The 68,928-nt window shown below is 45.3% G+C and overlaps 2 protein-coding genes across 2 annotated transcripts in view; both read left to right on the top strand.

Annotated features, from left to right (window-relative positions):
- The window catches only part of Ppil4 (peptidylprolyl isomerase like 4), a 31,166-nt gene extending 17,036 nt beyond the window's left edge, over positions 1-14,130 (top strand). The window contains exons 10-13 of the mRNA XM_051164157.1: positions 949-1,060; positions 3,965-4,061; positions 7,365-7,512; positions 13,404-14,130. Of these exons, the coding sequence (XP_051020114.1) occupies positions 949-1,060; positions 3,965-4,061; positions 7,365-7,512; positions 13,404-13,655 (609 nt within the window). The 3' untranslated portion in view covers positions 13,656-14,130. The remainder of the gene's footprint in view (positions 1-948; positions 1,061-3,964; positions 4,062-7,364; positions 7,513-13,403) is intronic.
- Positions 14,131-31,409: 17,279 nt separating this feature from the next.
- On the top strand, positions 31,410-55,246 carry Zc3h12d (zinc finger CCCH-type containing 12D). Its single transcript, XM_051164462.1, has 5 exons — positions 31,410-32,198; positions 42,853-42,992; positions 48,712-48,946; positions 53,123-53,229; positions 54,431-55,246. The coding sequence occupies exons 1-5, from the start codon at positions 31,885-31,887 to the stop codon at positions 55,213-55,215; spliced, it is 1,581 nt and encodes a 526-aa protein (XP_051020419.1). The 5' UTR covers positions 31,410-31,884; the 3' UTR covers positions 55,216-55,246.
- The last annotated feature ends 13,682 nt before the right edge of the window (positions 55,247-68,928 follow it).

Below are 68,928 nucleotides of genomic sequence, written 5' to 3'. Positions count from 1 at the left end.
TATACCTAGATACTGTGTTGTATGTATTAACATTTTTATTTATCAAGGATATTGGTGCGAACAGAAAAGAGAGCTTTTCTTTCAGTTAACAAAAATATTTCTTCATTGAAACAAATGATTAGTCATGCTAACTAGATTTTGAAAATGGCCATAGTCCCCCATTAGGCTAGATACTGTTGCCAAATTGGCAAGTTTTTTTGTTTCGTTTTGTTATGGTTTTGGCTTTTGGTTTTTCAAGACAGGGTTTCTCTGTGTAGCCTTTGGTGTCTTGGAACTTGATGTATAGACCACACTTGCCTCAACTCACAGAGATCAGCTGCTGCTGCCTCCTGATTGCTGGGACTAAAGTTGTGTCACCACTGCCTGGTTTGCCAGAGGTTTTTGCTTGGTTCTGGGGATTCTTCCCAAGCTCTCCAACCCTAGGTCTTTGGGCATGCTAAACAAGTGCTCTGTGGCTGCCATGTCCCCAACCCCTGCCGATCTTTCTTTTCTTTCTTTCTTTTTTAAAATTTTATTTATTTATTTATTTATTTATTTATTTATTTATTTATTTGAGACAGGGTTTCTCTGTGTAGCCTTGGCTGCCTAGAAGATGACATTCGCTTCTGGGGATATAGTATTTTTATGTTTTGAATAACTAGAATTGTTGGTAGGCGTATTACGTCCACTGCAGTCAGACTGTCTCAGTTCAAATGATGGCTCTGACCTTGACTACCTCTACTCATTAAATGTCTGTTTTCTTATTGAGATAATAAGTAGATGGAGCCTCAGAAGGTTATTACCAGGGCTACTTGAGATAATAGATACAATACATTTAGTATCTGGTATATAAGAAGTATTTGAATATCAATTTTAGTAATACCAGCATTTTTGTATTTACAGTATTTGTTCTAGCCACAGAAATCTTTCCTGTAAACATTAATGCGTGGGTTTTGTAATTACTGTTAGGAAGAAGACTGTGAGAAAGCATTCTTCAAAATGGATAATGTACTTATAGATGACAGGAGGATACATGTGGACTTCAGCCAGTCTGTGGCCAAGGTTAAATGGAAAGGCAAAGGTATGTTGGGTTATCTCCTTTTATTGATGGTCTGTTTTAGGGGTGTTGTCTGTGTGTGTGTGTGCATTCATTGCTTTAATTTTGTGCTGTTAAGGGAAATGTTATTAGAAGTCGGGTTACCTAGAATTTTATAAAGCTGCTATCTAGAATGTTTGTGCATGTGTGTTGATGGATGAAAATACCTCTATCTTTAATGTTTGTTTATTTATATTGTAAGTTATTTAAAATTATCCAGAGGACTAATTATCACTTTTTGATGATTTAGTTCTTTTAGATACAAACCTTTTATTTGTTTGTTGTTGTTGTTTTATTTTTCAAGGCAGGGTTTCTCTGTGTAGCCCTGGCTGTCCTGGACTCACTTTGTAGACCAGGCTGGCCTCGAACTCACAGAGATCCGCCTGCCTCTGCCTCCTGAGTGGAGGATTAAAGGTGTACACCACCACGCCCTGCTCTAGTTGCAAACTTCAAAAAGAAAAAAGTTTTCTTTTTCTCGGTTTTGTTCTTAATATAAATTTCTCTTCCACTCCTCTTCTACCCGGTCTCTCTTCCCAGAAGTAACCAGCCGCCTGTTCTTTCTACAGCTATCCTTTATACACACGCATATTTTTTCCTTCTCATTTAAAAAAGGAGAGTTCAAAGGATGCAGATTGTATACTCATTGTCTTGGAGTCCCCACTGATAACGTTCTTTAGAGATCATTTAACATGAGTGTGTGTGCTAGTACATGTGTTCTTTTCATGGCTGTTGAGTCTTCCACTGACTGTATCATTGGTTACTGCCTGAGCTCCTCCGTGGGCTAACCCTGCATGGGCGGCGTTTCTCCCAGTTCTGTGTACCTCATGTACGTCCCTGACAGAGGCATACCAAACTTAAGTTTGGTTCTGTTTTATGCTAGAACATGGGTTTATTTTATTTTTTTATTTTATTATTACATGGTTTTACTCATTAAAATTTCTATTTAAAATTTGAATTTAAAAAGTTTTTGAGACATAGTTTCTCTATGAAATCTAGGTTGGCCTTAAACTTAGTATCCCCCTGCTTCAGACTCTGAGTGCTAAGATTGTAAGTGATGACTCCCACAGTAGTCGTGAATTTTGTTTGTTTGTTTGTTTAAGACAAGATCTCTCTGTGTTAGCCTTGGCTGTCCTGGATTCACTTTGTAGACCAAGCTAACCTCAAACTCTCTGCAATCTGCCTGCCTCTGTCTTCCGAGTGATGGGATTAAAGGCATGTGCCAGCCGGGCGTGATGGCACAAGCTTGGTGTGGTAGCGCATGAGGCAGAGGCAGAGGCAGGTGGATTGATGTGAGTTCGAGGCCAGCCTGGTCTACAAAGTGAGTTCAGGACAGCCAAGGCTACACAGAGAAACCCTGTCTGGAAAAATGGAAAAGCAAAACAAAACAAAAAATCATGTGCCACCATGCCGTGATAGTTGTGAATTTTTATCTCGTTAACTTTGTGTATGTGTACACATGTGCATGTGTGCTAAGAGCGTACTAGTCTCACAGATGTCAAGCATGTGTCCTGTCACTCAGCTGTATTCCTAGCTGAGTTTGAAATGATTTTTATACAGTGTTTTTAAAAGGCTTCACTTAGGGTTGCACATTGGGGAGGCAGAGGCAGGCAGATCTCTGTGAGTTAGAGGCCAGCTTACTTTACATAGCCACTCCAAGGCCAGTGGGCTAAATAATTAAGTCCCCATCTCAGAAAAAACAAAAAAACAGAACAACAGATTTGTTTTTCATGATTTTACTGCATTTTAAAAATAAGAAATAAGCTGGGTATGGTGGCTCATGCCTTTAATCCCAGCACTCGGGAGGCAGAGGCAGGTGGATCGCTGTGAGTTCGAAGCCAGCCTGGTCACAAAGCGAATCTAGGACAGCCAAGGCTACATAGAGAGACCCTGTCTCAACCCCCCCCCCCTGCCCCCGCCACCACCACACCTACCCCCCCAAAAAAAAGAAAGAAAGAAAGAAAGAAAGAAAGAGGACTGTTTGCTGGTAATTGGTAGGCTGTATCACCTTCTGGGGCTTAGAAAAGGGAGAAGTCAGTTGGAAGGCCCCTGGCAGCTGTGACCTCTGATAGAGGAAGTGACTCGGGTTGTGCTTCTGTGCTGTTTCTCTTCTGATCCTTCCCTGCTATTGAAATACATGATTAGTACACTTTTGTGAAAATGAATTGATGTTTTTCTTTAATATTTTTATTAAGGTCTATAAAAAAAAATCCAGAGAGAAATACCTTGTCTGTGTGAAGCACTTTCTTTCTCCAAATTGTTCCTTCACTTCCTTTACCTAAGGCCACGCTCAAGTTTCTTCTTTTTCAGTGCAGCTGCACGGTTCTCGACCAGTCCTCACCCTCTGTCTTCTTATTTAGAAATCAAGTTCATTTTCAACCCACTGCTTAGAGGGAGTGTAACCTTTTCTGATCATAAAGAGACCTGTTTTGTTCACAATTGGATCACAATACAGAAGGGTCGGCTTCTCTTGTGGTTGAAGGAGAAACCTGTTCCAGCTTGGCTTACCAGTCTCACCAGGCCCAGACCCTTCCCCACTCCAGCTCTTGGTGTGTTTTTACGTGTTATGAGTACAGTCCTATTGGGGGCAGGGAACCACATGTCTGTTTAGGAGTAGTGTTAGCTGCTGGCCGCTGAATGGACTGCTTGAACAAAGTAATATGGGTGTTTACTTCAGTTAAATGTTGTAATATTCACATGTGTCTTTAGGTGGCAGTAGATGACTACCAAGAAAAGTGACGTCTGCTCTCAACTAGACAGCATGGTTCTTTTGTGCTTTCTTCCTTTCTCTACCTCTCTGTACATCTTTTATACAGTAGTAGTCCTTTGTGTTTTATAAAATTGTTAATGTATCATTATGCAATGCTAATTCTTTTTCCTTTTAATAAATAGGTGGGAAATACACCAAGAGTGATTTCAAGGAATATGAAAAGGAACAGGATAAACCATCCAATTTGGTTCTGAAAGAAAAAGTAAAGCCCAAGCAGGAGTATCCTTTCCAAGATCAAATGCACGGCCATCCACTGTGTAGGAACAGTTTATTGCCATAACTTGTCAGTGTCTCCCATAGACTTTGCTCTTTCAGTATGTTTTGTATTATGGAGAATGTTAGGTTTGAAAGAAACCTTTGGTCTAAGTATTTTAGTTCCTACTCGGATCATAAATACCTTCCTGCTTATCCAGTGTTCTCAGAAGATCTTCAGATAAGTGGGGATTTTTTTTTTTTTTTTGTATAGACTAATATTTTAAATTTCTTTCTACCAAATATTCTTGTGTTATTCATTCTTTTATATTTAATTTCCTTATGTAGATGACAAAGTCTTGTAGTTCTTTGTCATACAATTGGATTGCCTTTTTTCTACATACATTGTCATTTTAGCAACAAAGATTTGTTAAATCTTTTTAGGGATCCTTCCTATTCAATGCAAGAATTGACATTTATAGGATTAAAAAGAAATCTATTGACTTGGCCGTGCAATTCAGGTTCTTCCGAGTTTTAAGTTGCAACAAGTTAAAAGTAGTGAAGGATACTGTTCATGTTATGTCATTTTTATTTGTTCAACCATAATTGACTTTCCCATTATAAATTTATCACTCCACATGTTGCAAAGGTTGTTTCCTTGGTGATCATGTCTGCTAAATGGCATCTTTGTTTCCTAGTTTCTGTTGATGAAAGAGATTCTCTTTTCCTGTGTTATATAGGCATTTCTTCTCCAAGTATTCATCATGGAAAGATGCGTATCAGGTTGGGTTTTAGATAGTCATGCTGTAAAATGTGTTGCCGTCCGCAGTGCTCAAAGCGTCGGGAGGTGTTAGAGCTAGAGTCTGAAGGGAGCTGAGAGCATCAGCCTGACAGGCTTCACAGGCAGCCAGACCAGCGAGCTGAGGTTGGCCCTAAAAAAAAAAAAAAAGGTTATTAGAAGGCATGTGACTAAAGCTCATAGTCATGAAAGGCATAGATGAATATGCCCAAGTTACTCCCACATCTGTGAGGTAAGTCTAGGCTAACCACTTAAAGGGTGGTTAGGAAAGGAAGTGTGGCTGTAGAGATGCTTACCAAAGAGGTCATTCTGACCGTAAGGAAGTCAGCAGGTTATCTTATGGACACTAGACAACCACTCTACTAATTGGGCTATACCCCACCCCACGATACTGGTTTCTTTACCCACCATTTTAGAAGGTTTAGGAGCACGAGGTGGATGCATGAGATTCCAGTTACTTCCTAGTTCATGGTGAGGCTTGGAAACTTATTAAGAACCTCATCTTTACAAAAATAAAGTTTATGTCTTTCCTAGTAAATTATATATCTTCATTTTCATACACACCCCCACATACACAACTCAAGCAAAAGTTTGTAAAGTTTTTTGTTTGTTTGTTTGTTTGTTGTCCCAACAGTGGTGGGATTTAACCCAGGACCTTGCACACACTATGCAAGTGTGCTACCTCTGCACTACACCCCAGCTAACAGTATTTCATTAGGTGCTGTTCTCTATCTTGTTCTACATAACTTCTAAAATTCTAGTTGTGAACCATAAATTCTCCATCTCCTTGTTGAATTCTGACCGTTAGTTTGAAGAACACTGGAAGCATAGTATAGAAGAGGAAAGAAACTGTAGATAATGAAGTAATAGTGGGACTGACTGGCTGTCTCTGGCCATCTTGTGGGAAGCTAGAAAGGTCATTGTTAACTTTTTGGTCATATGTGTGTATGGGATGTGCCTAGAAACAGCCTAAGCTGTGGCACTATGAAAATAGACATTAGATGCCAGCCCTAAAGGACATGACTGTGTTGATTCCAGTCCCAGATGCAACTAACACAGTACTCATGTGTTAGGCTTCCTCAGAGTCCTCATGTTCCAGAGCTCACCCTTCTCAGAGTCCACTGCAGAGACAGAGTATTCTCACACTAGGTTTATGCTTTCTCTTAGTTCAGTTTTTGAGACAAGCTCTTCCTATTTAGCTGTCCCAGAGCTTACTTGTGTAGACCAGGCTGGTCTCAGGGTCTGAAGAGATCTGTCTGCCTCTGCCCCCTCAAGTGTTTATATTTATATTAAAGGCGTGCACTGCCATGCCCAGTTTATGCTTTATATTACACTAGAGTAACTGCTTATTTCTGATGTAAAACATTTTTATTGTGCTAGGATCAAACCCAGGGTTCTCCGAATGAGAGCAAGCACTTTACCGAAGAGCTACACCCTTGGCTTCACTCACAATTAAAAATTTAGTGACATTTATATACAATTTAGAAAAGACTTGCTCACTTCTGTCATATACACAAATGGTGCCTTTATTTTTTTCCTTTTAAACCTTTGTCCAGGCTAGTCTCAGAATAATCCTCTTTTCCCCTCAACTTTCTGAATCGCTGGGATTACAAGTATGCTCCTGTTCATGAAGTTTTCTTTAAAGTTTTTTTTAAAAAATTGTTTTGTGTGTGTGTGTGTGTGTGTGTGTGTGTGTGTGTGTGTGTGTGTGTGTATGTATGCAGAGCTATGTACATATATAAATAAATGTGGATACTTGAAGAGGCCAGAAGAGGGTGTCGGGTCGCTAGAGCCAGAGTTACCGGCAGTTGTAGTCCAGTTGACATGGGGTCTCACTGTAGCGCAGACTCGCAGAGATCTGCCTGCTTTGTCTGCTGGATTCCAACCATAAGTGTTTGGCTTACGCTTCTTGTCACTTTAATTTTTATATAGGCCTTCATAGCCTTTAGAATAATGATTAATTACTGCTCCTGTGTTATATCATGTTATGATACTAAAATCTTATTACATATTATTAAATACTGTTCCCATTTTCTGATAATTAAAAATGGTTCTAGTATGCATATCTGTGTTCATGTAACTTACAGTTTTAGTTGCTATAAATTGTTCTGAGAATTTCTGCATCATCACTGTTCCTTGCTAACTCTTCTCCTGACCTAAGGAGGGTCATGGAAGGCACCTTTTCTCTAGAGTGTCTGGCTTTGGGGCTCATATGCCTCATAGTGTCTCATAGTTGATGGCATTCCTCATTTCCTATATTAAGCTTTTTTATTATTGACAAATATGTTTTGGGTTCTCTTCTCCTTGTGGCTTTGGCCTGGTGGTGGTTAGCTGCCTGACACCAGGGCCCCTTCCGCTTCTCTTGACTGCAGTGAGACATGGTGCTAAGTGGTCTAGAAATGTATTCTGGGCTTTTGGATGCTGTTTGCTTTAAGCTACATTTAGCTTTATGGCCTCCTTAATTACCGTATTTCTTATGTTTTGTTTCTTGTCCATCATTTATCCCAGTTGTCCTTAATTAAATGCTTCAGTGCAAAATATGATCTTATACTAGATGAGCAGGCAGAAGATTCAAAGTCAGGCCACGCACACACAAGTAAAAAACACAAAAAGAAAACACGCCACTGCTCTGAAGAAAATGACGATGAAGATTACATGCCAATCAAGAATCCTAATCAGGTATTATTAATATTCAGGCTTAAGAATGGAGAAATCAATACTTTATCCTTTTGTACAGTACTTGTTGGTGGTGTGCTTTAGGGGTTAGCTTTAAGCAGTAATTCCCTGCTTTGAGCTATAGAATGGTCACACAAGATAGTGGAGCTTAATTTTAAAGAATGTATCCCACAGGATAGAAATATTACTTTCAGAGTAGTTTAAATTGTTACATATTTCCACATTGTAACCAAGAATGATCGCCTTACCCATGGATACCTATTTTCATAAAAAACAAAACAAAACCCCCAAATGTGGCTATATTGAAAAATTTCTTTTCAATTGCTAACTTGTCAATAGTTTTAAAAAGATTTATTATTTTTTGTGAATTCAAGGCCAGCCTGGTCTACAGAGCAAGTTCCAGGATAGCCAGAGCTGTTATCCAGAGAAATTCTGTCTCAAAAAAAAAAAAGGCTTTATTATTATTATTTACTGTATGTATACATGTCTGTAAATACATGGTACTTGCCATTGGAGGTCAGAAAAAGACTCTGGATCAGTTGAAGCTGGGGTTAGAGGCGGTTATGAACCAATCTCATGTGGCGATGGGGACTGAGCCTGAGTCCTCTGGACAAGCAGCAGACCCTTTTAAATGCACTGTCTGTCAGCCCTTCAGCACTTTAAAAACTTTAAGTTAAAAAATTACGTATGTATGTTTGTGTGTATGTGTGGAGTATGCATCAGGGAAGCCAGAGTAGGACACCTGGTGTCCTGTGTCCATCTTACTCCCTTGAGACAGGGTCTCACTGAACCTAGAGCTAAGGCAGGCAGCCAGCAAGCCCTGGAAATCTTCCTTCCTCTGTTACCCTTAGCACTGGGATTACAGGCTTATAACCCTGCCCAGTGGTTCTGGAGGTTTGAACACAGTTCCTTATGCTTGCTCAGGGAGCACTCCTGTCTGAGGCACACCTCTCCAGCCCCTTAATTTTAAATATTTTTACACATATGCGTTGTATGTTGCAGATATTCCTTCCACTCCCTTCCTATTAGTCCTCTGTTCCCCTAGACAATATCACTCCTATATTTAATCTATACCTACAATACTTTATAAAATCTAAAACCACAAATGAAAGAAAACATGCACAGTTCATCTTTCTGAGCCTGCTGTAACTTGCTGAGTAGGACTTTCTAGTTGCACTTCATGGCTGAAAAAAAATTCCATTGTAGATATCCACATTTTCCTCATTCATTCCTCCATTGCGAGACACCTAGTTGTGGCCATAACTTGGCTATCGTGAATGGTGCTACAGTAGACGTTGGTGATCAGCATGGGCAGCACTGCTACCATGCTAGGTCCCTTTGGTTTGTTTGTTGACAGGGTCTCTGGTAATCTAGGTTGGCTTTGAACTTGGTATGTAGTAGGAGCTGTCCTTGAACTCCTGATCCTGCTGCCTTTCCGGTTGGTAGGATGACAGCTGTGAACTCTTATGTCTTGTTATACTGTAGATGTACAATAAAAATAGCAGTCACTATTAAGTATCACATCAAAGTTCCCCTGAGCAGTATATTTCCTAGAACAGTAATAATAAAAGGAAATCATTTTTAGTCTATTTAGGCTCTTTGTTAAATAGTAAAAAGCCATTCCGTCATAGCTCGATGCTTTTATTTTACCTTCTGTTAGTCATTTGAGATGGTCCTGGTAAATGAGAAAGATTTCGGTAGACTAAGGTGAGGGAGGAATACAGTGAGAATGTAGAGGCAAGGATGAAGAGCTGTGTTCCGGTAAACAGAGTCAGGGCTTTCCAGGGAGAGTTAAGAGTGACATTTCTGCACTGCTTATCATTGATGTGACCTTGGCAAGCTAACTTTGAGTCACCGTTTCCTTCTTTGAGAAAGGAGATACTTCACAGACAAGTTGTTACAATAAATGTGGGCAGGTGTGTGCAAATATTTTCTATGTCTGGCTAATCTCATTATTTCCGCTACTACTGTCAAGGTGCTGCTTTAACGTCACATACAGTAGTTGTCCCCGTGGCCATGATTAGCCTAGCTCTTATTTCAGGTAGTTGGTCTCATTTTCTATTTCATGGTAATGGGCTGTACAAACCTTTTTTGGGGAGTCGGGTGGTGGTTATAGCTTTGTTTTGTGGCTGCTTTGTTTTGAGACAGGACCTCACTGTGTACCCCTAGCTGGCTTGGAACTCATCATACAGACCAGGCTGGCCTCGAACTCACAGAGACCTGGCCTCCCTTTGCTTTTACCTCCCAAGTAGTGGGATTAAATGGTTTGTAGTTTTTAAAACAACAAGGTTCAAAAATAAAATGTAACTGAAGACTATAGTGGCACACATCTGTAACTGTAGTGCTTGGGAGTCTGAGGCAGGAAGACCAACTGCTTGAAGCCAGGCTGAGTTAAACAGTGAGGCTCTGAGTTTAAAAGAAAGGAAAAGTCTACATAATAGTACACATATAAGTTGTAACTTGAACCCTATCCCATCACCCTTTTTTTCCCTTGTAGGTGACAATGTATTTTATATTTGTCTTCATTTAACAGTGCTCTCTCTCTCTCTCTCTCTCTCTCTCTCTCTCTCTCTCTCTCTCTCTCTCTCTCTCTCTCTCTCTCTCTCTCTCTCTCTCTCTCTCTCTCTCTCTCTTTCTCGTGTGTGTTTGTGGGTATATGTGTGTATGTATGTACGTGTGTGCATGTTGTTAGCATGGATGGCCAAGTACACTTTCCTGTTGTAAGCCTTCTTTCTTTTTTCCAGGAACATTAGCATTCCTCTTCTTCCCTTTGCCCTGTTGTTATTCTAATAGAATTGACTCACAGTGCAGTATTCCAGCTGATCTAAACACATGGTTTCCTCTCTTCCCAGATTGATTTATTTGTGTGTGCATGTGCAATTTTGGTACATGTATACGTGTGTGTGGAGACTACAGGAGGTGTCAGGTGTCCTGGGTTATCACTCCACTTTGTTTCTTTACATCAGGGTCTCTTATCAAATCTGCAGGTACACTCTGTTTGGCTTACAGGCCATTGTGCTAAGCCATCTCTATAGCCCACCTCCTTTCTCTTAATTTCTGTTAATTTGGTTCTAGACCACCCCAGACTTCAAAAATAGACATCATATCACATTCCTATGGATATTTAGAATGTTTTCTACTAAAGCCTTTGAAGCCCCCTCTCCACATGTTGTTTTTAGCTTAGACCTCTACTTAGTAATCTTCAGTGAATTCAGGCTTGAGATAAATGTTCCATTTGAGATAATTGAGCTTTAAAGAAATGCAAAGACTGGATATGTCTTAAGTTTTTCTCCTCACTCATAGGAACTTTTTAATCCAACTTTGAAGAGTAGGTATTTAAAATTTTATATTTATTTCTTTTGCATATGTTTGTGTACAAGTATACATCTGGGGGGGGGGTGTGTGCGTGTGCGCGCGCAGGAGTGCGTGCGCACACACGCACTCGCCTGTGCATTCCTGTGTGTAAAGGACAGGTTCCAGTTAAGTGTCTTCCTCTGTGTTCTCCATCCTATTTTCTTTGCGAAAGTATCTCTGCCTGAGCTCAGAGCTCACAGATTGGCTAAACTCACTGACCAGCAAGCTCTAGGGATCTGTTTGTCACTACTCCAACAATGCTAAGGCTACAGGCACATGGCACCTCACCTTACTTTTTACAGGGGAGCTAAGGATCTGAACTCAGGCCCTTGTATTGGTTTGCAGGCACTTTATGACTGAGCCATCTCCTGAGCCCCTACTTTCTGATTACTTTACAGTGGCAGTCTCTTTCTTTTGACTGTAGTAAAAAGGAAGAAATGCTGTTAGCAGTTTTAAAGGACCGAAGAGATGGCTTAGCAGGTAAAAAGCACTTGCCGTGCAAATCTAATCACCTGAGTTCAATCCACGGAGCCTCCCTTTAAAAAGAAAAGAAAAACAAAACAACTTCCTGTATGCCACACATCTATAATCTCTACATTCCTGCATTAATATGGAAAGTAGAAACAGGAAAATCTTAGAAATGTGAGGACCAGCGTGGGGACATGCTGCCCCAGCCTACAGAAATGACGAGAGAGCAGGCTCTGCCTCAGCAATGTGGAAGGAAATTATCAACCCTGCCGAGAACTGTCCTCTGACACCCACACACACCTCTTAAGGTTTAAAATCATTTATGGAGTGTTAAGTCCTAAATTATAATTTTCTAACCTTTCTCCTGTAAATACATTAGGTTTTGGGGGTTCATATTTTGATTTGATAATATAGTTATATTAATTTCTTTGTAAAAAAAAAAGGCTTCAGCATTGGTATTTTCTATTTTAGTCTGAAAGACATAATTACTAATAGGAATTTCAGTATAAGTTTTAAGTGTAGCTCAGATTTTCCTATTTGCTGGCTGTTTGCTGGGAGAGTCCGGTTGCATAAGGATGTTTTAACTTGTTTCTTTTAAGTTGTTGCTTGTTGAATGGCAGCCTTACTATTCAGTTAAAAAACTTATCTGTTTAATTTTTCACCCTGTGCCTTAATTCTATAGTTGGCTCTGTGTTGCTGAGGTTTGGGTTTTGCTAGGCTACAGGAGATTGAGTAGGATTAGCTGAAGATTGACTGCTGGATAGTCAGCATGGGTCTCAATTCTCCAAACAGCCATCTTTTAGGGGTCAAAACTGGAGGGCTATGGGCTTCCTTAGTAAGCACTCTAGTATGTCTGCCCCTGTACCTCTAGCCCAGATATTTTTTTTACTGTCGTGACAGCAGTAGATTGTTTCTTAATTCACTTTTAAGGATAGGTCTCACTATGTAGCCTTGACTGGCATAGAGCTTGCTAAGGTATGTCAGTCTGGTCTCAAACTCATAGAGATCTGCCTGTCTCTGCCTCCTGCATTAAAGGTATGTGCACCGTGCCTGACATACTGAGGAAGAGTGTTATATCATGTGTCAGCCTCGTCTGACCATAGAAAATGTATTTGAAGATATAGAGAGATGACATTAAAAACTACTTTAAAATTCACTGGGCTAAGGGAATAGTAGAATGTGTGCTTAGTGTGCATGAGGCCTTGAGTTTGAGCCCCAGCACCAGTTGTTTGTTTGTTTGAGCCAGGTAACATAACCTCTAATTCTAGCTACTTAGGAGGTTGAGACAGGGGATCAGGAGTTCCGGGCTTGCCTGGGTTACAGAGTAGGTTTAAGAGCAGTTTGGCAGGTGCTGTGGACTTTGTACAGGTCAAAATTTGCAGTCTGTTTTCTTTTCATTTTAGTCAGACTGGCTTGCCTAAGTCTCTTCCTGTTGTGCTATTTGAGTGCTATCTTCTTTGTAGAATTACTAGGAGATGTTAGTAGTTTCACTGCAGTTCAGTGATGGGACCACATTTTGGGGAAGTGGAGAATGATTGACATATGATAATGTATAATCAGAACATTGGCTGTTGCTCTACAGCAGGAGTGTTGTAGAGTATTTACCTGGCATGTGTGAAGCTCTGGGCTCATTCCTCAGATACCATTAGGAGAAAAACCAAGACCTGTTCAGAGTTTACTTGGCTGCTTCAGCTTCATGGTTTTGGGTCTAATCCTTCAACTCAACTGAAATAGATGTAAACCAATTAGACCTTAAGAAAAGGTTAACTCTTGTGGTCATTTGCTGTAACACAGTGTACGAGATTCTAGTGTTAGTGGTAGGTGGCATACACACTGAAGCCATGAGGGCAGGTAACTGAGAGAAGCTGAGGCTGTAGAAGTGTGAGGCCATTCCGAGCTTGGGCTACATAGCATGAGCCTGCCTAGAGAAAGAAAGAAAAGTTAAAAAAAAAAAAGGTAAATTTGAGCAGCTGCAACCACTTGCTAATGGCTACTTTTTTCCTAGGTTTTATGGGTTGACTATGGTCATGGATGATGATTTTACTGACTTTAAAACTGCATTTCTTTGACAGGATATCTACAGGGAAATGGGTTTTGGCCATTATGAAGAAGAAGAAAACTGTTGGGAGAAACAGAAGAATGAAAAGAGAGATCGACGTCAGAACCGCAGTCGTAGCCGATCTCGAGAAAGGGATGGTCACCATAGTAACAGCCACAAGTCCAAGTACCAGACAGATCCTTATGAAAGAGAGAGGAGTAGAAAGAGGGACCGAAGCAGAAGTCCAAAGAAATCCAAAGACAAAGAAAAATCTAAGTACAGATGAGCAGGGGAGAGCTGGAAGGGACTGGCTAGCAGGTCTGCTCCTGCCTGACGTGGAGCACTCACAGATGAACCCATCCTGCCCACACAGCTAACTCTGTGTGCTTCCATGTTAACTGATGGTGTGGGGCGCTGGAAGAGAATGGGGACTTTTTTTGTGTATAGTTTTTTATACAAATGTTGTTATGCATACATGGTAATGTTCATATTTAACATCTTTCATATTTTCAGACTTTTTTAAGTGAAGCATTTCATACCACAGAAACCCATCAACTTGTATATAAGACATAAAACGTAGTAAATGGAAGTGTTTGTGTACCTGGCCACAGCATAAGAGATAAAAGTGCTATGGTCGGTCCATATATCCCCTTTCCCTCCAGGAATTATCAGTCTGAGTTCTGTTTGCCCTATTGTTAATTTTGTATGTTTTTGAATTTTATATGAATCGCACAGTGTATGCTTACTTCTCTGACTTTTTTTTTTTAAGAATGGATTCATTCTTGTCAGGCAGTTGTGAATACAGCGCAGTTGCTCAGTTGCTCTGCTACTGAGCTTTGGGCTGTGTGTTGTTTTTGCTATCTAAGCAGTGCCACTGAACATTTTCACCTAGGCGTGGTACTGTCTAGCCATATGCTTTGAGTTTTCAATGCATATATAGTTATGGTTGCTGTAATTTACCTGGTATGCAGATTGTGTGGGGGCAGGGGTAGCCATGAGAGTATCATTTCATCATACAACTTAGATGGATGTTGCTCCATTATTGTACATATTCTTGACCACCAATAGAAGAGGCTTAAGTACACGAGAAGCTAGCAGCCTGGCTGGGGAGATGGCCCAGTTGGTACAGTGCTTCTTCACAAGCATAGGACTGAGCTCGGGTCCTCAGCACCAATACCCAGGCATGCTAGTGTGTGCTAATAATCCTAGCACTGGAGAGGCAGGAGCGGGGGAAGCTCCAGCGCTGAGAAATCTTTTCTCAAAAACTGTGATGGAGAGTGATTGAGGAAGACACCCGACATGGACCTCTCACCTCCACATACCTCTGCAAACTTGTGCGCACATGCATGCAGAGATGAGCAGACGGCAGTCCTGGATAGAGAACTGTAAGTGTTGCTCGCCCAGATGGTTCTCAGATGTGGTCTGGAAGAATGAACAGGAGACAAGCTGGGAGCAGTAAGAAGTCACCTTCAGACAACTGAGGCCTGACTTAACAGCTCTGCAATATTGGAATGGTAAAAAGATATGCACCAAGCATTTCAAGGAAAAATACCCTTGTTTGCAAGTTTATAAGAAGCTGTTTTATATTTCCTATGTATTTGACAGTAATTTTATATTCTTTATGGGTATGCAATATGCTTTGATAAATGTTCATATTCTGTAACAAGTAAATCCATTTATAAATATCTGTCAACTCACTGTTTTCTTTCTTTTGTCTAAAGTCTACATTGAGGCATTTTCAAATCTATTAGTTATTATTATTAACTGTAGTTTGGACTCAGTGCAGTATTTCCCAGACATTTCTTCCTTCCACCTAGTAAAAAACATATCTTTTGACCCAAACCTCCTCTGTTCCTTATCACTATACCCTAGGACAGTAGTGCTCATCCTTCCTAATGCTGCAGCCCTTTAGTTCCTCATGTTGTGGTGACCCCCAACCATAAAATTATTTTATTACCACTTCATAGCTGGAAGTTTGCTGCTGTTATGAATCATAATATAATATTCATGTTTTTCAATGGTCTTAGGCGACCCCGTGAAACAGTCATTTGACTCCCAAAGGGGTCATGCCCCACAGATTGAGAACCACTGTCCTGGGGTCTGACAACCATTTAATTCTTGAGTTTGACTTTATAGACTCCCCTCCCATAAGAGTGAGGCCACACGGAATTTATGTTTCTGGGCCTGGCTTACATAACTCAGCATTAATGTCTTCCAGGTTCGTCCATGTTACTGCAAATGAGTTTCCTTCATAAAGGATAACTAGTATCCTATTGCGTATAGCATGTTTTCTCTATGTTCCATGGATAGCCAAGTGGCTCTATTCTATGTCTGAACTGTTGTAATCAGTGTGGCAGTGAGCTGAGAGCACAGACAGCCTTTGAACATGCCAAGTTAAACCCATTAGATTGCTGGATTATATGGTACTATCTTCCAGGTCCCCCCCTCCCCCAATATCTCTACTGTTTTCCATATTAGCTATAGTAATTCACATTCCCAAATTTAATATATGAGGATTTCTTTTGAGATGCTGTGGTTTTCACCAGGTGATATTCCCCCATTTATTTATTTTGTATTTTATTTTGTTTTGTTTTATTTTAGAGACATGGGTCATTTGTAACCCAACCAGGCCTGAAACTCACTGTGTAGGTGAGTATGACTTTGAGCTGCTTTTTTTCTTTTTTTAAATTTTTTATTAATTTATTCTTGTAACATCTCAATGGTTATCCCATCCCTTGTATCCTCCCATTCCCTCCCTCCCATTTTCCCCTTATTTCCCCCTCCCCCCCATGACTGTTCCTGAGGGGGATTTTCCTCCCCCTGTATATGCTCATAGGGTATCAAGTCTCTTCTTGGTAACCTGCTGTCCTTCCTCTGAGTGCCACCAGGTCCCCTCCAGGGGACATGGTCAAATATGAGACACCAGAGTTCGTGTGAAAGTCATACCCCACTCTCCACTCAACTGTGGAGAATGTTCTGACCATTGGCTAGATCTGGGTAGGGGTTTGAAGTTTACTGCCTGTATTGTCCTTGGCTGGTGCCTTAGTATGAGCGGGACCCCTGGGCCCAAATCTGCCTATCATAATGTTCTACTTGTAGGTTTCTAGGACACTCTGGATCTTTCTACTTTGCTCTTCTCCCATGTGTCTCTCATCTAGAGTCCCAATAGGATGTCCTCCCCTCGACTTTGAGCTTCTTGATCCTCCTGCCCCAATCTCTGGAGAGCTGGGATTATAAATGTGAACCATCATGCCCCATTTATGTGGTATTGAGGAGTAATGGCTTCATGTGTGCTAGGCAAGGCCACTGCCAACTGAGCCCTAGTCCCAGCTACTTCACCGGGTGACTCTTGTTTTTGAGATTATGTAGTCTTGCTTGGCCTGGGACTCACTATGCAGACCCTTGGCCTTGAACTCATGAAGATCTGCCTGGCTCTGCCTCCTGAATGCTAGGATTAAGGGTGTGCACCACTGTGCACAGCCTCACCAGGTGACTTTAATTATGATGTTTAATCATAGCATTTGCGATGTGCCCTGATTAGATTCAGGGCAGGCTTGGATTCTGTTATTACTACTACTTTACATCTAAGTAATGTGGCCCATAGTTCCTGTCGCAGACTTGGCTTCTGTAGGTTTACTTTTTTTTCCTTCAATGCTGGCATTGAACAGAAGACCTTATGCATGCTGAGAACTTTCTACAGAAACACTACAGTGGGTGGAACCAGTCTTTGGTGATATTTTCCATTGACTTTTGAAAAAAAAATTGAGCTGCAAGTACATTTTATGTTAAAATAGTTACTTGGAACCCCAAAATGCTCATTAATATAACTTTACTTTAAGCTTTTAACTTAATCTTCTACCAGTTGAATTTTCAAAGATGTTGGCCAGAACTTTAATAACTCTTTAGTAAGCTGGGTGAGAACCTTCATGTTATTTGAAAGATTGTACCAATTAACGTTTCGGTTAATGGAAATTTAATCTTAAGTTTGACATTTCATACCCTTGAGGGTTGAGTCACAAAGAATACATAACAGATAGTAAAATCGAAATCTCAGAAGCTTTACCTTTCAGTGGCTGTTGCTAGGTGACCGTGCTTTGATGGGAAATTTGAGAGAAGCTTGTGTTTCCTGTTAGATGAGCATGTGGAGATCCCCCTTCATTTTCAGAATGTTTTAAAGCAAGTAACATCAGTCACTCTTGCTGGTGGAGTGCTCTCTAGTCTACTTGTTTTACCCACCCAGGGCTGGGAAACATGAATGGTGCCGAGAATTAGCAATTTTATGTTTTGCCTCTGCTCCCTCCTTATTCACTGACTCTGCAGATGGATGGGTGAACTGTTGAGTGTTTTCACTGTGCACCTTAAAAATGATATAGCTTAAGGCTGTCAAAGACACGCGTCACCAAGCCTGAATTTGACCCCTGCCTCCTACATGTTGTCCATTGATGTCCACAACCACACTGGCACATGAGTAACCAACTAGACACAGCACACAATAAATATATGTAATGGTTTGTTTTGTTTGAGACAGGGTTTCCTGGCTATCCTGGAAACTCACTCTGTAGACCAGGCTGGCCTCGAACTCACAGAGATCTGCCTGCCTCTGCCTCCTGAGTGCTGGGATTAAAGGCATACGCCACCACTGCCACCCATCCAATTTAATAGTTTTTTTTTTTTTTTTTTTTTTTTTAACCTGTGTTGGTGGTAATTACCTTGTCTGGATTGCTGGGACGCTGACACACAGGGACGATTTCACACACAGTAACATACTAGCAAGAGTTTGTATAAAAACAGAAGTTAGAAGATGCCGCTAGAGTTCTGGAACAGGACCACAGTGACCCCTGGTTCCTGAAAACAGTTTTGCTTTGTACTGTTTGCTTTGTGTGGTGGAGGGGCTTGGGTTTCCAGTCAGGAAGGTTGAGTCAGAAGCAAAGGCCTGTGCCTATCATAGGAGCAGAAAGTTAAGGAAGCACGGGGTGATGGGATGACCAAAGCAGAGGGTTGTGAAGAGAAAGGAGAGCCAAAGGGCAGGAGGGAGTGGGCAATGCAAAGCCAGGAAGCCTGCATTTGATTTGCAGGCAGTAGAAAATACGACCATGTTCTTAAGGAAGGAAGAGACACAATATAGCTGGGGAAATGGGAGCTGGATATAGATTCTGCAACAGGTTGGTAGGTACCACAGCCCTCATGACTTTGAATGTAATTCACTCCATATCTGTGCCACATACAACCCCAAACCAGATTTAATTCACATATCCTTCCCTGGGGAAGTGCTACATAAGCAAGGGCCTACGATCTCTGCTACATAATCACTTATTGCAGAGAACCGTTCGTGTGTCTGGAATAGCTACAGATGGGTAAAATTTCTTTGATACTGTGGGAGCAGAATCAGTGGAGCCACCTCTCCTACAGTCTTGGGGACAGTCACGCTGTCCAACTCATGTGGATACGTAGGACATGCCTTGCTTGCTGTTGCTGTAAGATCATCGGATGGCAGGAGATATTTTCAACTTCATAAAGGAAGCCTCACTATTACATTGATAATCACTACTCACAGAGCGAAAGCACACATTCATAGCCTTTCCCCCTCACATGCTTACTGGAGATAATGCTAGACTTCACCGTGAAACTTGCTGGGTTTGAGAGCCTCTGTTAAGTCTTGTGCTTACTGCACAGCCTCTAGGTGAGTGGATGCAGCTGATGCTCCAACACACTAGCCGTAGGCGCTAAAGCTTCAGGCACTGGGGTCACGCTACAGGTCAGCTGCTGTCTTCCCATCATGCAGTGGGAGCTACTCTGAGGTGAGTAAATGCGATGGGATGCTCTCTGGGGAGCCGAAGGGTGTATTCACTTCCTAGAGCTACCAGACATAGCACATGGCCACAAGCCAGATGACTTAAAAGAACAGAAACTTACTCTCTTAGTCCTGTAAACTGTAAGTCCTAATTTAAGGTATAGTCAGGGCCATGCTCCCTTGAAGGTGCTAATAATCCTTGCTGCTTGCTAGCTTCTGGTGTGTTCCTTGCTTTACAGCTCCATCACTTTAAGCTTAGTCTCTGTCTTCACACAGCCTTTACCCTGCATCTCTGGGTCTGAGTCTTACCCTTTTCTTATAAAGATGCTGCCCATTCCATTCAGGGCCCACTCAAGACTGTACAACTGCATCTTACCTAGGTGATTTCTACAGAAAATATTTCCAAATAAAGTTATGTTCACAGATACAGGAAGTTAGAATCTGTACGTGTCTTGGGACAGGGTAGGGGTGGGAGCATGGTAATTTGGGACCTTTCTTGTGAGGTGAGATAGTGTGAGCTCAAGGCAAGCTTCTGTAGCGTTTTGGCCCAAGGCCAGCAGAGGGTGCTGGATTGAGCCTCGGAACCTACGTTTCCAAACATGGTGGCCAGCGTTCATATGTGATCGCTTATAAGGCAACGTCATTGGCCTAGGTTTCCAGAGATTCGTGTAGCATGTGCAGCATCCCGTATTGTTCTCTGTGCTCATCTCAGTCCCTCTGTTCGTTACCTATAGCCCTGTGTCTTTGTGTTCATAGCATCTCTTCCTAGGAGTGTATGGAGTACTAGCATGGACCACCTCACATTGCCCTTGGCCCTCCGAAAAACCTAAGAATCTCTCTGGATTCTAGGGTAGGCAGGTCTTCCTGAGTCAACAGTGGTCTGTTCAAGCTCTGTGTTACTCCAGCTGTAGATATGTTTTCCCAGTGTTAACTTATTTGCGTTACAGTCTCATGAGGAGAATGCCTACAGAACCGAACAAGGCAGGCCTGGGAACTCTGGGTACACCAGGCATTGTATAGGGCAGTGGCTCTCAACCTTCCTAATGCTGTTTAATACAGTTCCTCATGTTGTGGTGACCCCCAACCATAAAATTATTTCCATTGCTACTTCATAACTGTAATTCTGCTACTTTTATAAATCACGATGTAAATATCTGATATGAAGGATATCTTATATGTGACCCCCATGAAAAGGTTGTTTGACTCCCAAAGGGGTCGAGACCCACAGGTTGAGAACCACTGGTACAGCAGGACAGGAAATTCAGTAGCTGAGATTTTACGACAAAAAGAGGAAGCTAGAGAGCACCCTGGAGGACCATTGCTTCTGTCCCATGTTCCTCACAAGGCCTGCAGTGGAAGACTAGGGTTTGTCCACATAAGATCTGTCCAATAGCCCCGCCCTGGAAGAGGCAATCAGCCTTCTCAAGCTGTGGGGTCAGGATGGCCTGGAAATGAACATTGTTTTTCTTTTTAAACCTTAACCAAACAGCCTGTGTGTGGCAGTACATGGTAATAATTGAGTTAGTTTTTCTTTTATTTACTTTATATGTTATACATGTTTTGTATGTATGTATGAATGTATGTTTGTATGTACAAACACATATTCAGAAAAGAACATCAGATCTCCTGAAGCTGAACTTACAGACATTTGTGAGCTGCCATACATGTGGTAGGAACTGAACCCTGGTCATCTGCAAGAGCAACAGGTTCTCTAAATAGCTCAGCCATCTCTCCAGCCCCTCGGTCTGTGTATGGTGAATGCACACACTCCAACTGTTGATGGGAGGGTGGGTTTGCTAGTCTCTGCAGTGCTGTTTTGTCTCAGTACCTAGCCTTATCTGACCTAGAACTCTCTGTAGACCTACTACCCTCTACCTTGCAGAACGTCTCCTTCCTACTTCTGCCTTCTGAGTGTTGGGATTAAAGGTGTGTTCCAAAACACCCTGTTTGTCTCTGTAATTTGTCAGTGTCTTCTGAGTGCTAGGCTTTGCCACAGCTGGCTATAGTAATCCTATCTCCATTAAAGATTATGCTTAAGCCATGGTGGCCTAGGGGCTTAGGATGATGAGACAGGGAGGGGAGCTTAAAAATCAAACCAGGGCTGCTGATGTTACTGCCACTGAAAGTGATGGAAGCACATATCTGTAATCTCAGCACTGGAACGGGAGATGGGAGGCAGAGACAGGAGGAAATAGGCTAAAATTGCTGGCCAGTATCCTGGAGTATACAGTAAATAGCAGAAACAACAAAAAGGATCAGCAAGGTGGAAGGAAAGAATGAACGCCAAAAGTTATCCTCTGACCTCCACACATGGCATAGTGCTGTGTGCGTGCACACACACACACGTAAATGGTAATATACTCAGGGTTGGGGCACAAATATCATAAGCTCAAAGCTAGTCTAAGATATATAGGGAAACTTTCAATCTGTCACAGTCACAAACTTTTCATTCGGGAGCAGAGGCCTGCCTGAGCTTTGGTCCTCGAACCACATACACACAAAAGGAATGGATGAACTTAGAGTCAAAATGATAATAGCCACTGACTGAACACTTAACATAGACCAGATGATGTTATACACACATGTGCTTATTTTTAAAGCATGTTTTTAAAAAAAGATTTATTTATTTACTATATCTACAATGTTTCACCTGCATGTCAGAAGAAGGCACCAGATCTTAGGATAGATGGTTATGAGCCACCATGTGGTTGCTGGGAATTGAACTCAGAACCTTTGGAAGAACAACCAGTGCTCTTAACCTCTGAGCCATCTCTCCAGCCCCTTAAGGCATGTTTTAACCGTGCTGTATTGTGCAGCTCCGAGGATTGAGCCGGGGGGGGGGGGGGGGCGGGGGGGGGGCTTTGCACAGTTAGGCTAGCACTCTACCACTGAGCTGCAGCCCAGCACTACATGTGCTAACTTATTCTCACACTCATCTTGGATGGTAAGCTTATCACTCCATTTACATAGAAGGAAACTGAAGCACAGATGTTCATTGTCTTGAGACTACACAGATGATAAATGGCAGAGTGGTCTGCCTGGCTTCAAGTTCATCACACCAAGCTACAAAAAGTAAGCCAGGTTCCTCCCCAGCAAGCTCATCAAAACAAACTTCAGATTAGATTACAGTTAAAAGTTAAGACTTTTTAATTTTTTGTTATTTAAATAGGTTTAAATAATAAAAACAGGGCCAGTGAGATGGCTCAGCTGGGAAAGGTGGCTGCTGCTGTGCCTCACATCTGAGTGAACTCAAACCCTGAGACCCACACAGGCAGGAGAAAACAGTTCTTGCAAGTCTTCTGACTTCCACACATGTTACTCTGGCATGAATGTATACACAGACACACACACACACACACACACACACACACACACACACACACACACAAATGTAGTGAAGAGTACTGTTTGAGAAAAAATGTCTTTTCAATCCCAGAATAGAGAAAAACTTTTAAAACAAACAAACAAACAAAAACCAAGAAGATTAAAACAGTGTAGATTATGAAGGAAAAGCCAATACATTTATTGGAAAATAAATGCCTATAGACCTCAAAACAGTATTAACCGAGTTAAAGGTTACATATAAAGATGATCAGATACTTATGGCATACACATGCCATACAAAGCCTCAATATATGAAAAATAATACAAACCAAAAGGAAGGAGGACAATATAGGAAGATGGATCATGTGCTGGCAACCCGCCTCCCCCACTCCCCCTTCCCCACCCCTGCCCAACCTTGAAATGCTCTTGTAGCTCCTAGCTGCCAGGGAACAAAAGCTGAAATGGCCTTCGCCAACACTTCTTCCCATATGGGTTTGGCATAAAGCAGGCTGGCTTGGAAACCCTGATGTTGGCAGGATTTGGAGCCTGGGGACTCCCACCTGTCTCTGGTGAACACATTAATGGAACGGCTGAGGACAGGCCTTTCTGGCCAAGCCTATGCATGACCTTGTCCCCACTGCACTAGGCAGTTTTAGCTCCCTCAGGAAACATCATCTAAGGCTGGCGTCCACTGGTACTGTGTATGGAAGGAAGCAGGCCCTTGAGCGTCCCTGACTTCCAGGCCTCTGGGTGTGTGCTACCTTCCCTCTGCGGTGAGGGTTTATCCACACAGGCCTACGCCCTATGGGACCACTTCCTGATGGCACAGACCTCAGTGTTACCAAAAGGCAGGGAGTAGGCAGAAAGCAGCCTTTGGGTGGATCAGGCAGAAGAGGAAAAGGAAAGAGGCTTGCTCAGGACTCAGCACTAGCATTTGTAGGGTGTAGCCCTGTGTTTAATGAAGATGGCAGTCCCCTCTTCTTTTTCTTTTCGAGTTGATTGATTTTTGCGGGGTTGGAGATGGAGTCCAAGGACTCTTTACATACAGGCTGCTGCTTTTTCCTCTCCTCCCCTAGGTAGACCTCAGTTTGGAGTGAGTGACACAGTAATCATTTCTCCTTCTAGTGGGAAACAAGTCACCTAAACAGGTTTGACTTCTTTCCCACGCCCAGTTGTGGCAGCTGAAACATGCCCCTGTGGGTGAACCCAGCCCAGCTTTCTCTAGATCAAATACTGTAAAGGGACCATATGGTAGTTCTCTCAACAAAGACAGCTGAGTATCTAGTTTCCAGCCAAAATGTTGTCTCCAGGAATTAAGGCACTGAAGTCTTTCGAGTCCCACCAAACACAGTCTAGTCCAACAATTGAACAGACACCATCTGTTCTGTTCTTTTTTTTTTTTTTTTTTTCAAGACAGGCTTTCATTTTGTAGCCTTGGTTGTCCTGGAACTTGCTCTGTAAATCAGGCTGGCCTTGAACTCAGAGATCTGCCTCCCAAATACTGGGATTAAAGGTGTGTGCCACCACCATCACCAGGCTGACACTATCATTTTGTACATGTATGTATGTGTGTGTGTGTGCATCTATGTGTGAAAGTGTGCACATGTGTGGAGGAGGTCACTTCCAGGTGCTGTCTGCTCAAAATGTTTACAACTTATTGTGTGCACATATGTGTATGTATATGCATATGTATGTATGCATGGATGGATATGGATACACACGTGGCACAGTGAATGTGGAGGCCAGAGGACAATTTGAGGGAGCCAGGTCTCTCTTTCCATTATGTTAGTCCTGGGGATAGAACCCAAGTCACCAGACTTGGCAGGAAGTACCTTTATCTCCTGACCCATCTCGCCACCCACAACCGTCCTTTTTGAGAAATATTCTGACACTTCTCACTTTGCCCCATCCTCTTCAGAAGTGCTCTTGACCCAGGGATGGGCACAAATCAGAATTATGTTTGTTTGTTTTCCAAGACAAGGTTCTTTTGTGTAGCCTTGACTGTCCTGGAACTTGCCCCTGTAAACCAGGCTGGCCTCAAACTCAGAGATCTCCCTGCTTCTACCTCCTGGGGGCTGGGATTAAAGGCATGTGCCACAACCTCCAGACCCAGAATTCCTTTTAAAATGTCTATTACATCTATGTATGTATGTATGTACGTATGTATGTGCACTGTGCCAGTGTGTGTCGATGTCAGAGGACAGCTTGCAGGAATGGATTCTCTCCTTCCACATGTGGATCCTAGGAATCAAACTCAGATTATCAGAATCGGCCACAGGTGCCTTTACCTGCTGAGCTATTTCAATGGCCCACAAATCAAGATTTTTATATCCCACATCCTAGGTCCATCTTGATACCCTTCCCAGAGCTTCTATGACCTGTTTTTGTTGAGTTCAAGGCCAGCCTAGGCCTGGCAAGTTCAAGGACAACCTAGACTACATACAGAAAGTATGTCTCAAAAACCATCAAGAAAGGGCTAGAGAGACGACTCAGTGGGTTAGAGGGTTTGCGGTGCAAGCAGGAGGACCTGAGTTCTCATCTCTACTGCCCAGGTGATGCCGCCTCAGAACCAAGCCCTATGTCCTTTCAGCTTGACTCCCTGGCTGTATCCTTGAGCAAGTCACCATCGAGGATGTCACCTGGTAGAAGATGGGCTGCAGTACAGTTTGCTTGCCTTGCTGTGAAACACCCACAGAGTTAGGAAACAGAATTCTGAGTCTGCTCTCTGTACTCTCTCTCTCTCTCTGTATAGTGGCAGAATGCTGTGCACCAACCCCCTTTCTCAAAGGAATTCATTGCTCGATGGGACTTCTGGCTTTGGGTACGAAGGGCAGAACCCTTCTCCAAGCCTAAGTTCCACCACGTACAGCTTGTTGTGGTCTCTGTTCTCTCCCTTGTGGTAACACTTCTCTCTTGCGGGCTGTGGTCTTCTTTAGCTGAGCATCAACTTCCCCCTAGGAGCATCGTCAAGCAGATGGGCTTCCCAGACACCAGGAGGTAGCCTTCACCAGACACACAGGAACTTAGCAGCTGCCCTCATGCTCAGATTCCCAATGCTGTTTCTCTTGGACTCCTGGCTCTCCTGGAACGTGGCTCCTGCTGTACTCCTCAAGAGAGTTTGTTTTGCGTGGTTGCTGTACTTTGGTCCTCCTCTGACTGGGGCGGAGGCACTAACTTCCTACCTCCGACTGCTCTCTTCCTTTTCTTCTTAACACAAAGTTTTAAGTACCTTTTGTAGCTGAACGTGACTTGCGACTTGACTTGTGCAGGAAGTGGAGGCCAGGCATGGATCTGCTTCTAGCAGGGGTGTGGCCTGCGCTATCTGCCCTCCTCTGACTCCAGGAACTCCTGAGGGACTGAGCACTCCCTAGCTGGAGAGAGAGAGAGAGAGAGAGAGAGAGAGAGAGAGAGAGAGAGAGAGAGAGAGAGAGATAGAGAGAGAGAGGGGGGGGGCCAATGTGAAGGCTCAGACAGCTGGGCAGTGCCCGCTCTGAACAGCGGAGGGACACACCCAGCTGGTGAGTGCTTGTGCCCTGCTATCAGTGAACGTGGCAGGCACAGGGCAGACTTCAGGCAAGGGCACGGGAGGAGGGCGTGTTAGAGGGCTGTGTGCAAATGAAGACTACCTTGAACCCTCTGGCTTCTCACACCTGAAAATCTTTTAGGTGTTCAATTTACGGAAATACGGTAAGCATCTTTAGCTGCCTATGGACACAGTGTCTGCTGAATTTTAGCAAGGATTCTTGTGTGTGTGTGTGTGTGTGTGTGTGTGTGTGTGTGTGTGTGTGTGTGTGTGTGCTTGGTCTTCCCAGGTGAAGTAAAAGTTATGTCTGTGGGCTTTGTAGAAAGTTGATTGCGGTGGAGTCAGGAGTGGAGATTGCTTTACACTCGCTCTCCGGGCTGACAGAAGTGTCTACTGGTCTAGACTTTGGTTCGTTGGTGTCTATTTTCCTGGATGAAGGTAGATCAGGAGCCTTGGCAGCAGGCTCAGGGCGGATGAAGAGATTGACTTGTCTTAACCTGATTTGGCTGATTCCTTGTAGCACTAGAAACCTGAGCTTTGTCACCCAAGATTGGGGAGTTTTCTCCCAGCCCAGCTGATGTTATGATGGAGTGACCGAACTGGCACATGGGTAGGGCTGTGTATGGATCATAGCTGTAAATGCTTCAAGTGTACCTAGAAGCTACCTATAGGGTCAGAGAGGGGGTACTGAGGAGAAAATAAAAGTCCAGGCCAGCACACTCATGTTCATAGCAGTTTGAGTGACACTTGCCAAGAGACAGAAGCAGCCAGTGTAGACTGTAGCTGGGAGAATAAACAAACAGAGCATGTGGAATATACCCCAGGCAGATGACTATTCTGCCTCAAAAAGAAAGGACATTCTGATACATAGCAGAACATGGGAGGACCTTGAGTGACTGATGCTAAGTGAAACAAATGGTGCCAGAAGGACACGTGTTGCGTGACTCCCCTCAAGTGAGACATCCTGAGATGGCCAGGTTCAAGTTCAGAGAGGTGATGGAAAGATGGCTACTAGCTGGGGCAGGGAGGATGACTTTCTCAGGATGAAGGGTTCTAGAGATAGGTGCGGTAGGCAGGTATCTAGCCCATGAACGTCTCATCTATACACAACTGTGAACTTAGAGGTGGTCAAAATGGGGCCTTGTGCATGCCAGGCAAACACCCCACCACTAAGCTACAGGCCCAGCCCGTTTTTGTTTTTGTTCATAAGTACAAATTCTCTTTTAAAAGCCAGAGGTTAGCAGGCAAAAAAAAAAAAAGTCAGTTCTGTGGGATGAAATCTTAGATTCTCTGGGACTTCCTCAAACTCTAACTGACAAAAACAAAACAAATCTGGCAGCCAGCTCCACCAAGGGCTGGAAATCTGTGCTGCCCCACCCACATTCATGTAGCTGCTGAGAAGTGGGAGCCGGGGTGACATTCACCTCAACGTTGCAACTGACTTCAAGTGCTGAATGAGCAATTTGGGGTTCAGTGCTGTGGGTATACCCTGCAGGGGGCCACTGGAGGGTCCTCTCTGGTTTGGGCCACAATCCCACCCTGGTCTCCCATGTCATAGCTCTCTGGCCCCCTCGGCAAGTCACTAAGGGCTCGTCCCCTAAGTTTCCTCACAGAAGCCGTCCAGTGAGGAACAGGTTAGCATCTTCCACTTTGAAAGGATAGGACGTTGGAGCTTCCATGGTGTAGGGGGCAGTGCTGTGCATGTGGTGGAGGGTGGGGTGCTGCTGTGTCTCTGGTAGCTTTATTCCTTCCCCTTCAGTCTCTCTTCAATTTCCCCAGAGGCTCTTCCAGGCAGAGGTTTCAAGCCTTTAGCTTGAGGAATCTTCAAATCTGCGTTTCATTGCTTCTTGAAGAGATCTCCCCACAGGGCAGTTTGCCTCCACTATTAGTCCTGAGGAAGGAGGGGTTGGGATGATGGCCATCGCGAGCGGTCATGATGAAATCTGTGAGATTTTGTTATTAATCTTCTGGGCTACTTGTGACTTCCAGTCAAGACTGAGGAAGAAAACTGAGACGAAGCTGTTCAAGACTCCCAGGTTTTAAAAATAGCAAGGTCACACTCAAAGCAGCTGAGAGCTAGCAGCAGGGAGGCTCCGGAGAACAGGCCCCTACCCTTGCTTCCTCCCCTATTTAGAAGTCATTTGTTTTAAAAGGAACTAAAGTCACTGTTGAGGTCCCAAAGGGGAATTACATTCTGAAGTAGGTGAATTTTCATTTAGTTTTGTGTAAAAACAGCTGTCTTGTGGCACACATGCCTTTTGAAGGTCTTCTCAGAATAAGGCTCTGTGGTGATGACATGTTGACCCCATGGAAAGAAACAGAGAAGGAAGGCCCTCAGGTGTGCTCACCCCATGGGGCACAAGTCTTTTTGCTTTAGGTGTTCGTGTTTTTGTCCCACTTGGCAGCAGTTACACACTAAACAGGGAACTCTTCGCAGACATGTTTCTCTGAGACGGAAGCAAAGCCACCTAGTTGAAAATTTCATTTTTCCATTTCTGCAGCGGAAAAGTGCTACCTCTGTGCTGAGCATGTGACTCAAAATAACAAGTTTAGGTTTTTTTCTGGAACTTACTGATGGGAGCTCTCTGCCACTCACTAGTTATATAGCCTCAGTTTCCTCAGCCCTCAAGAGGGAACTGCACACATCTAGGCAGTTTTCCCGCCAAGAGAAACAGGAAGCTTAAGTAAGCGTTCATAAAAATGATATAGAAATGTGAAAAGCCATAGTGGGAGCCTTTGCGTGTTTCCACCTTCTGTCGCTACATTCTGTTCTTCCCTTCTCTCTGAAGTAAGTGTGGAGATGCTAGAGCACCGAGGGGTGGAGTGCGCATGGGGCGTCGAACTTTGGAAGCTTCTAGAAAATGTAAGAGTAAGCTTAGTCTGTGAAGGGAGCAGATGATCCAGGTAGGGGAGGAACCTTATGAGTTAGTGAGTGACCTCCCTGTCCCCCCCCAACCCCCACACCGCCCCAGCCCACTCCCTGCCACCAGTGCGAGGTGACTTGTTAGACTTGTCAGTGTCCTTTTCCTGTGTGAAGTTTGGTCCAAAGTTGGACCCTAGGCCTGGGTCCTGAGCTAGAAGGCCTGCTCACTTGACACAGAGAGGTGGGGTTAAGTGAGAGACATGCAGTGAAGAGGTAGGCGGTAGACCAGGGCTGACAGTGAGGCCCTGACGCCCATGCGGATGAGTTTTGTGAAGGATGGAGAAGTGTGAGCCTCTGCAGAAACACTGAGCCTTCGTGTTAGTGCTATTGGGTGAGGCGGGACAAAATGTAGGCTGAAACCCTGGTGTCCTCTCAAGTCATCGGACTTGGTGGGGAGTGCCTTTACCTGCTGAGCCTGGACTATGCCTCCATAGCTCTCAAAAGGAGATAAGCCACTCCTCACCTGTACCTTGAAAGCACAGTTTTCTTTTTCTTTCTTTAAAATATATATTTTAGAGCTATTCATTTTATGTGTATGAGTGTTTTGCTTGCATGTATGTATGTACACCTAGTGTGTGCCTGGTCCCCTTAGGGCCCAGAAGATGGCATCAGATTGCCTGGAACTGGACTTACAGATGGTCGTAAGCCACCATGTGACTGCTGGGAACCCAACTCAGGTATTTTGCAAAGACAGCAAGTGCTCATGACTATTTATTGAACTATCTCTCCAGCTCCTAAAAACACATTTTTCTAGTCAAAACAATTGTTCTGGGCTAGTGAGATGGCTCAGCAAGTGAGGGCACATGCTGCCAAGCCTGACAGCCACAGTTCCATGCCCAGGACCTGCACTGGTGGAAGGAGAGAAGACAGTCTTCCAAGTTGTCCTCTGCCACTGAGCACTCTGGCACACAGCACATGCACATGCATGCGCACATGCGCGCGCGCGCGCGCACACACACACACACTCAGATGTAAACAAACAAAAAGCCAAACCCCAAAGCAGCCGACTGTGCTTATTTTGGATTTATGACTTCTCACTTTCATCTTCTGATCTGTTTTCCAGAGTAGGTTATGAGCAGGTTGACGTTAGGTTGTATTTTGTTCCGGTTCGTGTCTGAGGCTGTATTTGAAATGCTCTGCTCCTGGCAGGCTCTGGCCTTGCTAGTCCCATCCCTGTCTCTGCCCTGGAAGGACAGGTCTGCAGAAGCACGTGAAGTCAAAGTGGGGGCCAGGATCAGAAGCTGACGAATCCATAGCATTGAGAAAGGGGAGGTAGGGTGAAAGGAGGATGTGTGAGAATCTTCAGCGCACAGGATGTGTAACAGTGAAAAGTAAAGGACAGTTACATTGGTATCATTTGGCATTTGGTTAGCTCCAAAGAACACCGTCCATTCATTCATTCATTCATTCATTCATTCATTCATCATCAAGTCTGATGCTGGGCGTACAGTGGCCAGGTCTCAGAAAACTGGCTGGAAAAAATGTTCAAGATGTGTTAGAAAGGCAAACCGCCCAGGTGCTGACCAACAACACACACTGCACAGCATCACGCATGCAAACATCAGCCAGAGACGACCCTAAGACCGTATTTGTGTGTACCTGTTAGTATGCAGATAGGTGCACAGAGAAAGCACTGGTGACTTGCAGACATACGGCCAGTGCAAGATGCAATGGAGGTGTAAGCTGTGTATTATACCTTCCTTCTGCTTGAATCTTTCACAATTATTATGTCACTATTATCTCTACATCTTAAATCATGTTTTTGAATGTTGTCAATTTTCTCTGATTAGCAGAGAGACCCAGTGTGTCCTGAAGATTGCCGTTTTCCCCTTCCAAAAACAACTGTCATGCACAGCCCCTTCCTTGTCATCCACACGCACACACAGAGGCCATGCTAGTGTCCCCAGAGGAAGAGCCAAATTTGAGTTAGGACCATTTAGTTCTCAAGATGCTGGGTGATCCGAATGTAAATTGAACCAGAGTGCAGAGTTGGATTCCTGGGTAGCTCTGCCTTTCCGGGAGAGGCCCTCTTCTGTGATCGTTCTCCCTGGATTAGCCAGCAGCCTATCTGCCTGTCAGGACTGCTACAACCATCTTGGCAAATGAACGCCAACACAACTGACCGTCATTGTGTTCTAGAGGCTGCAAGACCAAAGAGTCAATTATTCTGGTTCCTTCCCAGGCCTCACTCCATAGCCTGCTCACAACCACAGCAGCCGCGTCACCCTCCTAAGGTCATCTCTTTCTCTGTGTCTGGGTCGAAAGTGCCTTGTCTTCTCTTATAGAAGAGCTCTTAGCCAGGCGTGGTGGCACACGCCTTTAATCCCAGCACTCGGGAGGCAGGCGGAGCGCTGTGAGTTCGAGGCCAGCCTGGTCTACAAAGCGAGCCCAGGACGGCCAAGGCTACATAGAGAAACCCTGTCTCGAAAAACCAAAAAAAAAAAAAAAAAAGCTGTTGTCCTCAGGTTAAAGGTTTGTCCTCAAGGACCTGATTTGAAAGGTCCCATCTTCAAATACAGTGACACCCTGAGAGCTTGGTGCTGATCACTTCAGGACAGAAATTTCGGTGGATGCCATCTTGTTCCTGACAGGGTCTCTAAAAAGGTTTCCCTGGCTTGGTGCCACCTTGGGCCCTGGCTAGTGTTCCCTGCACAGGCCCATTGGAACAAAAGCCTCAGGGAGCACAGTAGTAAAATAGGTGTGATTGCATCTGTGGCACGAGAGTCACACCAAGCAACTGAAAATCCCCAAAGGGACCAGGCCTGACATGATTTCCTGACAGATAATGCCAGGAGGGAGGAGCACACATAGCATGCCCTCCTCACCCAGTGGTCTGGCTGCCAGGCTGCTCAGCAAACACCTGACTACTGCTTTTTCTTTGTAGTTCATGTCTTTGTGGCTCTGCCAGGAGGAAGCCCGGGGAAGGTGCCACGCCAGGCCACGGTTAGCACAATATGGAGCGTCGGAGCAAGATGGAGTTTTTCCAGAAACTGGGCTACAGCCAGGAGGACGTGGTCAGGGTACTAAGCAAACTGGGTGACAGTGCCTTGGTCAACGATGTGCTGCAAGAGTTGATCCAGACCGGCAGCCGTCCAAGGGCCCAGGAGGATCCAGCCAACAGCACAGGGATAGTACTGATGTCTCGGGGATGCTGTGGGTTCCAGGACTCTGCCCAGCAGGGCCTGAGACAAGGCCTAGAAGAGGTTGGAAGAGACACAGCCAGCTCCTTGCGGCCCATAGTGATCGATGGCAGCAATGTGGCCATGAGGTAGTGTCCTTGCTTTCCTTCATCCTATTACTGTGTACTGGGCCAGAAATCTTGATCTCAGGAGTTCTGGAAAATATTTTCCTCTGTGTGGTTTGGTTCAAAGAGTTTTAGGTCCGATGAATGAGGCTTTTTTTTTTTTTTTTTTTTTTTTTTTTGAGACAGGGTTTTTCTGTGTAGCCTTGGCTGTCCTGGACTTGCTTTTAGACCAGGGTAGCCTTGAACTCACAGAGATCTGCTTGTCTCTGCCTCCCAAAGTTCTGGGATTACAGGCGTGCACTACCTCACCTGATGATGAATAAGTTTGTAAAAACTATTATAGAAAATAATAGGTTTCCTACTATCACACGCTCTGCCCATAGTCATTTTCCATTACCTACCTTTGTCTCTCCTCCTTTCCTCCCACTGGTTCCCTTCCTCCTCAACAAATAGTTCCCCTTTTACTTTCCTGCCTTACATATGTATACAATACACAAGTCTAAATTATATATATATATATACATATATATATATACATACATATGCCATTTTTGACTTTCTGACTCTGGCTTATATTGCTTAACAAGATAAATCTCAAACTTCATCTATTTTCCTGCAAATGATATAATCATCTTTCTTTAAATAATATGTTCCATCATGTATGCACACTACATTTCTTTTTTGGTATTCGTTTATCTGGTGATGGGTACCTGGACTGATTCTATAACCCAAGTGAGTGAAAGCGTGTCAGCGCTATGCCTGATTTAGCTTCTTCTGGGCATATACCCAGAAGTGGTACAGCTGCTTTAAACGGTAATTCTAATTTTAGTCTCTCTCTCTCTCTCTCTCTCTCTCTCCCCCCCCCCCGATTGTTTTGTTTTTATTCACTTATTTTGGACCCGTCTTTGAATCCCTTTCTATGTCTTAGTACCTGTGTGAAGGCGGCAGGCACATTGCTCACTATCTGTGGCTGTGACATGGAATTAACCCTTTCTACAGAGGAGCGGTGAAAAGTGCCTGCTGTCACATTGCTCTCAGCAAGTGCTCACAAGCACAGCAGCCTTCTTCAGAGGGAAGGAAGCAAGAGACAGGCAGGAGGCAGAGTTAGGTGTTGGCAGATATGGCTCCCTCTCTGGAGTCTGTCCCCACCCAGCTGTGTTATTCTGGGAAGGCCAGAGTACTTGGTTCCTCCCGGTGCAGAGCCAGCCAGTAGATCTCCAGCCTTGGGGCCTGAGAACCAGAAACCATGAAGTGCTTCGATTGTGTTCGAAGCCTTGTTCTGGGGGCTGGTGGAGAGGCAAGGCTGCAGTCCCCATGTTAAGGTTGAAAGGTGGCCTCTCTCCTCCCACCCTGAGCTGCAGATATGGCCAGGTCAATTTTTGTACCTTGGCTTCTTCCTTCCTGGTGTGGGGATTCCGGCATGATGGCGCGTGTGTGGTTACTGTGCCTGACTTGGCAAAGCTCAGTCTGCTGTAGTTCAATCCGTCAGGATGCCGCCACGCTCAGTGCTGGGCAAAGAGGGCATTGCGCAAACTTGGCTGAGTTACAGCTGGGCAGAGGGCAGAGCCATAGGAAATAGCTCACTCACGGCTATAAATACTTGCACTTCCCTTTTAAAAAGCTGAATAGGAATTCCGAAAAGCAGTTATCAGCGGCTCCAAACGTGTCAACAGGCATCCGAAGCTCTCCCGCGGGGATTTGAGCTCACTTTGAATTTGGCACTGTAAGACAGAACTTTGGAATGGGCCAGCCCAGGGTGGCCCAGCCTCGGGGCTGTTCCCACACGCCCAGCATGGTGTGCCATAAGGGCATGAGGCCCGTTTTTTCACCTGCTCGGTTTGCCCTCAGGGACAGCTTCAAGAGAGGATGGGGCCTGGGGTTTCACCTCCTGTTCGGTCACTCTTACTGTTTCACCTACGCCCCCTGTTGGCAGCAGATGAGAGACCTATGACATTTTGCTCTTTGAGGTCAGTCTTAGTTGGGGGTGTTTCTATTTCTGTGATGAAACACTATGACCAAAGGTAACTTGGGGGGGAAAGGTTTAGTTCATGTCCAGACCATCATCAGGAGAAGGCAAGGTAAAAACTCAGGGCAGGAACCTGGAGACAGGAACTGAAACAGGAGGCATGCTATTTACTGGCCTGCTCCCCAGGGCTTCCTCAGCCTGTTTTATGCATGTCAGGACTACTTGACCAGGATGGCACTACCCACAATGCTCTGGACCCTTCACACCAATGAAGAAAATACCCCTCAAATTTGCCTATAGGTCAGTCTTTTTGTTTGTTTGTTTGTTTTTGTTTTTGAGACAGGGTTTCTCTTTGTAGACCAGGCTGGCATCGAACTCACAGAGATCCACCTGCCTCTAACTCCCTGAGTGTTGGGATTACTATAGACCAGTCTTACAGAGGCACTTTCTCAGTTGTGGGGCTTGAAAGAATACAGTGGCCGGTATGATGGCTCAGCTGGTAAAGGCATTCATTGCCAAATCTGATGACCTGAGTTCCATCCCTGAGACCCACGTGGAGGAAGGAGAGCCTGAGATTCATGCTGGCTCTCCCTGACCTTCCCATAGATGACCCCACCAATCAATAAATGTAAATAATGTTTTAAAAAATGAATCCAGTATGCTCCAACAGCCTCAGAAAATGTAGGGGGAAGAGGTAGCTGGCTTCTGCGTGATCTGAATAAAGCTTACTGGGCGGTAATTGAAAGAGGATTTGAATGTAAGATGTCACTGTACAGATCAAAGCCCCCATCATCTCTAAGATAGCACGAGTTCCTGAATTTGGGTAAAAAATGCCAGAATAACCATAGTGCAAACATACCACTTCAGGATGGCGCTTTCTCACTGGGGATCAGAGAACAGTTAAAAATTATGCTGGCGTGCTCACAGTGTATGTGGGTTCTTTGGATGGGACTCTGTTGCAGTCTAGAATCCAAACTGAAACCACATCCTCTATTTGTAGGTGGCTGTGAAGTGTCCTTGGTCAATCCATTCAGTACTACCACTGCCAACCTCCAGCCCTCCAGTTGGGGTCAATTTTGCCTTTCCATGATCAATCAGTGTGAGTTACAACTGGGAACCTCACACAGGCACACTGCAGAGAATATGTCAGAGTCTACGTGTTTTCATATATTTTCTGTCTACAAGTTACCTCAGTGCTTCACACACACACACACACACACACACACACACACACACACACACACACACACACTCTTTGCTCTTTGGATCCTAGGGAAAAGCATAGATATTATATAACAACCTTTTGACTATGGACCTTAATTGATTTCCTTCAAAGGCAACTTCTAAGAGCATGGAGGAGGTGTATGTCCCTTCTCTGTTCCTCTTCTGTGCCCTCCAGTAGGAGTTTGGATAATACCTGTGTCCCCAGAGCCAGTCAGACCCTCAGCCATGAAAAAGATGCCCACGGGAAAGGCACCTTCTATAGAGAACCGAAACTCAAATGGGATCTCATTACCTTCTGACCACAGAATTTTAATAACCCTAGAAAGATGCTCTTAGGAGACCCCTCTTCTCTGAGGCTTATAGGATCCTAGACATTGCTACTTTCTTCTTTGAGGGGCGAGGTCAGCTGTCTGCTGTCCAGGTGTGTAGACCATGAAGCCTTGGTAGGACATGTGTCTTTTTACCCCTGACATATGAGAAGTGTGGCTACTGCTGTCCGGGGCATCTTCCACAGCTGCCTATCTCCCACATCTCCTGGAGCTTGTGGTGGCCCGTGCCTATACTTACAGAGAATAACAGCCTGGGTAGCAATACTTACAACCCCCCCCATGATCCCTCCCCAACTATTGGAAAGTTACATTCCAGAAGGTCCCCAAGGGCTAACACTTGCCGTCCTTCAATGGCTTACAGTGACATGGCTTCATGTCCTTTTTTGTTTCTGGCGGAGAGAAGAAGTCTGAATGGTGCTGGAAGAGCTGAGTTCCCATTTGGAAGCCCCAAGGGAGAGCCTATTTCCTTACCTTTTCCTGCACGCCCAGCTCTGGGGCCTAACTACTTTCAACACCATCAGCGGCTTGAAATGATAGAGGCACCATGGCATATTTGGGCACATACTGTTGTTTCTCTGCAGAGAAGGTATATGGATTTTAATAACTAACTAAAAGGCCTGTGAGCCCCAAAACATGAAGGACCACTGGCCTACAATGAGAAGTTACAGATAATGCACCAAGCCCCCTGGCCTTGTTCACGCAGAGTCATCTGTCCTCGTATCTGAACCTCCCAGCAGCTGGGAAAGGGACTTGATGGATATTTGAGAAGGTCAGCACTTAACTCAAGTTAGACCCAGCTTCCAGTGCTGTGTCCCCAACTGTACCACATTACCTAGACGTTTCTGTGCCTCTCTCGCCCGAGTACTTCAGGCTGTTTAGGCCCAAAGCTGCTGGTGATGGGTGGACCCAGACGATCTGGTGTGGGTCCTGGATCAAAGGCTCTTATGAGCCAAGGGGATGAATTTGTTCGGGACACACTGGAGTTTGAGATGTATGAAACACTTTGTGATCGTGACTCATCTACATAGAAGGGAACTGAGTGTGTGGAGCTACCCCCATAACAAACTTTAAAAGCCTTTCGTTTCCTCATTTTCACAACACAAGGAGTCCTTTGGGTTCCTCCAAGAAGGGACTGGTCGCTTGCTTTGCCACTCTGTAGTAGGAGAGTAAAATTACTGAGGACTCTGACTTATAAAGCAGATGTGCACTGTACCAGGCCCAGGGCGCCAGGCCTCACACGTGTTCCACAGTCCCCCTGCAGTTCTCATGTCCACACAGGGAAAACAGAAGACCAGAGGCAGAGGACCAACTGGTTCTGTGCCTGGAAGTCCAAGTTCTGACCACGTGTCCAGGACATTTGTGAGGGTGGGAAGTTCTGGGGTTGCAACACTGCTATGGAAGTTATTTGTGACATGTGGCTGTGAAAACCCTGGAGTGCAGCAAACACCACAGATGACCTGAGCATTAAAGGTGATTTCCTGTGATGTCATCTGAATTAACGAATGGCTATGCATGTTGCCTAAGTACGTGTCCAGCTTTTCAATTCAGCCAGCTAAGGAGTCTCCACGAGTTCTAGACCATATTCATTTTTAGAGACCTGCTTATGGAATTAAGAAATTGGACTAAGTGATTTCAGAAAACATTTTGGTAGTGGAGGTTCAAGGCAGGATTTCTCGGTGTAGCCCTGGCTGTCATGGAACTCACTCTACAGCCCAGGCTGGCCTCAAACTCAGAGATCTGCCAGCTTCTAACTCCCAAGTGGTGGGATTAAAAGCATGTGCCATTGTCACAAGGCCAGAAGACTTAAAAAAAAATCTCTGACGTACTAAGATTCACATCACTTATGTGTTCTAGAAACAGATGATCACATTCTTGTCATAAGGGGTCTTCTCTTCCTTCTCTACAATGACTGGCCTGAGGCCATGGATCAAGAAAACACCACCTTCTCATCCCTTCAGCTCCCATCCCACCTTCCCGTCCCTTCAGCTCCCATCCCACCTTCCCGTCCCTTCAGCTCCCATCCCACCTTCCTATCTCTTCAGCTCCCATCCCACCTTCCCATTCCTTCATCCCCCATCCCACCTTCCTATCTCTTCAGCTCTTCATTCAACCTATCATCTGTTCCCATCCCTGCAGCGCTAACCTCTCTCTGCATCTGCCATGGGGAATGACTGCAGACTGAGCAGCCATGTCCCTATGGTCCTTTGTCATAATGTCAAAACCCTTCTGTGTGGAGTACAGATCTCTGGGCAGGGTGCCAGCTATGGATGGGATGTGCCAGGTCCTCATTTCCTTTTCCAGGGGTTTGCAGAGTCAATAGCAAGATACTTTCTGCTACCACCAATGCTGGGAACCCTTATGCATCATGTGCACTTTGAATGGTGGCTCCAATAGACTCAACAGGCCAGAGAATCCTTTCCATTACAGTCTCTTCAAGGGATACACATGTGTGTATGCATATATGCACATGTGTGTGTGTTCATATGAAGAAAGGGGAAAGAGGTCACTATGTGTGCCTGTTAGCTGTATAACTGTCCTCCAGACACCTGAGGCATCTTTGTTTTTCCCTATAGCATCCTATGGGCCATCTTGTGAGCGCCCAACTTCTACAGGGAATTCTTGGGTACTAGTCAGTAATGCCTTGTCTACAACTATACTGCCTAGGTTGTGCAAATGACTGTCCTCTAACTGGCTGCCACAGACACAGTTGTCATGTAGGCAAAGTTTGTTTCACCAACCACTTCTCTTTTTTGCTCTCCCAACATTCAAAACCTCTAGGCTCTCATTTCCTTTCCCATGGCCTCATGGCAATTGGTTCCCAGTGTCTGTTAATCTCTCCATGGAAGGGCCACCCAGTGGGAGGGTTCTCATTGCACTAGACTGCTCTCCGGGCCCCCAAAGATTTGCGGTGGGGGAAGGAAGAGTTTGTAGTGACAGGCTCACAGAGCCACCACAAGATCAGAGACTTGGGTATGTTCTTTGGCTTTAGTTTCCATAAGGGTAAAACGGGATGAAACTCATTTCAAGGGAATAATGTAATGATGAAGTGTGTGGTAAATAGAACTCTACAGTTATTAAAGTGAGCTTTAAGCCTCCCTAACAGTCCTCACTCCCCCAAAAAGAGGCCCAGAGCCACAGGTGTCTCTTTTCTTTTCTTTTCTTTCAGCTTAGAGAAGTTGTTGTTGTTTAAAGACAGGGTCATATGTAGATCAGGCTGGCCCCAAACTTATAATGTAGCCAAAGATGATCTTGACCTCCTGGTTTTTTCCTGCCTCTGCTTCCTGAGTGCTGAGATCACATGCATGCATCACCATGGCTGACTTATTTGACACTAGGAGCAAACCCAGGCCTTGTGCATGCTAGGCAAACATTGTGTCCATGAGTTCTGTCCTTAGGCCCTGAGCTTTGAATCTTTTGAGAAAATATCTTTCTCTGTAGTCTAGGCTGGCCTGAAACTCACCTTTAGACAAGGCTAACCTCAATCTTATTCTATTTTGCAATCTCCTAAGTACTAGGATTACAGGGGCACTTCTGGTGGGTGTCTTAGCCCCTCACATGGTCCTTTGTGGAAGGAGTCTGTAAGTTGGTGCAAAGACAGGGGCAAATGCCTGGATGGATACATTTCTGCTGAAAAGAGACTCAGGATGACGGTCGTCTCCTGGCTGGAACTTTACCAGGACTCAGTTTCCCTCTTTTTTCCTCCTCACAAACACACTCCCATCAAAAGACCAGGGAGGGAAAGCAGGCTTATTTCTTTTTAAATTGTCAGCTGTTTTTAGGACCGATCATATTTTCATTACTGTCATCACTTTAAGCCGTCGCAACAATCCTTCTACACGCATCAGAACTCACCGACTATCGAGTCCTAGGTTGCAAAGACGATTGGCTTTGTCCACCAGTTCAATAAACACACGCAAACGTTCAGGGCTTTAGAGTGATTAAGACAGGTATGGGAAGCAGGAGACGGAGCAATTACATATTTTCCAGAATACTTGTGGCAGTGACCATTTCACTTGAGAACCGACTGGGGCCGCAGGGCTGTGTGTGTCCGAGGGAGGGGATGTTGAGGAGGGCTGCCTGTCCTCCACAGTATTCTTCTATTTCCCATGGTGAACAATTCTTTCCTCAGGTTTTAGGAGGGGGAGGGGCTGACCTGACATTTGTCCATATCTGTACAGCATTTCCTCCTGGTCTAAGCCTTCTGGGTGACTCTGTGTTTCCATCCCTGCCCTGACTCCCTGCCCAGTAGCCACTGGGGACATCGAGACAGGCTGTGGTACCTGGGACAGGAGCTCTTGGCTGGTGCGGTGCTATGCTACGAGAGTGTGCTGGTGAATTGGGATTGTAACAAGAATTTTAGGGCAAGAGTTGGGACTTCAACAGCCCTGCCACCTGTCCCAACAGGCTGATTAAAGAAACAAGGAAGGGAGAAAGCAGAGGACAGAGAATTGATGGGCACCCGCAAGAGGAGTAGACAAAGGAGTTTAGAGACCCCAAAGCTCAGGGTAAATAAAGGAAGAACTGGAGCGAGGAGGAAGAGGCTTGCATAATAAGGCAGTTCTGGTCAAAGAGCGGTCAGTTTCAGCTCCAGACTGCAAGGTTATCCTAAGACATCGTTACATCTTTCGATCACCGTGGACACCAAAGGGGCCTGTCTGATGTTTTTTTAGATCGCTTTCGCAAGGGCGAAGCCTCCCCATTCGGGATAATGTTCTGGCTCTGGGCGAGGTCTGTGCCGCCCTGGAAGTCTTGCCTATCACGGGTGAGCTCCAGTGCTTCTTAGAAAAAGAGAGTCCAACGCTGGTTGCGGGAGTGCCTTCCGGCTCGTTTGGGAACTACGTTGGCTTTAAATATTCTGCAGGTTTAAGTTTTCAACCACGAGGGCCTGTAAGAGATCTGGGGAGTTGTTCCCAGCTCCACCGTGGGCCACTTTCAAACCAGGCAGCCCGGTTTGAGGTGACTTCCTACATGCTCCTATTAGGGCTTATCAGAAGGAGGAGGGGTCAGGAAGGACCCGGAGAATGACCTCTTCACCTATGACCTTCCTTTCTTTGAACCTGTGTGGGTGGATGGAAGGGACTAATGTTTCGCTTCCTCCTTCTTCCCGGACTGGTATCTTCTCCCTACTGTTTGCACAAGCCTCCTAGCACAGCCTCTGTGGCCGAGGAGAGAAACGCCGGCCTGGGCAGGAAACATAGGGATTCCCAGAGAGAGCTTATACCCACTCTAAGTCTGGGGTGGTTCGAGAGATTAGTAGCTACCCTAGATTTCCTTTTTTACTCTGTAAACCCGTGTCTGTCCCACAGTCCCAGGAAAACAGCAGGGACAGTCACACAAGGGAGAGTGCGATGGTAAGAGGAACTCAGTGTGGTCTTCATCTCCATGTAGGCTGGCTGCTTCTAAGAGCTGCTTCTGGGCTGCAGGGGCGGCTCAGCAGTTCAGAGTGCTTGCTACTCTTGTAGAGGACACTGGTTCAGGTCCCACATCGGGCAGCTCACCTGGCAATGTCAACTCCAGCTCTGCAATGCGATGCCTCTGGCCATCTCCAGCACTGACACTAGTGTACATACTCCCACCTTACGTGATAGAAAGGAAGAGAGGAAGGAAGGAAGGAAGGAAGGAAGGAAGGAAGGAAGGAAGGAAGGAAGAAGGGAGGAAGGGAGGGAGGAAGGAAGGAAGACAAACAAACCTATTCTCGTCTCAACATCCCTTGTACTTATTCCATGACTTGTGGTCACATTGCTCTACTTTTGCTCCCCGGAACATCAGGGTCTTTCCAGACAACCCTCGCTTTTGCCTGTGATGTCCCTCTTTGTGCTGGTGACCAGGTTGGGGTCTTCTCCACTATAAATCTACTCAGCAGGTTCTTACTAAGCCTCCATCAATAATCAGGCACCATCCTAGTTAGGCTGTTTGCTCACCATGTACACTTAGCAGTCACAGAACTTTCTCTAAGTCACTCTAATCCAAAGCCAAACTTATGACTAGTTTGTGTGTGTGTGTGTGTGTGTGTGTGTGTGTGTGTGTGTTTTCCATCTAACCAGAGCCATTTCAGAGTTCCCCTGTCAGCTTATTGCCCACTGGGTATAAATGCAAGGAACCTAGAAGTACCCGTTACCTTCTTCTCTGTCACTTCCACACCCAGAAACTGAGTTCTGGCACCTTCTAAAGTCCCTTAAATTCACTTCCTGTTCTCATTTATTCAGCAGAAGCAGCAGCAGCTCGGGCCTAACCACTGACTCTTGTTTGATGGCTCCTACACAGCTTCTTACCTCATGCCGTGAGCCCAGCGCACTGTCCTTCATGGGCCAGCTAAGCTTTGCAAGCCACACACGGGTGTCCACCACAGTCTTACCTCTACTTCAAAGTGAAAACCCCTCCACACCTCTCAGCCTTCTCAAATGAAGGAAGACAATCCCTCTACATCTTTTTCTTTCCCCCATAGCAAGGTCTTGTCTAGCCCAGGCTAGCCTAAATGTATAACCAAGGATGATGTTAGACTCTTGATTCCCGTTTCCACCTCCAAGACACCAGGTTTAAAGGCCTGTGGCAATATCCCCTGCTTAAGGAAGATGATTTTTTTTTTTCTTGAGATGGGGCCTCACTATGTATTCCTGGCTGGCCTGGAACTCACTGTGTAGACCAGGCTGGCCCAGAACTCACAGAGATCTACTTTCCTCTGCCTCCTAAGTGCTGGGATAAAAGATGTACATGACCATGCCTGGCTAGGAAGAGGATTTTTAAGAGGCTTAAAAGAGGCAGCATATTCTTTTTCTGAAACATTGATGTCTCTTGTGGGATTTGGCAAGCACTGGCTTCCTTGCTTGGACGTGAGAACCTTGGCATCAGTCATCTTTCAGGGGGAGCGCAATTCTGCACATGGCTGATCTTGTCTATTTCCTGTCGATTTTTTGTTTCAATGTTGGCTGTTACTAACTTCGGCTAAAGAGAGGACAGGTACCCCTCCTCCCTGCCCCCTCCTCGCCTGAGCACCCCTGTACCCTTATTGAAAGCTGGTTTTAGTTAGTGGCTGTGGTCTGGGCTGTGTTTAAGAATTGATTTTGCCAGGATCCCTCTCAGTTTTGAGGTTGTGACCCAGGATACTTCCAGGGTGTTGCTTTTCTCGTGTCTCCTCAGGTTTCTTTGTCTTCCATTGTAGCCATGGAAATAAAGCAGCCTTTTCTTGCCGGGGAATTCGTCTGGCTGTGGACTGGTTCAGGGACAGAGGACACACCTACATCAAGGTTTTTGTCCCATCTTGGAGGAAAGAGCCATCAAGATCTGACACTCCTATCCGAGGTATGCATGCACTGCTCTGTGGTAGTGTCACCCAATGCGGTGGCCAACTACTTGGTTAGTTACTGGTTTAGGGGTCTGTCTCTTTGTTCTACAAAGTGCGTAAGAACCCTGACCGTGAACGTTCAGCATTGTAGCTCACAGCACCTCCTCAGAGGAGAAATGCCATGAACATTTGTTGAATAGATATAAATCTGTAGCTCTTGCTTGCCCACTTACAGACAAGCACATCACTTTGTCATTTATTGTGAGTTATTTATACTATAAAACAGTCGTGTCTTGCATTATTTAACTCTCTGAAGATTGGATCTACATTGCACACCCAATAGGCAGGAGAGGAAGGAGACATTCTGTCAGGGAATATTTTAACTATTTGCCAAATACCTCTCCAATCTCTTTATTTGAAGAAATGGAAATTGAGACCCAGAAATTATTTTTAGAGTTATTGTTTCTTTTCATTGCTGGGGATCAAACCAAAGGCTTTGCACGCACTAGATAAGCTATTATACTAGACGGGCTTTAGCTAATTCATTTATGCATAATATATGCTTATTATATGTCCCTGTGTTAATTTCCATCTACTGCAAGAAGATTCTCTTGTATGGCTTGAGTGAGGAACTGATCTTTGAGTATAGCAATATGTCACTAGGAGCCATTTTACTGCTATTTTCCTTTAGTAGAAAAATAGCAAATGGTCTCCCACTAGGTCTGTGACCTATCTAGTTGCAGGTCCTTTGTCACTTTAGCAATTTCTCACACAACGGGCCTTAAATCCAACCAGAAAGTGGTTTGTTACTCCCATAACAGCTGTGCCACTGTTGCGCCCTGTACTTTGCAAATATGTCGCTGTTGTAAGTTGTAGGGTTTGTAGCTGGGTGATATTAAGAGTTACCTTCCAGTGCCACGGATGCTGGTTAGTAGAGAGGATGCTTCTAGTTAGGCACCAACTCGACTTCTCCTGTCTGATGACATAAATAAGTCGTATCTTCATCCATGGAGCTCTACCATCAAATTGTGGAGAGTAACCATTAGCCGTGGCAGTAGCCTGTGACGTTTGGGTGGTTCCATGGGGCCTTTTGGCTGATGAACTCAATAAAATACAACCCACTCCTGTCACTGAAGGGTCTGCTTGGTGGCATAAGATGTGAACTTGGGGCTTTGTCTCTTCTATCATTTGGTGACTCCATTTAGATTCATTTTATGCATGTGTATATTTTAGGAAGCTTCTACAGTAGTAGGTTTTCATATGGTTTTTCAAATAGCCTTTAGTGTTAGCTGTCTCTCCCCCACCATATCCCCTCCTTTGCCATTTTCTCCCATGCCCCTACTTATTTAGTCCTTCTATTATCTCCCCATAATAACACATTCTATTTCTTCTTCTTTGGGAGAGCCTCTTCTCCTGGCTAATCACTTACAGGATACCTAACCTCAGTGGCTATCCAGATTCTAGCCCACATACTGAAAGCTTAAACACTAACATCCACATATAAGAAGAAACATACAATGTTTGTCTTTCTGGGTCTGGGTTGCCTCACGCAGGATGATTTTTTTTCTAGCCCCATCCATTTACCTATGGATTTCATAATTTCATTTTTCTTAATAGGCGAATAACTTTTTAATTGTGTAAATGTACCACATTTTTTAAAAATCCATTTATCACTTGTAGACATCCAGGCTATGTTCATTTTCTGGCTACTTTAAATAGAGCAGCAATGGACATGGATGAGCAGATGTCTTTGTAGTAGGACATAAAGTCTTTTGGGTATGTGCCCAAGAGTGGTATACCTGGATTGTGAGGTAGATCTTTTCCCATCTTCCTGAAGAACTTCCTCCATGATTTTCATAGTGGCTGTGCCAATTTGCACTCCCAACAGCAATGGAGGAGTGTTCTTCTTACTCCAATTCTTTACCAGATAAGCTGTCATTTGTTTTCTTGGTCTCGGAATTCTCGCTAGTGTGAAATGAAATCTCAAAGTGGCTTTTATTCGCATTTCCCTGATGACTAAGAATGCTAAGTGTTTCGCAGCCGAATTGTTTCATCTGTTGAGACCTGTTTAGTTCTGTGCCCCATTTTAAAAATTGGATTATTTTCCTGATTTTTCAGATCTTTTAGTTCTTTATATAGTTTAGATACTAACCCTCTACTGGATATGTAATCAGTAAAGGTCTTTTTCTATTCGGTAGCCTGCTGCTTTGTCCAGATGAAAGTGTCCTTTGTGGTATAGAAGTTTCTCAGTTTCATGAGGTCTCATTTGTTAATTGTTGATCTTAGGACCTGTGATAACAGTGTTCTGTTTAGAAAGTCCTTTCCTGTGCCAGTGAGTTCAAGGTTGTTTCTCATTGTTCTTCTATAAGATTCTGGGTACCGGGCCTTATGTTGAGGTCCTTGATCTATTTGGAGTTGACTTTTAGGCAGGGTGATGACTATGGATGTATGATTCTTCTACAAGCAGCCATCCAGTTTAAATAGCACCATATGTTGAAGATGATGTCTTTTTTCCAGTGTGTATTTATTTCTGGCTTTTTTTTTTTTTTGTCATCAAAAATCAAGTGTCCATAGGTGTTGAAGTTATTTTTATAAAACAGTGATTGTTTCTCTTAGCTTCTTAAGCCAGCTCTCACACAAATAATTGAAAAGCTTATATTCTTCTAAAATTAAGCTTCACAACACAATCGTGAGCACTTTAAGCCTGTTCTTGACCCTCTGTGCTATTTTGTCTTACTACCAGCAAACATCCCAGTGATGCTTGTGCTTTGTAGCTTTCCCCAGCTCCAAATCCGTTTTCCTGCTCTTCCTTGAACCTCCACTCTTGGCTGAATCCCCTGGCTCTTCTAGCTCCTCCTTCTCTGGCTGGCAGGTAGTCCAGCCCTGTTCTCTCCCCTGCTCATCGATTGGCTGTGAATTGCTTTAAGGACACAACAAGGGGACAGCTGGGGAGCAGAGTTTACACAGCATTTAGACAGTAATTTCTCAGAACAAAGCTTTCAACCGGACATGAGGGGTACAGAAATCAGCATTTAAACTACACAGTAACTTTATTTTTGCTGGGTACACATAGGTATGTGGATTTACCTGGGTTTTCAATTCAATTTCATTGTTCAGTGTGTCTCTTTATGACAACACCATGGTGGTTTTTTTTTTTTTTTTTTTTTTTTTTTTTTTTTTTTTACTGTAGCTCTATAGTATATTTGAAATCTGAGATGGTGATATCTATAGCAGTTTAATTTTTATTCATGATTGTTTTAGCTAACCTAGTTTTAGAGTGTATGTGTGTGTGTGTTTCCAAAATTGTCCTTCCAATTTCTGTGAAGAATTGTCTTGAAATTTTGATTGGGGTTGTATTTAATCTGTAGGTTGCTTTTTGGTAGTATGGCCAATTTTACAATAGTAACTCTACTTATCTTTTTATTTTCTGATATTTTCTTCAATTTATTTTTTAAATGTCTGAAAGTTTTTATAGTACAAGTCTTTTACTTGTTTTAGAGTTACCCCAAGACTGTGTGTGTGTGTGTGTGTGTGTGTGTGTGTGTGTGTGTGTGTTTCAAGACAGAATTTCTCTGTGTAGCCACGGCTGTCCTGAATTCACTTTGTAGACCAGGCTGGTTTTGAACTCACAGTGCTGAGATTAAAGGTGTGTGCCATCATGCCTGGCAAGACTTTCCTCCTCCTCCTCTTCCTCCTCCTCTTCCTTCTCCTCCTCTTCTTCCTCTTCCTCCTCCTCCTCCTCCTCCTTCTTCTTCTTCTTCTCCTTCTTCTCTCTTTTCAGGTTATTTATAGGTATTGTTTCCCTGGTTTCTTTATTTGCCTGTCATTTGTATATAGGAAAACTAATGATTTTTGTGTGTTAATTTTGTAACTTACTATTTTGCTGAAAGTGTTTATCAGCTCTAGAAGTCCCTTATGTATATAATAACTTCATCTGCAGATAAAGCTATTTAATTTATTCCTTTCCTATTTGTTTCTCCTTGAGCTTAGTTGTCTTATTGCTCTAGCTCAGACTGCAAGGACTGTATTGAACAGGTATGGGGAGAGTGGACACCTTTGTTTTGTACCTGACTTTACTGGAAATGCTTTGAGTTTCTACCTCTTTAGGCTGATGTTGGCTGTGGGCTTGTAGATCATATTCACTATGTTGAGGTGCGCCTCTTACAGCCCTATCTCCTCCAGGACTTCTATCATGAAGAGATTTTTGTCAAAGGCCTTTTCTGCATCTAAGGAGATGACCATGTGGGTTTTGTTTTACTGTCTGTTTGTGTGGTGACTTGTGCTTATTGATTTATGTACATTGAACCAGCCTTACATCTCTCAGATGAAGCCAACTTGATCATGGTGGAGAATCTCTTTGCTGTGTTCTAAGATTCAGTTTGCCAGTATTATATTGAGGAGTTTGGTACCAATGTTCGTGATTTTTTTCATCTATGCTCATAATTTTCACTTTTTTGCTGGGTATTTGTGTGGCTTTGGTATCCTGGGTAACAGTGGCCTTGTAAAAACAATTAAGCAATGTTCCGTCTGTTTCTGTTTTGCAGAATAATTTGGGGAGTATTAGTGTTTAATGATTCTCTGAAGGCCTACCTAATACTCCAACAGCAGAGCAATGAAGGCTTTATTCCCAGACAATATCACAAGGAAGAGCCCAGACTGTGGCAGGCTGTACCTTCTTGAACATTGGACCCTCTTGTTTCTGCTTTCCTTCACCAAGTGCTAGGATCACAGGCGCAGGCCCCCAGGGCCCATTCTGCAGGGAGGGATTGAACCCCAGGCTTCATGCATAATAAGGAGGCACTCTGCCAAGCAGTCACCTCCCCAGCCCTGTACCTTACATTTTACTGCTGATAGGCTTCATCTCCAAATTGACGGGGCAGGGACAGGCGCCCACAGAAAGATGAGCCATTTTATAAATAAGCCTTTTTTTTTTTTTTTTAATAGAAGAAAACTGTAAATGGGCGGTGAAAATAGGCAAAGATGCTCAATCTCATTTAATGACCAGAAATAAATGTGAAATAAAATCCTGTAAAGGACCATGCTATGCTTAGCAGGCCAAAAATATTTTAGAGAACTGCCCCAGGTGGTTCCCTGAGTGTCTATGCCAGAGATTCATCTTGCCGACAGTAGTAAACATGTGGGCACGGCTAGACCATGTCACCATAGTGGTAACCGGACAAAGAAACCAGTATATAAGTGTGGGTAGGGACTACTCATCGGGTAAAGTCCAGGGCAGAACCACACTGAAAATGGTCCTCGTGTGTGTATCTGTGAAAATAAAAGCAAGGGGTGGGGGGCTGCCAATACTAAGTTTTATAATAGGTTATCATAAGGGAAGAGAGGCTTTTGGACTGGGATGGGCAGCGGGGACTTTCCAGGCATGACGCACCCCGTTCTGGGAATCGACGGCACTTTTTTTTATTGCAGGTGTTCGCACGATGCAGTTCTGTTGACTTGTTGTCTGAGCAGGGTCTCATGTAGCCCTGCACTCCTGGTCTTCTGCTCCCTCCTGCCGGGACTGGGAACAGAGGCACCAAATAGTGGTTGACATTGGGGGCACAGGTGACGGTCCTAAACACTCAGGAAGCAAAATGGGGGAAAGCTGTGACGTTGAGGCCAATCTGGGGGGGCGTCTATAGTGAGAAGCTGTCTGAACAGTCATCATTGACAGGGGCTCCTGGGGGGTTCCATGGTCCTTCCACGGAGCCCTGATAAAGCCTCCTCCTGTGCTTTCAGAGCAGCACGTGCTGGAGGAGCTGGAGCGACAGGATGTGTTGGTGTACACCCCATGCCGCAAGGTCAACGGCAAGAGAGTGGTCTGTTACGATGACCGCTACATCGTGAAGGTGGCCTATGAGAAGGATGGCATCATTGTCTCCAACGACAACTACCGGGACCTGCAGAGTGAAAACCCCGAGTGGAAATGGTTCATCGAGCAGCGGCTGCTCATGTTCTCCTTCGTAAACGACAGGTAAGGGCTGAGAGTCTCCTTGCCCTAACCAGGTCTCTTCAGGACCAAGGGTCATATCTGGCTCTCATAGTCTCCTCTCTTTTGGGTTTGGTTTCCCTGAAGGCAGCACAATCTCTCACAGGGCAATTCTGCCCATGACCTTTTGCATCTCATGGGTCATTGACCTGACTCCCTGCTGTGAGCATGCTAACCACCTTGCCTGGTGATGGGTTGGTGGTTAAGAGCACTTGTTGCTCTTGCAGGAAACCCAGGTTTGGTTCCTAGCAACCATCTGTAACTGTCTGTGTACCAGGCATGTGTGTGGTACACACACACACACACACACACACACACACACACACACACACACACGGCAAAACATATATATATATATATATATATTAAAAATAAATATGAAAAGTAAAAAAAAAAGTTATCATGTAACTGGGTATGGTGGCACAAGTCTTTAATCCCAGCATTCTGGGAGGCATAGGCAGGTGGATCTCTATGAATTTGAGGCCAGCCTGGTCTACAGAGGGAGTCCAGGACAGCCAAGGCCACATAGAGAAACTCTGTCTCAAAAAGCCAGAAACCAAAACCAAAACCGAAAAAAAAAAAAAAAAAAGTTTTCTTGGGAAGCAGAGGCAGGTAGATCGCTGTGAGCTCAAGGCCAGCCTGGTCTACAAAGGGAGTCTAGGACAGCCAAGGCTACACAGAGAAACCTTGTCTCAAAAAAATTAAAAAAAAATTTTTTTTCATGGATGGGGGATTTCAACATTATTGTATTTCCTTTCAAGTTTTTGTCTTTCTAAAAATATTGACAGAGGCTAGAAAGATAGCTCAGTGGTTAGGAGCACTTGCTGCTCTTCCAGAGGACCAGAGCTCAATTCTTAGCACCCACATCAGCCAGTTTATAGCTATCTGTAACTCTAGCTCCAAGGAATACAAAACCTCTGGCATATGTAGTCACATATTCAAACTCACATGCAGACATACATGTCTACACATAGTTAAAATATAATACAAACAAATCCCTTAAAAAATACTGATTGGATGCCAGGTGGTGCACACCTTTAATCCCAGCACTCGGGAGGCAGAGGCAGGTGGATTTCTGTGATTTGATGACAGCCTGGTCTACAAAGCGAGTCCAGGACAACCAGGACTACAAGAGAAACCTGGTCTTGAAAAAAAAAAAAATACTGTCTGAGACCCTCTTCTCTATCCCAGGCTGGCCTCACCTTGAACTTACGATCCCTCCTGCCGCTACCTTCTAAGTGTTACAGTTCCAGATGTGGCTGCCATGCCCAGTTTATACCAGGGCTTGGCTCGAACCAAGTCAGGTCTTTGTGCATCCCAGACAAACATTCCACCAAGGGAGCTACAACCCCAGCCCTTTGGTTGCTTTCCAGGTAAAAGTCACTTGTCTCTTACCCTGGGACCTCTCACCAGCCTTCTGGCATGTGGCTTGAGACAACGTCTTTGATCCTCTAATGACACAGACTGCCTGTTCATCCGCCATGTTCCCAGCATGCTTGGCACATACTAACTAGCGCTACAGGAGTGGCTGATGCATGAATGAATGAGCAAATGGCTGTGGGCCAGGCAAAGAGGGGATGTGAGGTGGGAAAGAGGCACCCCAGGCCTGCTCCTGTAAGAGAGCAGTGCTTGACCCCAAAGTCAGGGAGTAGACAGAGCTAGCTGAGGCTTTCAACCTTATACAGTGGTTTCCTCAGGGGCCCTTCCCTGCTCAAGCGCTCTAGAGAGAACTGTATTGATAAAGGGTAGCAGTTATTCCTGGACACAGGTCTGGACATGCCCCCTCCCTATTGCCACCTGTTCCTGCACCCCCGGAAGAGATGCCCTCCTGAGCCCCAGCACAGTTGCTTCAGCCGCTGCCCTGAGGTAACCCCCACTGTAACTTCCAGATTCACGAGCTTGTGACTTTCTCTGTCCAGCTCTGGTCTAGACGAATCTGGCCAGTCTGGAAACTAGATTCTAAAAACCCTCACTGAGGGCTGATGGGTCATGGCTGCCTCTGGCCTGGTGACAGCCAGGGACCCTTGCCAAGTCCTTCTAATACATGGCCTTCTGCTAAGGTGGGGGTGGGGGATTCAGGGGGGACAGGAAGAAGGGGGCCGGTCAGAGCTGATTGCAAGTGAGTGAGGGTGCCTGCCTCAGTGCCCTGGGTGCCTCCATAAAGCCCTCTTGGCACAGCTCTTGATCCTAAGAGACAGAGGGGCGATGCCTTTGAGAACTTTTAATAACTCCTGCGGGCAGCTCCTCAAATTCTTGGTCAGGTCCCAGCTCCATGGAGAAGCCAGCTGTGTGGCTGGAGCTGAGCCCAGCAGTCCTCACAAGGTCAGAGGTCACTCAGCTCTCTACAGGGTGGGACTCACTAGATTGCTGGGAGACAGTAAAGACAAAGACAGCCTTTCTCCGTATTTAGAGTTTGTCTCTCTAGAACTTTTGTTATGAATGGAAGGGGATCCTGGGAGCAAAAGGATTTTCCGTTGTTTTTATTTATTTATTTTTCAGAGGGATTTTGTTTTGGGGGTTACTGAACCCAAAGCTTTGTGCATATTTGTCAAGCACTGTATTAAAAGGCACATTAGTAACCGTTTTTGACAATTTTATTTTGAGTAAGGGTCTCACTCAAGTTACTCAGGCTAGTTCAAACGTGCAATCCTCCTGCCTCATCTTTCCCAATACTGAGATTGCAGATGTGAGTGACTAATACCCAGCTTTGGGGGCATTTTATTTTCTGTTTTGTGCCCTGAGCATTTGGAACATACACTGCCTTCTTTACTCTGTGCCAGGGAGGAGGAGCTGGCAAGAGGCAGGCTGATAGCAGAGGACCACGTGTGCAGAGTCAGGGCAACCCCAGAAGCTGACACCAGGCCCAGAAGTTCCTCCACACCCAGAGTTTGCAAAGGGTGGGGCTACTAACCTGTCAATATCGACCCTTCATCTGTTTATGCCAGAGATGAGAGGCATGGTATAAGGCTAGCGGGTGGAAAGGGTCTGTCTTGGTTTCTTGGTCTATTGCTTTGATAAAATGCCCTGATAAAACAACTTAAAGGCCGTATTTTGATTCATGGTTCTGGATTACAGACCATCATAGCGAGAGGAAGTCACAGCGGCAGGAACCTGAGGCAGCTGGCTACATGGCTTCTGCAGTTTGGGGAATTGTGCCACCCTCAATGTCTTACCCCCTCATTAACCTGATGAAGATGCTCTCTCACAGGCATGTCCGCGGCCTTGTCTCCCAGGTTATTTTCATCAAGTTGACAGTTGCTATCAGAAGACCTAAGCCTCCAAGGGGCTTACTCAGATCCCAGGCCTCCTAGGAGCTGTCTGTTGACTCCATGGGCTTTCTTAAGCCTTTGTGAGGGTGATGGAAAGGTGATGAGATCCCCCAGCAATTATGTTTTCCTTTTCCTGCATTAAAAAAAAAAGAAAATCACCCAGGAAGTTGTTTACATGTGATTTCCAGCGAAAACATCCAATTCTGCCCAACAGGGGCAGTGCAAAGCTCCATTCTGCACTTGTGTGACAAGCTGTGAGGTGATTTTGAACCCACTGGCCAGTGCCACACTGGGAGCAGCTGATATGAAGGGCGGATTGCACTGTGGTACATGTACATTCTTGGCTACATGTTTTATGCCATCTGGTACTTTCTGGGTGGTCCAAGCATCTTTTCCCGAGCTGCCATATAAGTACCAGTGTCAAGTGCCATTTACTCTTAAATTCTCTCTCTCTCTCTCTCTCTCTCTCTCTCTCTCTCTCTCTCTCTCGGTTGGGTCTTTGTGGGGTTTAGGTATCAACATCACTGTGGCCTCATAGAATGAATTTTGGTAGTGTTCCATCCATTTCTATCTTTTGGAGTAGCTTGAAGAGTATCGGTATTAAGTCTTCTTTGAAGGTCTGGTAGAATTCTGCCCTGAAACCATCTGGCCCTGGGCTTTTTTTGGTTGGGAGACTATCAATGGTTGCTTCTATTTCTATAGGAGAAATAGGACTATTTAATTTGTTTATCTGATCTTGATTCAGTTTTGGCAAGTGGAATCAATCAAGAAAATTGTCCATTTCCTTAGATTTTCAAATTTTGTGGCATATATGCCTTTAAAGTAGGATCTTAGGATTCTTTGTATTTCTTCAGTGTCTGTTGTTATGTTTCCCTCTCTTGTTATTTTTCAGGTTCATGCCTCCCGATGACCCGCTGGGGCGCCGCGGACCAACACTGAGCAATTTCCTAAGCAAGAAGCCAAGGCCCCCGGAGCCATCCTGGCAGCACTGTCCCTATGGTGGGTAGCACTCAGGTTTGTGGGTCCTGTCTTGAACCTGGACTGGGCAGCACAGCGGAAAGGTCTAACATGGCGGACAGCAAACCTGGGTTCCAGCCCAAGCAAGCTCTGCCCTCAACCAGCTCCCTGTCCCTGGGGAGAAGCCTAGCCTTCCTGGACTGCAGTTTGCTCACGAGGTTACTCTAAGGATGAGCTGACACCCATGAGGGCTGGATGTAGAGCCACACTCAGGGGCAGACAGGCCACGCCTCCTCCAGCTCCTGTTATCAGCTCCTTCACTGCATCAGTAGCTCATTGTGTTCTTATGTGGCTCCAGTGTTTGCCTGCTCTGCTCCCACCTTAAAACTTGGCCCATGCTAGCCATGCACAGTTATGTTTCATCCAAGATAACTGTCTATCTGGATCTTTCCCTACCTGCCTTGTCAAGTTATTTAATGCTCTTGGCTTTGTGCTTATAGGAATTCACTAAGACATGAGTGACGGGTCTGGCGTGGTGGCGCTCGCCTTTAATCCCAGCACTGGGGAGGCAGAGGCAGGTGGATCGCTGTGAGTTCGAGGCCAGCCTGGTCTACAAAGCGAGTCCAGGACAGCCAAGGCTACACAGAGAGACCCTGTCTCAAAAAACAAAAACAAAAAAGAAAGAAAGAAAGAAAGAAAAGACATGAGTGACATTCAAAATCGTTTCTGGGTTAGAATGAATATAATTATACTTTCAGGCCGACCCAGATTGTCGGGGTTCACACTTTTAAGTACTTGGGTTAGATGGCCAGTTGTCTGGTTGTTTATTCGCCCCTGTTAGAACAGGTATAAGGAGAAGGCAGTGGTTAGTGCAGGGGCATGGGCATGATCTGGCAGGACTAGCACCCCTGCTGTGGGCTCCATCCTCACAGCCTTATCCACAGGGTCCACGGAGAGGAGGGTGTGGGGTGATCAGACTCAGTTTGGCCTGAGACTCTGATCTAATAAAGTTCCTGGTGAATGAATATTTTCACTGCTGACCTTGGGGGTTATGGAGCTCTGAGCACTATCTCCCATCCACCCCAGAACACTTACCTCCTAGATCACCTTCCAGATCTGAGGTCTTTCCCGGGGTGGAAGACAGGTGAGTCAGAGGACTGGTGAAAGGGCAAGGGGCTAGGTATCTGCAGCCTATGCACACTCCAAGTCTCATCCCCCGCCCCCTCCGCCCTGCTTCTTCTAGGGAAGAAATGCACCTACGGGGTCAAGTGCAGATTCTATCACCCCGAGAGACCTCACCACCCGCAGCTGCCAGTGGCCGACGAACTCCGTGCCAAGACGCGGGCCTGGCCGGGCGGTGGCGCCCAGGAACAGCAGCGACCACCGAGTGTCCCGAGCGGCCCCGCAGCAGCCCGGCCACTTTCCCGGGAGCCCGGCGCCCACAGCCTCCCGTCAGCGCCTCAGCCCGCGACCCTGGCCGCCCTGAACAGGAGCTTCTCTCGGCTGACCTTCAGCGAATCCGCGGCCAGCGGCGTTGCTTCCCGGCCGCCTGGGCCGGACTGGATGCCCACCGGTGGCCCCAGGTCCTGGGGCTCGCCATCTCCACAGTCTCCGGGTCTGCAATGCCTCCAGACTCTGAACAACCCTCTCTGCCCTAGAGATCTCGAGTCCCCAGTCTGCCAGGAGGTCCCGCCGCCCGACGGACACCGTTCCAGGGACATGCACAATGACCTGCCTCCCAGGCGCAGACCGCTGGAAGACCCGTGGGCCCTCCTGCCAGACTCCTACCGTTATCTGAGTCACTCAGCCTGGACCGATTCTGCTTGGGGTGCCGACACCTTTAAAGGACTTTCCGCGTCCTCACAGCCTGCAGCCAATGGTGGGGGAGCACGCACCGCGCTCCGCAGCGGCTTCCAATCTGACCAAGAAAACCGTGCGATGGCCTCGGATCCTGTGTTCTCTGACCCGGCTTGGCTCACCCTCCTACAGAGATCCCAAAGGACTAGGGATCTTGGTGATGCTCCCTGAAACCAGGGATTGCTGCGTGGACAAGGTGGTTTCTGATCGGAACACATTGGTATCTGGTTCTAAGTCGCATCCACAAACGTTTCAGCTGCTCATCCTAGCAAATCAAAGAGAACACCAGACGTTCAAGCTGAGTTCAATAAAAAACTTTTGCTTTGTTTGTGTGTGTAGGACTCTACAAAGCCATGAGAACGTAACGTGGGGTCGTAGTTGAAAGTTTGAAAAGGGCTAGTAAATAATTTTGACTTTTGTGGCATCAAATAATGTTTAAAATATGTGTTTAGGTGACATGGGAAAAAGGGTATTAATGTCTGGAGTTTTCATGTCACCGTTGCTAACCTCGCTCATAGGAGAGCCCAGCCTTGCTGTGTAAATTTTACTGTGGGGCCGTGTGGTGTTGTGGGTGTCCCAGGGGCCCTTGATCCTAAGATCCTTCTCACCAGGTCTTCACTTCTTTTGTACATATATACCATATTACCCAAACATCACAACACACACACACACACACACACACACACACACACACACACACACTCCACATACACCCTTGCTCAAGACTCAGCCTGGATTTTTTTTTTTAAATCAGCTTTTCTTTGTGGTGAGCTTACAAACTCTACTAAATAGCACACATTACAGAGATAAGATTCCAGTCTACCCACCACTCCTCAAAAAACCAAACCAAAACCAACCAACCAACAACAACAGCAACTAAAAACAACTCGTGTGTCAGCATGGAGTTGGATTCTGGTGGAAGTCTCTTGTACCTCTACCTAGCTGTAAATTGTAGACAAGCTTGGCTTTGGGTTTTGGGGGAGAAGAGCACATTCATTTGCAAGGGACAAGAAACAAGACAGTGGCCAGCATATGGACCCAGCATTCTTAGGGACTCTAGCCTCTCTAGGCAGCACCCACAGGTTCTTGGTGGCCTGCCAAGGTTGAACCTCATTTGTTCATGAGAGACTTTGGTAGTTTTCTGGTCAGGGAAGTCATGAAAGACCTGCCAGTGGAATCTGTTTGCTAAATCCTCCCTGTGCCTGCAGTGTTGTGTGTACACTGGAAAAACACCACGTTATCACAAGGCCCAGCAAAGGTGTGCCTCGGGGAGAATGCCATTGTGGCATTCATGGTAAACTTGACTCCTTGGCACCAGAGCAGTCATATGGCTTCCTGTAAGCCCCCTCCCCCTTCTTTTAAAACCACATTCTTAGTCTGGCTTCTTGTAGACCTGTCTCTCACCCCCTTTCGAAGCCTACACTGCTCTCACAGCGTTGCTTCCTATCTGGAGGAGTCCTGAAGAAGCTCTGCTCTTTCTAGACCCTTCAGGTTTTCTTTTCCTCCTCAGGTGTGTGTTTCCTTTCCACAAGACAGACTCACGACTGTTGGAGGGCAAGACTGTTGATTCTCAGGGGGCCATTCCCTGCTGAGAGTCAATGCATTGCAAATTTACAGTTGGAAAAGTTTAAACTGCTTCCTCTGAGGACAGGTTTGAGTTTTAGTAAGCTGTAAAGCTATTTTATTTGGTTCACTGTGATTAAGAAAGGTACAAGGGGAGAAAAAAAAAAAAAAGGGAGTGGGTGGGGACAGAAGACAGCACATCTCAAATGTCTCAATCACCTTTGGAAAAATTCCAAAGTCTTAGCATGTCTTTGTGACACAAAACCATGGATGAGCTGTATAAACAGACCATTCCTAGTTGCATAGCTGTTACCATGCTCCAAAAATAAACCACATTTCCCCACACCTGGACTCTATTGTCAAACCGTGTGTCCATTTCTTTTGTGAGCATCTCGCCACTGTGTGGTTTGTTGTTGTTGCTGTTTTAAACAGGATGAGTGAGAAGTCATGGCTACTGTCCAGTTCGAACAGTTGCCGTCCCGTGTTCTCCCTCCCTTGGGGGACATCTATGAGGGGCTAGAGTCCACCTTTTCCCCACAGGTAGCTGGACCCCTTCCCAGCACATGCCTTCACAGGCTTATGTGCAGATCATTCCCAAGACCTCAGGCTGCCCCAGTCCTGGGTCCAGACCCATAGAAGCATCTCCAGAATTAACTCCCCCTGTTAAGCCCAGAAGCAGAGGGAGTTCTCAGTACCTCCCAGCATAGGGCCGCCCTGCTGCGCTTTCCCCGGGCACTCCATCTGGAAGGAGGCTTGAGCAGTAGAAGCAAGAAAAGCTGCTTATGTCAGCATTGTTCTAAGTGAACCCCGGCTTTGGTTAGCTGTCAAGTCAGATGGAGTGCTGTGGCCCAGCTGTTGGCTGGGGGGGGGGGGCGAGTTTGGATGAGGCCACAGGGGCTGGTGGCCTCGGGGAGAAAAGTTCTCTGGTGGTGGTCAGGTGATGGTGGGGAGATCTTAGATGGGAGAGGGCCATTAAAGACCAAGGAAGGTACAGGATTTAGGGAGTTGGAGAGAGTCATTGGTATTACAAATCCCACCACAGGGGGCGGCATGGAACCAGCATCAGGTATACAATTCATGGGGTTTTGTGCACCGTAAAAGCATAGAGTCTCTTGTTCTAAGTGACTATAAATTTCAAGATGGTGACAGCCAAGCTTTAGACCAGGCACAGCGTTGTTCTGTGTCCCTGCGCAGGACACCCTCTATGAAACTCTAGAAAGAAGGGACACATGAGGAGAGCCTTCTCAGAGTGAGCTCACAGCAAAATACTGAAAGAGGTCAGCACCCAACACATGAACATAGGTGTGACTCTCTTAACCACAAATACACACACAGACACACACACAGACACACACACACACACACACACACACACACACACACACACACACACACATCCCCTCCCCCCTTATAGAAATAAACAAAAACATAACAGAGCAAGAATCTGTGGGCATCCAGAGCAGGTGCTAGGCCTCTGCTTAAGAATGAGGGCGTCTCTCACAGGTGTCCCTGCCCACTCCTGCTGTGAGCTACCAGAGGGCAGAAGCCAGGGGACTGGAGCAAACACACAGGAAGCCAACCACTTCCAAGTGGGCAGGAGAGCCCCACACCTGGCAGCAATTGTGCTGTGTTAGGCAAGGTTCTTCGGCTGCCATCATGGCTTCCAAAACCAAATGGCAGGTAGTCAGAGGTGGAGGCAGCACTGAGGCTGCGAAGTCCGCCAAGTACCCGTCTGTTTTCTTTTGGGCCTTTGCTTGTTTTTTTCTTTTTTTCCTCATTGTTCCCTTCTAAGCTTTTCTGTAGACAATAAGCTGTTCCACAGGCAGGTTCAAACACACACCCTTTCCGGCTAAAGATTCAAAAGGCAGCCTTGAAAAAGATCGTGAGTTCTGAGTGGCCTAATGCGGGTCACGTACCCATCCCTAAACCAATCGACCTTGATCTCATGACCACCTCTGGCCAGCACATGGGTGTAAATTGTGAGTGTTAGTTTCTTCACAAACCTACAAGGTGGGTAGACATTGTCAGGATCCCTCAAAGATAGAGGGCCACTGTCCAGACAGACAGAACATATCTCCACACCTACATTCAAACCTGGGGATTAGGCCAAGCCTTAGGATGCCCCAGCAACCTCCCGTCCTATTTGGTGACCCTCATATCTGTTCATCCACAGACAACACAGGTGGGGGGTGGTGGGGGGGCGAGGGAGGGAAACAGAAAAGTCCAGGACAATAGAGCTTGGACTGTCATCCTGGTCATTGGGCCAATTCTGAGGTGAAAGCCAGTGAACACTTTGGCAGAACATCACCGAACCTGCACCCCCCGCCCCATGGTTGTGCAGGAGGCTCTTTGGAGTCAAAGGTGGACCTTGTCGACTTTGAAACATCTGAGGTGATGTCTCAAACCCTCACTGTCTCAGCAGTGATGGGGGTCAGGGCTGGGTGTGTGTGGGGGCGGCGGGAAATGAGGAGCACTGGACATGACCCCACTGGGCAGTTAGCTTCTTGTGAGTTCCTGAAGGCACTGCTTGACACCCATTCCAGTTCTCAGAAACAGAAAAGGTGCTGGGAAAAACAAACAAAGAGACAATGGCAAGCGCACAGAAAGAAGCTCAGTGTCGTGTTTAAGTCTGGCTGACTGGCTGTCATTGACGGGTGCTGCTGACTGACAGGCACTAACTGACAGCCGACTGACACAGAGTCACTACCCCAGTGACTGATGTCTTTTGACACTTTGAATCACTGACAGAGACAGATGGACACCAATGCTAGCTGACACCAACACACTGACTAAACTTACATTAATTCACTAACAGTGACTACCTACTTCATTGATTAGTTGACAAAGACTGTCTGACTGACACTATGGCGACTGACTGACTGACTGAGAAAGAGAAACTGTTCTGATTCAACAACTGACTTATACTAGCAATGATTAACACTGACTGGCTGACACTGAGTGACTGACACTGATTATCTGACTGGCTGATGCTGAGTGACTGACACCGATTATCTGACTGGATGACACTGAGTTACTGACACTGACTATGAATGACTGTCTAGCACTTAGTGACTGATGCTGATCATGGCTTCCTGGTTGGCGATGAGTTACTGATGGATACTGACTGCGACCAATTGGCTGATACTGCCTCACTGGTCCAAGTGTAGCCCGCCCTCTTGGCTGCTGAAAATGATTGCTCAAATGGGATTACTTACTCATGAAAACTCTGATTTTTATCGGTAGTCAAAATGATTCTTGAATACAGTGTTTGTCCGACTGTGAAAAGTCATGTCAAGCCCCAAATTTAGGCCTGAGAGAGAGAGAGGCAGCCAGAGAGCATTTTCTCCACAAGGCTCTGGCAGTATAGGAAAGGAGCAAGAATTTTCTTGTAAAGAGGTTTTGCCCTTGCTGCTCAGCATTGTCTCCATCTATTTCTTTCCAAGTCTTGCTCTGCTCAGACACTTTGTGAGTCCTTTGGGCGCCACGCTTTGCTTGACCATAATTTTTGCTTTTCTACCTCCCTTAGCTTCTCTCATTTGTCCCTCATATTTCTGCATCCTTTAGAGACCCCTATCTTCACCTATACTCCGCGCTATAGGACTGGTTGACACTGAGCGACTTGGCTAACTGGCACTGAACTCTCCCCAGACTCCCTCAAAGTTATCTCTTCTGGATTGCATTCCATTTACACATTCTCACACTGCTTGAGGGCACTCCTGCAATGGCTTTACTTTGAATGGTTGCTTTTCTTTATTGAATTTTCCTCTGTGGCTAGGCCAGACTTCCCTAAGCAGGCCATGCACACTTAAAGGGCATGAATTCTGTCTTATTCTGGTTTTTCCAACAGCCTGGTCAAGGGAGACAAAATTATAGAAAGAACGGAGTTCTGAAGTTCCTTGTAACATTGGCTCTAGCTAGTCACATCACAGCACGTCCCTTCCTGGGCCTGGACGCAAGGCACTTTCTTCTGAGCTTGTGGAAGACACACTCAGAGAATGGCATTTATGACAAGCAATCTGTGGTGACCAAAGAGATATGGTGATTGTCAGAAAACTCCAAAAGACGGAAGACTTAATGAAAATACAGTCCATTCAATGAATGCAATGTGGCACACCATTAAGATAATATTGTTTAAAGGTGCAAGTGTTAACCATATATTGTGAAGTAGAAAAGTAGATTCTTTTAAAAAAGAAATACACTATGTGATGAATTTCAGGAAAATGGTATTTACCTGCTTCTGGTGTTTTTTTTTTTTTTTTAATTGACTCAACTCCGGGGATTTTTTTTTTTTTTTTTGGGCAGGGGAGGGAGTAGTTCCTTATGATCTGTTTGTTGCAAATGCAGTAGTTTATGGTGTTGTAGAATTCCGTATTGTAGAACTCCATATGGGCCAAGGCCAAGCTCTGCCAGGCCTGAGTGGTTTTTCTTTGCTTGTTTACCAGAGAGATTCAGAAGCTTGGGGTGAGGAGGTCCCATATTTTCTTGCTAGAGGCCTGATTCCTTGGGCTTGCCATTAACTCACACTCACAGTAGGATTCCTAGTCTTTGCCCTGTGGCCCATCTAAGAGTCCCCCAAAGAGACCCCCAGAGCTGTTCTCTGTGCCCTGTGGCCTACACCCTGGTTTCTTCCCTTCTTTTAGGCACGCGCCACCTCCCCCCACCCCCCTACCCCACCCCCCGCTGAATGGCTGAGGGTGAGCAAAATGCATGGCTATTTCTTTTAATAATTGTCATTTATACTGATGGATTAGCTTCATCACAAGAGTCCCTGAGCACAGCCAAGGCCTTTGGTACCCAGGAAAACTGGACTGGTATGCAAAGTAGGGGGGATCAGGGGGACTCTGAGTAACCTCAGGATTCCTTCTATGGGTCAGTAAGGGACCGTATGACTTAGTACACGTGATACTAGAGTGGAACTCTGGTGTTCCAAGGGGACCCCCATCTCGGGGGGCCAAGGTGCTTGCTCAAGGTACAGAGGGAGCTTGGGACCTCAGAGCCTTTCTGTTCCTTGGGGCTTTCTAAAGACACACTCCTCCATCTTTTTATTTATCCAGGACGCATTTATCACCTGCAGTCTTGGGAAAGTCTTTCCCTCACAAAGCCTCCTTCTAGGATGAGGGCAAAGCTAATGCTTACCACACAACAGCCGTTGTACCCCTCACCTGCTGCTCAGTGCCACCCCACTTACCATCACTGTTACTATTGGGAGGAGGAGACTGAGGCACAGATAAATAGCTTGCCAATGGTCAACTGCATTGATTTTATAAACATTTTTCTTCCTTTAGAAGTAATTAACTGAGCCAGGAGAGGCGGTATACACTTTTAAGAGCAGCACTTGGGAGGCAGAGGCAGGAGGAGCCCTGGTGAGTTTGAGGCTGGCCTGCTCTACATGGCGAGACCCTGTCAAGAGACAAACAAACAAACAAACAAAATGACCACAAACCCAATTTAGTGTAAATAATAGCACATGCACATAATATCACCCAAAGACAACTGGCATAGCATTTGAAAGTCTAGTTGGGAATTCTCTCTGCAGAGCTGGTACCTCAGAAGCTGTAATGATTGTTATAGTAACACAAGCCAGGACCCTTCAGTAATCAGGAAGGGTGTTAGAAATGATGGTTTATTGTCCAGAGACCTCGGCCCTGGCAAGCCTCAGGCCTTAGGCTGTCTACGAAGCCTGCCAGCAATTCTTGGCTCCCTTCCTTTGCTGGGGCCTCAGGGGGTAAGGCTGAGGGCCGCAGCATCTAGACCAGCTCTCTCAGATTTCCACCCCTTAGTAAAAACAGAAAAGCTAACTCCATTTTTGCTTTTCTCATGGCAACATACGTCTAGACCAGAGGTTCTGAGCCTTCCTGTTGCTGCCACCTCTTAATACAGTTCCTCACAGTGTGGGGACGCCCCCAACCATAAACATTATTTCAGTGCTGCTTCATGACTGTAATTCTGTTACTGTTATAAATCATAATGTAGATTTTTTTTTTTTTTGGAGATAGAAGTCCACCAAGGGACTCGAGACCCACAGGTTGAGAATCATTGCCTTAGGACATCTAGAATTTGACAAAACCAGATGCAGCAATGACTGTGACGTGTCCACGCAGAAACAGGTGTGAGATGCACAAACCTCCACCCACAGTGCCATGATGCGCTGACAACTTATTTATTTGTTACTGAGACCAGGTAGAGGATGGGCATCCTCTCCCACCCCCGATGCCTTCCCCTGCCCCTTCTGGAGCTTAGGGTGGGGTGGGAGAAGCCAAAGCCTGGGAGACACAGCAGTATCCAATTCAACGAAGAGTCACCTGCTCCAGTTTGCTGTTGATCCTTCAAAATGTAACACCGTGAAAGCCAATCAAAATGGACCATAGGCTTAAGTGTGAAACCTAACTCTATAAAAGCTCAGGAAAGGCGTAAAATGTGGCCTTGAGTTAAAGATTTTAAAAATAGGACACCAGCAGTGTGATCTACTAAACAAAAGGAGATAACCTGGCCTGCTCTCTGAAAGACAATGTGAGGAGAGCAAGACAGGCTGCACATGAGAAAAAAAGCAAAACAAACAACAAACAAAAAACCAAAACAAACAAACAAACAACCCACTTGCAAAGCTTGTATCCCCAGAGAGTATATGTACAGAGGACACAGAGAGCCCCTGGAAGCCGGATACTAATAAGACCGATGAAAATATAGATACATGGCTTTATTTTTTAAAAAATGCTAGAGGGAGGAGATGGCGCATTGTTTAAGAGTGCTTGTGGCTCTTGTGAGACACCAGGGTTTAGTGTCCAGGGCCCACATCAGGTGACCTACAACTGCCTGAAACTCAAGCTCCAGGCTGTCCACTGCTCTCCAGGATGTAAACCCATACAGGCACACATGTATACACACAAAAACAAAGTTTAAAAAAAAAAGACATGAAGCTGGCGGAATGGCTCACCAAGGAAAAGGTGAGCACACATAAAGGTGGAAGAAGATATTGACTCCATAAAATTGTCCTCCCGCCTCCACAAGCACGCTGTGGCATGCAATTTCCTCCCACAATAATAAGCAAAATAAAACGTAAGCTGCTGTGGGTGGCCAGTATGCATTTGAAAAGGTCCTCAATATTCCTAGCTTCTGGCAGGATGCAAATTAGATGCCACTGCATGTGTATTGGAGGAGCTGGCATTCAAAAGACAGATCATGTAAGAAAGACTGTCTCCTCAGCCTCTTCTGTTACCTCTGGGGTGTGGAGGCTTACCCTCACTGCCAGTGTCACTGTCTCCTGGCTCTGCTGACACTTAACACGCTGGCAGCCCAAGGCAAGAGACCCAAGCAGGACATCTCGGTCTCTATAATTTCCTTTTAAGTCTTCATCCACCTCTGTGCTTAGAGATGGCTGGGGAGGTGATGGTTTGGTTGAGAACACCTCTCGGGTCCCCAGAGCCAGCTCCGTCTCTCTCTAGTTGCCCACTGGAGCCAGGGCCAAGTGAATCTAAGGGTTCATGTGCATGTCACGTGTGACACACACAATCCTTCCCAAGGACCGCACAGAAGCCGGACTTTCCTTCCAGCATCCATACAGACATAGCAATAGCTGACGTTTGCCTTTTACTTAGTAGTTGGATGTATTCAAATCTCCCCTCCTCCATACATGTGTGCGAACAAGCATGCCCACAGTGCACACATGGAAGCCAGACAATGTGGCAGTTTTGTCCTTTGTGTGAATGTTTTGCCCGTGTGTATATAAGTGTACCATGTGTGCACACCCAAGGAGTCCAGAAATGTGTTGGATCCTCTGAAACTGGAGTCACACAGTTGTGAGCCGAAGTGTAAGTGCTGAGCACTGTACCCAGCTTTTGTACAAGTGCTCTGATTCCTTGCTAAGCCATCTCTCCAGTATACTTTTTTTTTTAAAAGAGAATTTATTGAACATCCTGGTTACTTTTTATAGTCAACTTGACCCAACCTAGGAGACCCACCTGGGAGAGGATTTGAACTCATGAACTGCTTGGATCTGATTGGCCTGTGGGCTTACCTTGGGCTTGCTTGTTGTCTTCATTGCTGACTGATGTGGAGGGGCCCAGGCCACTGAGGGCAGCGCCATGCCTGGGCCGGTGGTTCTGAGCTGTATAAGAAAGTTAGCTGAACACAAACCAGTGAACCAGTTGGTAAGGAGCCATCCTCCTTGGTTTCTGCCTGCGCTCTACAAGCATTTAATATTCCCTTTGTGCAGTGGTCTAGTTTGCTTTCTGTTGCTGGGATAAACATGGCCAAAAGCAACCCATGGGAACAAAGGATTTATTCCAGTTTAATTTAATCACTGATGGAAGTCCACTGATGGAAGAAGAAAGGCTACTTTGTAACATGCTATGTTGACTTAAAGACACGTTTGTCCTGAGCATGAAGCTAAAAGTGCCAGTTCTAGTTAGGCACACATGCTCTCCAGGACAGTTCAAGATACCTGATGCCCTGTGGGGAGATGGTCACACTAACACCAGCCTTGACTCAAGCTCGGTTCATACCTAGAGAGCCTCAGCTAGGGAAAAGGAGTGCTACCTCATGGAGACATTTCTCCTCCTCCTCTTTCTTTTTCTGTTTTTGTTTTTTTGAGACAGACTTGGCTATCTTGGGCTCACTTTGTAGACCAGGCTGGCCTACGAACTCACAGCGACCCACCTGCCTCTGCCTCCCCAGTGCTGGGATTAAAGCATCCGCCACAGCTGCAGACTCTTAATTCCAGTATCACTTTCCTCCCTCAGTTCTCACGTCACACACGTGGGGTCAAGGATTGTTTTCAGACCTGCTGTTGACCGAGTGTTGGGAAGAACCGCTGCCGAGTACCAACTGACTTCAGCACCCCAAATGAGGCAGCTGTTGGGGGATGTGGCAAGTCTGCCACTGCTAAGAACCTCACCATACTGCATTTCAGGTCCCCAGGCCACCAACCTGACGTTTAGCCTTTGGTGGGGGTGGTCTCCAGGTCCTTTTCAAAACACATGTAATGTCCCTACTCAGACCACTAGGTGTCACTGTTGCAGCATGACTGGTTGACCTGAGTGCGCTACTTCAGAGCTGGTCAACTGCCTTACACTTCTGGCATCTTGCGTCTAGCAGGTTCCTGGGGCTAGCAGTTGATGATTGCACATGACAAGAAAAGCCACATCTACCATTTGACAGGTAAGAGCGTGGCTATTAAGGGGCACTAGAAAGGCAAATTAAATATATTTTCATTTTGTATCTTAAACTATACTATTTCAAACATACAGAAAACTCTAGAGAATATCGTTAAGTGCTTGATTGGAAACTTAATATCTTCCATGCTCAATTCAGTTATTTAATTTAATAATAGTTTATAATTTTCTCTAAACAGATATTGATACATATTTTAATGCAATTATTCTTGGATGCCTTGCAGTTTTTATTACTATTGTTGCTCAGATCTTTATATAAATGTGTTCTTTTTCCTTCACACCTTTCCACTGTCTATTGTTCAAACATTGATTTTTGTTGGATTCCAGGCTCAGTTCCTCGTAGGTGAGACTAATCTTGCCTGTCAACTTGACATTCTTGCGGAAAACGCATCTCAGTTGAGGAACGGCCTTTCTCAGGTCGGCCTGCAGGCGTGTCTGTGGGGGGCATTTTCCCAATTGCTGGCTGATGTGGAAGGGTTACTGTGAGGGATGCCACCGCTGGGCAGGCAGTGCTGGACTGTGTAGGAAAGCAGGCTGAGCGTGGCTGGGTGTGGCGGTGAGCAGCGCTCTTCCTGACCTGGCCTCTCTTGATGTTGAAAGTAAGCCGCTTTTGGGTCATGGTGCTTATCACAGTAATAGAACACAAACTAAAACAATTACATTTTTTCATTCTTTAGGGTGAATTTAGTTCACACACACACACACATATATATTATGTGTATGTATGTATGTGTGTGCCTTCCTTCCTTCCTTCCTTCCTTCCTTCCTTCCTTCCTTCCTTCTTTCCTTCCTTCCTTCCTTCCCTTTTGAGACAAGGTCTCTCTATGTAGCCTTGGGTAGGTTGGACCTTACTATAGAGACCAGATTGCTTTGGATCAGAGCCCCTTGCTTATGCACCCCTAGCGCTAGACTCTAGGGATGTGCCACAGTTTACGCCTCATCATTTTGAAGTGCTGAGCCCTTTTTGCACATGGACCATGCTGGCTAAGGTCCTCCGTTGACACTGACAACAGGAGTTTCCATGGTGATGGGATGCTCCCCCCATTCCCTGGAGGATACCATAGACACATGTGGCTAGTGCAACTGAGGACCTAAACTTTAATTTTTTAAAAATTGTAATTAATTATACACATCAACAGTCACATGTAACTCATGGCTACCCTGCTGACAGTGAATTTTCATGCAGAGCCCAGCTGAGCACTGCGCACTGAGCTGTGTGCCTCAGTGTTGGGGCGCTTTCTCCTGGGTTCCCATCACTGGAATAGGCGCTTGGCTGGTGGTTTGTTGAGCCTCTCTCTGATTTGTTATCTCTGTCTTTGGGAAATACAATAAAGAAGTCAAGACTGCAGATTCCCCAGGGAAATATAAAAAGTCACCGGTGCCAACAGCAGCCTTGACATTGAGAGGATGCCTCATGCCTTTCTGTCCCGTGTTGGGCATTGGAGCATCCATCACTCCTAGTGAGCTTCCTGTTACATTCCTAAGAGAAATCACACCCACTCTGTGTGCATATCTATAGTCACACACAGCACACACACTTTGAATGAAAAAGTGTCAGCTTTTATTTGTTTTTGTTGTTTTTTTTTGTTTTCGAGACAGGGTTTCTCTGTGTAGCCTTGGCCATCCTGGACTCACTTTGTAGACCAGGCTGGCCTCAAACTCACAGCAATCCGCCTGCCTCTGCCTCCCAAGCGCTGGGGTTAAAGGCGTGTGCCACCACGCCCGGCTCTTATTTGTCTTCTTAAAAAGCCCCACGCATTTGAATATTCAAGAAATTCTATGAAGAGCATGATAGCTCGGTGACCAGAGCTCTATCCTCAAGATTCAAATGGTCGAAGGCGAGAACCAGCTCCTGCATGTTGTCATTTGACTTCTACTCACACACTGTGACATGCAACAAATAAAGAAACAAATGGCAAATGAACCTAATAATGTTTTAAGGAGAAAAATCCAAAAAACGAAGCAACAAGCGAAAGATGCTGACAACAATTGACACATTTGCTTCTAGGATGAGTGCTTTGTTTTCAACATGTGGTTGAAGTCATTCTGCAGGTATAATTTAACAATTCCATTTTTTTCTTATAATAATATCATATGAGTATTGTCTTTGTCCTATAGATACTGCAAATACAATATGGTTAGAACTACATTTTCCCAGCGGGGAGACAGAAATTTACTTAATTTGTTGCACACTATTTATTTCTCCTTCTTTAGGCCAAGATATTTAGAGACATAAAAATATCTTGGCCTAAAACTTTCTGGAATTCATCCAAAATAAATTCTTAGATATAAGCAAAGTAACTCATATTTTATGGCTTCTGGTGGTATTGCCAAACTACTTAGTAACAAGTAAGCTTAGCTGTTACCAGGCGTCCACTTTCTCAGCTCTTCACCAGCAAGAATATATCAAAAACAAACCCCAGAAAATTTAGTTTTACAAAATTATGCCTATGGGTTTCTTGACCAGGGGAGTCCTCCAAGCTTATCTGCTGTGCTCCCTGAAATCCCTCACCGCCACCCATCAAGCCCTCACAGCTCCTTCAATTCCCCAGCCCCAACTGTCTCCTTCACCCTGCCCCCACCCACTCTCCAAATGTCTTGACTGAATGGGTCCCTTTTAGAGGATGGAAGTGGCCTGAATGAAGCTGGCAAGCAGCCTCAAGCTCCACAATAATAGGACTCACTGAAGTCAGTGCTCCGGGCCTGTTACCGGGGAAGAGGAAGATGGACATATAGGGCCCTGGACTCTAGGTTCCGGCCACTCAAGTCCACCAGAGCAAACCCCCTTCTCTGCTGTTGTATATGTTGAAGGTTAAGATTTGTTTGGAAAAAAAGAGTTCTGTTACTAAGAATCTGTTGAAAAGCACTGCTGTGGGTCAAAATGACTAGTATCTACTTTTTTTGCTCAGTGCAGTTTTTTTTTTCTTCCTGAGACAGGCTTTCTCTGTGTAACGTTGGCTGTACTGGACTGTGTTTGTAGACCAGTCTGTCCTCGCCCTTACAGAGGTCTGCCTGCCTATGCCTCCCCAGTGCTGGGATTAAAGATGTTGCCCCATGGCCCCTGGTTCAGTGCAGATTTCAAACCAAAGAATTTACAAAGGGGCAGAGTCTTCTCGGTGTGGGTTTCTGCTCTGACTGGCTGAGGTCTGTC

The sequence above is a fragment of the Acomys russatus genome, chromosome 21 (assembly GCF_903995435.1).
Source record: "Acomys russatus chromosome 21, mAcoRus1.1, whole genome shotgun sequence".
Taxonomy (NCBI): Eukaryota; Metazoa; Chordata; class Mammalia; order Rodentia; family Muridae; genus Acomys; species Acomys russatus.
This window is presented reverse-complemented; position numbering and strand designations above follow the sequence as displayed.

Bases quoted from the DNA above. Each gene is read 5' to 3' on its own strand.
- Zc3h12d (XM_051164462.1), top strand. From the start codon at position 31,885: ATGGAGCGTCGGAGCAAGATGGAGTTTTTCCAGAAACTGGGCTACAGC. The intron at 32,199-42,852 runs GTAGTGTCCTTG...CTTCCATTGTAG, and splicing joins GGCAGCAATGTGGCCATGAG to CCATGGAAATAAAGCAGCCT. The intron at 48,947-53,122 runs GTAAGGGCTGAG...GTTATTTTTCAG, and splicing joins TTCTCCTTCGTAAACGACAG to GTTCATGCCTCCCGATGACC.